This window comes from Morone saxatilis, unplaced genomic scaffold (assembly GCF_004916995.1).
Source record: "Morone saxatilis isolate NCDOM2014 unplaced genomic scaffold, NCSU_SB_2.0 Contig1, whole genome shotgun sequence".
Lineage (NCBI taxonomy): Eukaryota > Metazoa > Chordata > Actinopteri > Moronidae > Morone > Morone saxatilis.
Window position 1 is genome coordinate 7,476,874 of NW_023339651.1, and position 72,089 is coordinate 7,548,962.

At 39.6% G+C, this 72,089-nt stretch overlaps 3 protein-coding genes across 5 annotated transcripts in view; 2 read left to right on the forward strand and 1 right to left on the reverse strand.

Moving 5' to 3' along the window:
* LOC118332463 (carbohydrate sulfotransferase 15-like) overlaps positions 1-9,373 on the forward strand; it is a 33,057-nt gene extending 23,684 nt beyond the window's left edge. For all 3 annotated transcript variants that reach the window (XM_035667759.1, XM_035667776.1, XM_035667768.1), the window contains exons 4-8: positions 1,695-1,838; positions 5,029-5,185; positions 6,304-6,460; positions 7,916-8,063; positions 9,132-9,373. In XM_035667759.1, the coding sequence (XP_035523652.1) occupies positions 1,695-1,838; positions 5,029-5,185; positions 6,304-6,460; positions 7,916-8,063; positions 9,132-9,331 (806 nt within the window). In that variant the 3' untranslated portion in view covers positions 9,332-9,373. The remainder of the gene's footprint in view (positions 1-1,694; positions 1,839-5,028; positions 5,186-6,303; positions 6,461-7,915; positions 8,064-9,131) is intronic.
* Positions 9,374-22,748: 13,375 nt separating this feature from the next.
* Positions 22,749-54,020, forward strand: cpxm2 (carboxypeptidase X (M14 family), member 2). Its single transcript, XM_035664319.1, has 14 exons — positions 22,749-23,397; positions 26,033-26,134; positions 33,185-33,294; positions 35,815-35,954; positions 40,213-40,297; positions 41,450-41,600; positions 42,604-42,692; positions 45,868-45,991; positions 46,177-46,373; positions 46,995-47,174; positions 48,841-49,138; positions 49,481-49,620; positions 50,702-50,801; positions 53,081-54,020. The coding sequence occupies exons 1-14, from the start codon at positions 23,115-23,117 to the stop codon at positions 53,335-53,337; spliced, it is 2,256 nt and encodes a 751-aa protein (XP_035520212.1). The 5' UTR covers positions 22,749-23,114; the 3' UTR covers positions 53,338-54,020.
* A 9,480-nt stretch (positions 54,021-63,500) lies between these two features.
* On the reverse strand, positions 63,501-70,682 carry LOC118326992 (G-protein coupled receptor 26-like). The gene is made up of 3 exons (XM_035660160.1): positions 69,526-70,682; positions 68,670-68,783; positions 63,501-65,457 (listed from the first exon to the last, which is right to left on the reverse strand). Exons 1-3 carry the CDS (start codon positions 70,191-70,193, stop codon positions 65,229-65,231), a joined length of 1,011 nt encoding a protein of 336 aa, XP_035516053.1. The 5' UTR covers positions 70,194-70,682; the 3' UTR covers positions 63,501-65,228.
* Positions 70,683-72,089: the final 1,407 nt, after the last annotated feature.

The window sequence follows — 72,089 nt, forward strand, 5'->3', positions numbered from 1 at the left end:
GTGATTAGGAAAAGCAGATCAGATAATGACTTTATACTGAGTTGAAAGACGCGCACATACAGTGTGTAGATAATCTCATAATTCTTCTTTAAGAACAGCAGCCTTACTATCTCATCAGCGCAGCATGAGGACTCAATTTTTTAATAGTGATTTCTCACAGTGGATGAACGCTATTCTTCTGCTCAGCAATGATTGATACATTTTGCCTGGAACCATGTGTTTAAAAATTACTTAATGATTGAATTTGAATTTGAATGATGAATTTCCCCCGGGGGTTTTGGCACGATACTTGTTGAGGGAGCTAGATACATTGGCAATGGCCACATTTTTTTTTTTTTTAAATTTCATCCAAATTCTCACCACAAATATCAAAGGAGGCTTAACTGTCGCAGCCAAAGCTATCCTTTTGAAGTTCATCCAGTTGCTGACTATGCCCCTAATCCCTCTAAGACTCACAAAACCTAACTGGTGGATTGATCAGTCTGCATGCAATACTTATTTTAATGTGTTGTGTTCAGTTTGAGCTGATAATTATTTGAACCTCATAACACTGCAGGATGTGGATGAGTTGTTTCCCTTAATTTGCCTGCCTCGTGCTTGTGTTTTCTGCAGCCTGTGATGTTGCGTAGCAGCTATTGCTGCTGTATCCCAAGGACATAGGTCTCTCTCAGTTATTGTCCCCCCTATACTCCCCTTTCTTTCATCTTTGCTGCCACTTCCTTTATTTTCTCTCCATCCCTTCCAGTGCTGCACTTAGAGCTATGCTCTGGTAATCAGCACTTTTCTCCTAAGACATCCTTTGAGAACACTCTGAATTCAAATGGTCTTGTTTTGTATTTATTTATTTCATTCCCCTCAAGGCTCCACTCATCCGACGCAGTAAAAAGGTGATTTGATGCGATCCGCGCCACATAACTTTCTTAGAAGAGCAGTTTGAATTTTAATCAGATGTGTCTGCTGTATACAGTAACCCATCACGAAACACAGGCTATTTGAAAATGGTGTGACACTTCGTTCAAGGGCTGAAAAAAAGGAAAGAAAAAAGGCCTGCAGCGAGACACACTAGCATCATCACACCTCATACAAGTGTAACCGGAATTGATTAATAATGATGCAAGCTGGGCATTTGGGAGAGTTTACCAGGATTTTCTGATCATGTTTTCCTGCTAACTAGAGAAAGGTGTTTTACTGCGACACCATCAAAGCATCAATGAAAGTAACAGACGCCTGAGCTACCTCCTTATCCTTATACTGCATGGATAGTCCTAAATCCTACACTGAATCTCCACAATTGCCTTGTAAATTGTAATTATACCACAGACCACAGCAGCTCAGATGGAAAACGCATTTGCTAATCCTGCATTTAAAGCATTAACTTGACATTGGCCCTTAGTTGGAAACACTGGGAACTGAACAGGGAAAGCATTTGGATTGGATCTGAACTTGGATTTTATTAGGTCACACTACAGTCAGGACAACACAGAAGCCCTAATGACCTCCTTTAGTGTGATCACAGAAACACATTGGAAAGAGAGGGCAGGCGGGAATAAAAACATGCCTGATAGATACACACCCATCTAAGTGCTAAAGATTCCCGCCAATGCAATAACTTTCCAACAAAAACAAACATGCACTAGAGATGTACTTGTACCCCTCAAAGTATATCTACCATCCCTGTCTTTGTCCTCCACCAGGTATCATCCGTCTGAGCGAGGGCTTTCATGATCGATACCCGGTCGAAGACTACCTGGATTTGTTTGATCAGGCTGCTTACCAGATCCAGGGCAACCTTACAACAAACACCAGTGGAAGCCCCAGCCAACCTAACATCATCATAGGTAAGCGAAATGACAGTCTATTCACATTGGTGGTAAATACTGCATGATTAAATTTAATAACACAATAATTTGCAATCAGTCTCATTCAGTTTAAATTGTGCCGAGCCAGTGATGTGTTTGAACTACTTAACTCGTACGCTGCAAACAAATGGCCAGTGCAGAGGATAAGCTTAAAATCCTAAATCACTGATGTTAAAAGCAAGCGAAAGGAAGGCATGCAAAGAGTCAAAGCTGCAATAAAATATTTTGTTCATGCTTTATTTGGAATTATACATCAATGATAATAAACCACAGTTAGTGCTGTTATTGGCGAAAAAAAGGGTCCATGACATTATTTGTGGTGTCTAGACTCTGCTATCCTCCTTCTTAAAAAAAAAAAAAAACACTGGCCACCCCCTAGCTCTGCCTATGAGTGATAGCCTATGCCTTTTCTCTAGTGGATTGCATTACGTCAGTTTCAAGATCTGAATCCAGATACATTTCCATTCAAATCATATTAGTAATTTAAGCTTATAAACCTTGAACCAGGACCTTCAATATTTTGATTTGAAGTAGCTCTAGCTCGTGAAAAATAAGGTGATTTAGTATGCTACAGCTGTTATTTCAATGTGTCAGACTCAGATACATATTTAATCAACATTTTAAAGTAAAGCACAGGATCAGACTCTCCATTGGTAGATAACCAATATTAAATAACCAAAAGGACTTGGATCTGGATCAGGATCAGGGCCAAAAAAACTCTAATGGATGTCCCTACTCTAATGCCTCAGGAATTTCGAATGAAGACAGGCTGAGAGACTCCACCAGCCCCTTATAAGTTTTTTACAAATTAACCACTGCCTAACGCTGACCTTGGTCCAACCTCAATCTTACCATAAGCCTATTTTTAAAATTATATTTCTAATATTAACTAGTCATAAGATTAACTGTAACCCAGACATGAAATATCAAACACAGTTATTCACACTAATCATGCAAAGCAAAGGATATTGTGAAACTCAGCAAACCTTAAAGTGGCACACTATGACGGAAAGTTACTCTGAAGCGTGTGTCTCTACTCTGAAGCGCCACTAATCTAATATAGAAGATCTAAATCTAAAGAATTACACATTTGAGGGAAGCTAAGAGAGGAACATACAAATGATGATTACCATCTTGCTAATCAGATCTGCTGGCAGTTCAGTTGCACAAACATTTCCTGTTGTGTGCAATCTCTGCCTTCCTGTTTTGTCAGTGTCACATAATGTCAAAAGGACAGCTTTAGCCCTCCTCCTTCTGCTGGATTGCATTAGTTACTTAGGTCACGTATCAGCGCTGTGATCTGTGTGTGGGACGTGGACTGACGGTACTCTGTGCCATCGTTAGGCTGCAGCCAATAGCGTTTGGCTTGGGGGGGACCTGACACTTACCTGGAACTTCACTTGTAATCTCGCCTCCAATATTACAAAGCTGCTATCAAAGCAGCAGGTAGCGAGGCTGAAGCACGGAGCTGCTCTGAAGCAGCCGCTCTCACTCCAGCAAGTGACTGTGATTTTTAAGAGAGCCAGTGACTCAGCCCTAAAGAGAGGCTCTAACAGCTTAATAATACTGGACTTCCTTCTGCTTCACTTAGCCACTTCACTGAAGTGCAGCAGAAAGGAATCATTGTTCTTTTTGTGTCAGGACAGCAATAATATCCGCAGTGGGGTGGAGAAGTCTTACAAACCTCCGTCCTCTATCTGCATATCCTGCTCCCAGCGCCTCTGCTTCCATCTGTCTCTGTCTTTTTCCGTCGTCCAAACACGATCTCAAAGAGCTGCTCAGCTGCAAAGAAAAACTGATTTAAGTTTTCAACAATAGCCTTTTCACACTGGACTGAGTTGCTGCATTGAGCACAGCTTAGCATGCCGCCCTGTTTTGTTTCCCTCTTTAAATAAATAATCCTTGAAAGACGGGGGGAGTGTGCCAAAGCCCCACTCAGTATTCACACCATGCCCTGGGAGAGCCCAGCAAGGTGCAGGCCTGTGGCCAGGATCTTGGGCTTCTGACTCTCTTCAACCGCCGGCCAATACCAGAGGCACGCCGGTCTGGCTCCGCCATTTGTTTGCCCTATTACGGCCTCTCCCAGTGGAGCAAAATAAGCCCTTTTAATGGACACCGAGACCCTTAAATAGACTTGATCACAGTGTGTATTATTTAAGGCGTAACAGCATTAGCAGCGATCCTGTTTCACTCTCACCGTTGTCATCACAGAAAATAGGTCCGAGCTATCATTCCTTTCTCTGAGGAAGGGAGGCAGATAAGGCACATGTTGTGTTCCTTCCAAATACATCACAGCTTCACTTCACAGATAAGAGGTTAATGAAGGCACAGACAGCCTAATGAATCCTGGATATCATTTCTCAGCACAGCCAGATAAAGTTCCTGCTCTCAAATTGTTTGACAAACGACGTCCTGTGCCTCGTTAAGAGCGCCAGCACTGTAACTGTGTGGATTGCAGTCATTCTACAATTTTGCTCACAGCTGGAGATGTAATTGCTCTTGCTTTTCTTGTTTGTGCTCTTGCTTTAGAATCTTTCATTTTATTGACTTGTTGCATGTGTTGGGAGCATGCTGTGTTTGTTAGTTCCAGCCTCAAGTTTAGAGGCAATTTCATGAAGAAGTGGATACAAACTTCCACATATTTGTGGTTTATCATGGATTTCAGAAAAAGCAAATTGGGGAATTTATGTGTTTATATTTGATTATGTTTTAAAATGATTGAAAGTCAGATATAACAATAGTACAAAACTGAAGGTCACGATTGGACCTAAAAAGTAACACTGAGCAGTAGTTTATTGTTTTTTTTTTTGTTTTTTTACATACTTTGAGGGAGTTTAGAGCATAATCACCCATTAAGTTTTTCCCCACAATACACTACATTTTCTGCAAGAGTCTTGTTTTAGATTTCATTTAGAGTATAATGCAACAAAAAGCAGCAAACCCTCACATTGGAGAAGTTAGAACTATGAAATATTTGACATTTTTGCTTGAAAAACAATGAGCCTTGCATTTATTTCACCACAGTCATCGAATGAAGTGCCGAAGAGAGAGGAAAACTATGAAAATGTATACGTGTGTGTTTTGTTCCGTCTCTGCGTGACTGCATAATTATGTGTGTGACGGTCTGTGTCTATGTTTTTAGCTGAAACACTGTGGGTGTGTTTTGCAGGAGAAGCCAGTGCATCCACCATGTGGGATAACAATGCCTGGGTGTATTTCTATGACAACACCACAGAGGGAGAGCCTCCCTTCCTTATCCAAGACTTCGTCCATGCCCTGCAGCCCGATGCCCGCTTCATCGTCATGCTCAGGGACCCAGTGGAAAGGTGGGAGTAATCTCTGTTTTACTGTGTATCTGCACTAAAATGCCTGCAACAAAGCAGATACAGTTGCACACCTTCACCTTTGTGCCTCTATCGTCATAGCTGTTTACACCGTAGATACAGACAGATACTTTCTCTGTTTATAGGAAACAAAAGACCTGTTGTCACAGAAGATTTGTTGCCTTTTATTGAGTCTGGCTGTCACATAACAAGTTTTCATTATGACACCTTTATCAGAGGTGTGGAGAGCATACTGCTGAATGCCTGCGAGGTTTAAACTGGGATGACTTTATGCTGTTAACATTTATTTTTACTTGAGAGAATATATGTACATGCTTGCTATAATTGCTTTTGTCCTACTATTGAAATGTATTATTGATATGAATCCATCCATATTCACACTTTTGAGAGAACTATTCTTCAGTATAATGCAGCAATTTGTTAAAATTTGTCATAAACTGGTTTAAATCTCCACTTCTTTGAATATTGTTCATTCAGTTCTATGGAAACTGATCACATGGAGAAAATCCAATCCTGCAAGTGTATTAGTGTCAGTGTTCACAGTCTCTCCGTCTCTCAGTTTACCCATAAATCACATTTAATCAACATCCAGTTGTCCAAACAAGGCTGACTATTCATTTATATTTATCAAAGTCAATCTGTTCTCTTACCATTATTACTTTTGCTTCCTCTAGTAATCTGCTCAGCCTTATCCACAGATGGCAGCTCCTTGTACACGTTGCTTGTATTTTGTTTTGCTTTTTAAGGATAACTGCCTGTCGGCTGTATCAGTTGTTTTTAGTTAGATGTTCATTCAGATACACTGAAGTCCCCTGCAGCTTTCTGGCCTGCCTCAGTATTCCACGTTCAAATTTTCTGTTCATAAAGCGGATTACAATAAGTTTTCCTGCCCTGCTGAGGAAGCGTAAACAGATTTTTGATGTGAGACAATATGAGTTAGACCATGAGGCGTGACATGAGTTAGACCATGTGCTTCTTTTAAAAAATCTTGAATATCTGTAAAAAGCTGTCTTTTTTTCCTTTTTTTTTTTCCAAAAGTGAAATTTCAGGGTCTATCTCATGTTCAAATTTGCTCACAGATTATCTCTGTTGTCTTGCAGGCTCTACTCTGACTACCTTTACTTTGGTATTGCCAATAAGTCTGCAGAGGATTTCCACGAGAAGGTGTCAGAGTCACTGCAGTTATTCGAGGGGTGCCTTACAGAGTACACAATGCGCTCCTGTGTCTACAACACTACTGTCAACAATGCCATGCCAGTGAGTTTACCCTCCCTCTCTCTTTTGTCTCGCAGCCCTGCAAAACACCGGACTTTAGCGACCAGCGTTTTAGCTGGTGGGAAGAAAGAAAAAGAAAAAGGAGTAAAAAAGACAGATGGAGTGAAATTCACACTTCATTAGCACATGCTAAAGCTTGCAGGACGGACTCTATGAAAAGGATTGGCAACACTGTTGAACCACCGAGCGGGGCAATGTCTATAGCCTCTCTTTGTACAAGAAAACCTAGTTTACTGCTGGTGTGAACTTCCTTCTTACTCACAAAACAGACCAAGTCTTAGTGTCAGCCAGTGCAGGGCCCCAATGTTGGGCCCCAGTCCAGCTTTTCCCCACAGTGCCCTGGGGCAGACTGGCTCCCCCTCCAGGCTGCCTTATATTCTGTGGTCCTCCTCTCCAACTGCCACTGACAAGCTTTATGGCCCTCCGGGAGCATGCTCACTCTCTGCCGCTGGCCTAATGGTCCATCCACTAATATCTCCTCAGAGTTATTAGACCATGTGAAAAGCATTACAGCTGTCCTTACAGTGGTCTCACATGCCTGTGGTTCCTCGCTAAAAGTTTTAGAGCTCAAATTAGAGTCCGGGGAGAAAAGACAAATAAACACCAGCATAAGAACACAATTGGCCTTCACTGTTCTACCAAATTGATTTAACAAAGGAAGAGTTGCTGGCCTGGCTTGTAATCATTTATTCTGAATGGCCTTTCAGTTTTGCTAAAGAGGCAAAAGGACACAGATAATTCTTTTCCCAGTAACAAGGTGTTTTGTTTATGCCTACTGTTTTGCAAAGAACTGTCACACGGGTATCTAAAAAATCCATTTCAACAACAATTAGGCTGTGCTGAAATGCTCTGGTGAAATCTCACAAAAGACCAGCGGCTGCTTTATTTTCTGGAGAAAGTTTTTTAATGAATTTCAAAACTGATCAATCAACAAAATGTGAAAAATGCCCATCACAAGTTCCCAGAGGCCCAAGCTGACATTTTCAAATTGGTTCTTTTGTCCGACCAACAGTCTAAAATCTAAATATACTCAATTCACAGGGCAATCAAACAGCAACACATCCTCGCATTGATGGATCACAAGAACGGGTTGAAACAAAACACCACCATGTATCGGTACAAACTGAGTATCCGGTCTACTGGCAGGTGTTGATGCAAGGTTTCTGATGCTAGAGGAAATCTTTCTCAGATCCCTCAACCACTCACACAGCATGATACCAGCACATGCCCACGCAGTGCCAAGCATTACCCAGCTGAACGCATAGGGAAGATGAAAGAGAAAGCCGGTGGAATTCCCTCCCTCCGTCTTCCCCTCCCTCCCTCTGTTCATTATCTTAAAGAAGTTTAACCATGCATACACTCCCCCCCCACCGAGGTGGACGTTTTGTGGATAAAGTTCGGTTATCTCACGTCGAATTATCTGTTTTGTGTCCTCAGGTCAGATTGCAAGTTGGTGTGTACATTGTGTACTTAATGGACTGGTTGACCGTCTTCAGCAAGGAACAGATTCTGGTCCTGAGGTTGGAAGACCATGCCTCTAATAGGAAATACACAATGCACAAAGTCTTTGATTTCCTTAATTTGGGTGAGTAATTATTCCCTCTGGGGACTGATCAATATAATTCAGACACATCACTAAAGACCATTGGGACTGTGTTATGTTAAATGCATTACACTGACTGTTATTATTATTATTATATCAGTAGGGATGCAGAAATCTGAAACGCGTGCTGATGAGACAAATTCAATATGAGCTATTGTCATATTAATATGGCATGATTACAACATGATTAAAATTTGCTCAAGCCTATAATGCTGATGAATGAGAAGCTCAGCTTGCTGTTAAGAACTGATGTGTGGTCTCAAACATTTTTAACACAGTAAGAGAGAAAGATTGGAGAAACTGAAAATCGGATCAGCATGTGGCATCACCCTATAAAAAACTTGACTCCCATTTGAACCCAAAACAGGCTTGTTGTTGCATCTTTGTATTGTGTTTCTACTTGCAACTGTCCCATTTTTGTAAATATTTATATTAGTATTGCATAATCTAATATTACAACAACTGCCCTTTGTAGGTTGAATGCTTTTCGTTTCAGCCACAAATGTCTGCATGTAGCGTTAAAAGTACTCAAGGGAGATAATGAGGGTTTTCTGGTACTGTACTGTTAACAAAGAGCAGTGCATGTATTACATTAGAAGATTTTGAAGTGCATCCCACTAGCTTAGAAAATAAAATCACATTTCCTTAAGATACAGTTCTGAACTTTCTTATAGTTTCGCTACTTTCATTATCAAAAAGGTGCCTCGGAGTATAAAGTAGATTGCCGTTAGTCACAGGCCAGAGTTTATGTGGGACAGTCAAACACAGTTTTGCCCTGTAGTCTTGAAGCCCCCCTTACTTCTGTCTCACTGGTTCGTCCCACCATTTAATTGCCCCAAAGCTCAGACTTAGCTCTTCAAAGAGCTGCCAACATCAGCCAAGGTGCGAATTACCTCCCAGAGCATCAAATCTTCTGCTCAGAGCACTACTGATACACAGTGACAGAGAGTCCTTTACTGTATTTTGTTCCATTTGTTTAGTGCTGCGGCAAAATCTGAAGTGGCCCAGAAAGAAGGGATGTGAAAAAAAGAGTTTGTGTGTGTTTTACAGGGCCTTTGACAAAAGAAATAGAGTCAGAAATCACAAGAAGTCCAGCGTCAAACACCAGGAGGCCAGCTGACAAAAACCTTGGACCCATGCTGCCCATCACTAAAGAGATCCTGCGGGATTTCTACATGCCATTCAACGAGAAATTGGCCAAAGTTCTGCGGAATGACTCCTTCCTCTGGGAGAGCAACTCAAAACTCTGAACAACCCATCTCCCCCTTTTCTTCAGTAAAAAAAAAAAAAAACCACTGATGTGTCAGCCAGCCCCTTCTTTGAGTTTCATCTCTCAAGTGCCCATGAAAATCAATGTTGTTTTTTTTTTTTTATTTAAATTATTTTTTAAGTTATAAAAGCAGAGATGAATCAAAGGTAGAAAATAGCACAAGAGAGTATGATGATTTTGTGGTGTGTGTGTATGTGAGCGAGTGAATACAAGAGAGAAAGAGATGTTGGCAGGTCTTGATTGTTTTATTTTTTTGTGACCAGATGTACAAAATTAAATAGTGAATTCAAAGATATTAAAAGAGTCCTGTGTTGTCTTTTTAAGTTTAGCTTAGATTAATTAAAAGATAGTCTGCCTCACAGAACTGAAAAGATGACACCTACTAAAGTAGATTTCATCCTTTTTGTAAACAGCTGGAATATATCCAGGCAGATAAAAGACTTGCATTGTGCCTTGATCATAATTAAGAGTCTCCTAAGTGATATATATTGTGAGAACAAGTTGAATAGAGTCTGTGAAATAAGAGCACCAGGGTTTAGTGAAACAACACCACCCTCTACTGGAAACCACATGTAGTTGCAACCTTAAAATTGGCCGTATCCAACAGTATTTCTGTTGTTAATAGTACTAGCAGACTAAAGGTTGAAAATGAAGACATCAGATGGAATAAATGCTGTCTTCCAGATGCAGACTTCAGACAGTGGATTTACTGTATGTGGACATTAAACGAGGAGATTAAAAGAAATCTAAATGACATTTTTTCCTGGCTGACGTTGAATGAGTCAGCTGAAAAGCAGCCATGTAATTACTCTGATCACGCTTTCATTATAATTTTCTCTCCTTCTGTTGAAAGGTTGTCACAAACACTGAATAATTACCAATTAGTAAGAAGCTGAATTCAAATATTTGTGATTAGATTTGAAGCTATTAAACCAGACAATTTAATTTAGCAACTGAAACAAAGACTTTCAGGCACATTAGACAGACATAGCAAACCTAAAGATAACACCTAACAAAGCAACAATTAGTCTACATGCGTTTAAAAAACACTGTTAAGCACTGCTGATAAATTTAAACTAATAAAAGATGATACTTTGACATACGTTGTAACATCCTCGCAGTACACCAGAGGGCAGACAATACTTACCAAAAAAGAGTTGCAACTTGGACTTCAGGCACAGAAACAGAAAATAAGAACATCCAGATGATTTAGTGTGCTTTAAACACAAAAATGTGCCTCAATTTTAAACAAGAAAAAGGGAGAGAGAAAAAAAAATTCAAGCTGTCAGTAGTTATGTCTTTCTTTTCTGGCAGCCCCTAAGCTTTCCTTTCCAGCCCTAACATCAAGACAAACTGAACCAAAAACCACTCAAAAACCTCTTTTTATAATTAAGACAAAACCTGCAATCACACAAATTTATTGAACATGAGATTCCTGTTGGGTGTTTCAAAAGGAAATGCAACTGTTTCACTGTGCAAACTCAAAAGCAGCAGCAGCTTTGACTACTTCCTTCTCACTGAAATCAAGACAATCTGTCTGGAAAAAAAAGTGACTGCTAATAATTTGCATATTTTGTTTGGAATTGGATGGTCCATCTGGCTGGCTGAAGAGGTTCTGCTTCAATGAGAGCTTCCAACCAACTTCAATTTCCTTGGAATGAACAAATATTACCAAAGCTTTTGTTCATCCTAGTCTGTGCTGTATCAGAATACAGTGACTGACAGGAAACTGGACAACTACCGCTGCTGAGAAAACTCCAGGGAATTTTTGAAACACACATCCAAACTAGCGGTATTTCACATTTCTTTGCATTATGTCTGTGCTGAATTTTGGCTTCAGCATCCCACGTATCCAACTTCTTGTCATGGGAAATGACATGAAAGGAAATTTTCAGATGCTGGCAAACAGACCTTACGTGGAACAGATTTATAATGATAATACAGAGTTGATATTTGGCATCTAGGTACAAGGATGCACCATGCTCAGCACAGCAGACCTTGGTGGAGCTAAAGATATGAGCAGCAGAAGCTATAGCAGGAGCAGCAAGTGATTGCAGTATACAGCAGAGTCTGCAAGGGAGGCGGGCAGGAGCAGCACAGCGGAGCAAAGGGCACCTGGGAGAGGTACTATCTGGTTTGCACCTTCAATGTGCAGACTGAGCACTGGCGTCAGCGTCACCCAACGAAATGCTTCCAACTAATGTGGGGAGTAAACTATCTTGTGAGTTGAATACAAAAGCAAGCAATCCAGTTTATATGCAGCAACATGCTAAGACATAATCTACACACTGTAGTTGAAGATATATATATATATATATATATATATATAGACAAATTATTAGCAAGGAGACAACAAACAGAAAGCAAAAGATGTGAGGGGGCAACAATATAACAGCCCACAGTGTTAATAGCCGCCTAGCTTGACTGACCAAGCACAAAAACACCAACAGAGCCAAGACACCCAGGGTTTCGGGTATCTAAGCAACAATAAATCCTTTGGAAACAGAGTTACCATGGCCCTGGGACAGAAAAAAACTTCCAGGTTAAAATGGAGTTTGGTGCAGAGAGCTAACTTAATTGCTGATAGCATCAACACCTGAAAAGGTATCCCAAATGATGGCACCACCAGCAGGGAGCGCCCAGCAATTATCTTTCTCAAATCTTAAAGCGACATACACTGTATTCGGACTGTTAGCATGTAGCTAATCACAGGTGTGAACAATTTTGAAACAAAAATATTACAGAAATTACAACGCTTATTTTAAATTATGTTTTAATGATATTTGTTAGTATTTTTTATATTCAAAATGTTGTAGTATTTTCATAGTATTAAGTTTGTAAATGAATGATGCTTTAGTATTATGTGGGGCTTGTGCACCCACATATTCTTACAGGCGGATGCAGTTACTGTGTGATAGCAAAATTATATTTACTCAAAAATGTGAGAACGACTATTTCTTTTGGCAATTAATCAAAACAATTTGAAGATTTACATCCTCACTAGGAAGCAGTAGGGATGTCATTGGTGTCAATACTAATATTACAACCATCAACACCATCGATACCGAGGATGCAATTCTTCCGGACCTGAGGGGGCGCCATAAGAAGAAGAACATTGTCTACCAGCATGGAAGAACAACACACTGAGAATGGTGACAACTGCAGTGACAACTGTGTGACTCGTCGAAAAAAACAACAGTTAAACTGTTTTCATATATGAACTCAGAGTCCCCAAACAATGACTCAGGTTGGGACATTGTCCAAATTTCCTGTTTCACAGAATAATGATGAAAAAGTAAATGACTGCAGTCTTCCATTTATCGACAGATTAGGTTGTTTATTTTCCAGTAACACTTTCAGAGGTAATATAAGGACAGAACCAAAATATATTATCACATTAGATTTCAAGGTGTAGGTTATTAGGCTAACGTTGGCTAGCTACCTTCAATGACTAATGTCTGCCTGTCCTTTCTAAGACCCTGGGAATCAGCTGTAACTTGGTGTCGCTGACTATCTTCAGAGTTAGACACTTTTCACGTGCAGTGTGTCTTCCGCCCACTTTCAGTCTATAAATGTAATTTAACAAAGAAGCAGAAATAACAATAATATTGGAAATAATTAAGGCACATGTTTTGGGAACACCCATAAACTGTTTAAAACTGGTGGCATATGATAATATTATTGTATTTCTAGTTTGAAAAGGGAAAAAGCAAATAGATCCTTCCAAAATGTCTAACATTTATTCATTGGTATGTCTTCATTAGTGTTTTTATGACCTTAGAATGAACGGACAAACCAAACACTGTAAACGGTTGTTTTTTTCCACAAGTTTCGCACCCACCATAGTTTCTCCAACAAACAACTCGTTCTCATTCCCAGTTTATAAGATACAGATGCAAGTTAGGTCAGTTGCAATCTGAAACTTTACAGCTAGATGCCACTAAATCCTCCTTACTGATCCTTTAATCAAAAATGTGAGAACGCATTATATATTGTGGCCACAAATTAATCAAAATTTGGGATCTAATTGTATCTCTGTGTCCAGTTAGTTGTAATCTGAAACTTTACTGCTAGATGCCACTAAATTACACTGGTCTTTGTATTTTATAAGTTATGGATGTGAATAATTTATTTGAAATTCATGTTTTTCCGAGCACCTGGAGGAAACCTATCAAACACAGGGAGAAAAGTTTGTAGTTTGTAAAATGAGTTTGGTGGAAAATTGTCCTCCAGTTTTACTTTAACCGGAGGAATCTTTTCCACAGAGAAGGTTTTTTTTGGCTTTTTGTTGTTTTTTATTTGCTCCTCTAGGTTGCCAGTCCTGTCCATCATCCAATCGCATCTTGTCTCCTGAGTTTTCTCCTCCTCCTGCAGGGTGTGGTGGATGTCGCTGAGGGACTGGAGGAGATGGGACCTCTCCTCCTGCCACTGCAGCTGTCCCTCCAGCTCTCTATGTGTCTGGGTCAGTGCAGCTGTCAGCATGTCCTTTTTTCTTATTTTTGTTGTCTCACAAGCCTGCTGTGTAGCACCTGAAGGTGTCCACGCTTGCTGTGGTACACCATCAGTTGTAGCAGCCTGCTGTGGATCACTTGAGGGTGTAGCACCCTTTTGCGATGCATCTTCGATTTTAGCACTGCTCAGTGGAGCATTTTCTGTGGGACATCCACAGGTTGTTTTTGGAAGATGTGTTTGTTGGGAAGACAGCTTAGTGTAACTAAACCCCTTAATTCTGATACCTCCCTCTTTCCAAACAAATGAAAAAATGCAGCAGTAATATGTAAAATTCATATATTTTGCAGTGAAAGGTCAAGCTTTAGACCTAAATGAATCAACAACACTAAATACCTATATACATAGGTTTGGGGGTTTTGGGCTTTCTGGTGATCATCCTGGTGAAGTGAGGTATATTTATGGGACTCTGAATTTGTTGATAAAAGAGAGATTTTAATCTTATTGTATTTTCCATTAAAATGGTTGAGAATATTTGCTCCTTTAACTACCCATCATAGTCAATAGTGTCTCAACAAAGCCCCTAACAATGTTTTCACTGAAGCCCAGTTTTACAGCTCAATTTAACACCATCATACATTGAAATGTTTAAATGTTTTAAATATGCTTCTATATTGTAATATAGCATAAACCTATAAGATAGAATATTTAATTCATTATATAATGTTAACCTCTCCTCAGTATTCCCAGTGAAAAATGTAATATAAATGTGTGTATTTGGCCTTTTTCCTGAAGACATTTTGACTTATCATAGGGAGAGCACAAGTGGTGAAACACATTTAGTTAGTAATGGCTTAGTTCCATCAAGTGTCCTCATAAAACATGACAGTGAGCCAGTTTGTAAAATACCAGGACCCCTGAACAAGATCTCTGGTAGATCAGATTTGCCTTTGTTTGTGTTTATAAAAAAAAAAAAATGTCTTAACACAACAGACCCAAGTAGTTTATGAGATTCACAAGACGATTTCGGATGCGGCTGGGAGAAACGTTGTCCCCAGGTCCATTTATCCTCTGTCAGTTTGGATAAGCTTCGAGAGCAGGGCTTTAGCAGAAAGGCCTCTCTCTTCAATGTCTTTCCCACCACTTTCCTTTTCACTCCTCATCAAGTCTCCCTCAGCTCCTCTGCTCTTTCTCCTCATTGTGCTTTAGCCCTTTGTCAGATTAAATGTTAATGAAATTCCATTGTGGTGTGGGGTTTCTTAATGTGAGGGATGTTTGTTACAGGTCTCTAAAGTTATGTTCCCGAGTATCAAACCTTTGACCAACACAGGAAAATGCTGTAAAGACCACCAACAATGATGATCAAGACGCCTCCTGCTCGTAACTCTCCCATGATTCTTCCAAACTAGCGTGAGTGAAAATGAAAAACCCTCCTTTGAATCACAGCTCTGTGTCTCACTGTTGTCAGTGATTAATGGAGTGTTTCTTGAGATAACAAGAAAGAAAGATTTGGATAAACAAGTTTATGCAACAAACATTTGCCGACTGATGATGAGTGAGAGAGGAATGCAGGAAACAAACAGATCTTTATGAATACTGTAATCTCAATTGGGTGAGATTTGTTAGAGAAAGTGAGCAATATAGTGATTATTCTTTTTTTATATCACACAGTAATCCAAAAGTAAGCTGAGGATATTGAATGGAAGAGTCCCATTCAGTTCTCTTGCCTAACATTTGTGCGATATTAAGGGCTCAGCCCAAAACATCTGTTTGTGATATACAGTGCTATGCAGTTTTATCTCTTTTGGACACATATTGTAGAAATAGAAATGGTCCCTGGCAAAACTAGTGATTACTGATTGCCTTGCTTATTTCTTCACACAGTCTACTAAGCGAAGATGCTGGTGATGGTGTTGTCAAACAGCTTGCAGTTATTTTCACGTTTTCAAGCAGTGAGCATTTTCCACGCGCTTGTAAAAGACTGTGGCCCAGGCTCTTTGAAAGGAAGAACATTTTTGGTAGGGTATCTATGTCTTAAACCCCCTTTCATGTCCATGAATGTTTGCACCCTAATTATTTGCCCTAATGGTTCCGTTTAGCATTGGCAAGTCTCCACACGGCTGAATCGATTCAGCTATTTTTATCAGACCAAATCCTTAACAATGGACGATGTGCTAAACCAGATGGTTCTTCTTTGTTTTTTGTTTTTGTCATCCCAGGCCTCTTGTGTCCTTGCAGTTGTGTCGTTGTTCAGGAAAAGTTCAATGTACCCAGGGTCGTAGCACTGCATTAGCTCTCTTCTCAGACTCCAGCCAAGCATTTCCCAACAGGGACAGTACAGAATTCTAATGTGGTTACATCTGTGCTTGGGCAGACTATCTCCTTTCAGGAACTAAACTGCTAGATGTCCTTCAGGGTGCCCGTTTACCCTGAACACAGCTGTATTATCAAATGCTTGATGATGTATTGAAGAAATCCTTGATGTTTTATAGATAGATAACTTGTTCATTTTTGTCATCAGAGTGTCAACAAAGTCAGTTATGATTTCTACTTCCCTGTCACAATACAGTAGAAGCAAGAAAAAACTTGACAATAAAGAACGCACGGCAGCTAAATGTTGCATCAACTGTTATCACATCTGATTGTGCTCATATGCAAATTCATGTTTCTCTTGCCATTCAAATTAAAAACTGTCACTGTTATTAGATGCAAACATCTGGCCTGTTTCGGTCACATCCAGCTGGAACCTGTCCCAGCTGCGGCGATTGTGGACAAAGAATTAGAAACACAGGTGTTCAGGAAGGGAGCATTTTCAGGGAGGAAACCGAGGGCGGCTGTGCTGAAACGCATCGGGATCCAGGCCACCGAGTAGGAAAACCGACATTGTTACCAAGCAGCTTGAGGTCTAAGTGTGTGATGAATAGATAAATAGCTTTTTCATCACCCGGAGGTCTCCAAAGGGGAAGCATTTTTAGCAAGCTCTCCAAACCACAAACAACGATAAATTGTCCCAAATTGTAGGACTATGACAAATGTAATCGTTTTCTGCAGGGATCATAAAAATACTGTTATTACTGCACAGAGCCAATGCAGAAAGTAGAAAACCATAAATGTAGGTTGTTGCCAGTGTAAAAGACAGATGTCCAAAGTACTTTTTGTCTCTATTGGCCTGAATGAACATTTCAGTTCTTCTAGACTTTTAATATGGGAAATGTTTTTTTTGGGCCGCTGTGCATCACGTGAGTTGTAATTCCACGGTTTGGCCACCATGTCAAATTGGCTTCAAAGACCGGCGCACTTCCTGGGGGCTTGCTCTGCTCAGGAGGTAGCATTTTATTTCAGCCACCAAAAAAAAAAATCTGAACCTGCAGTTTGTTCATTGTGATTTGACACACCAGTGGAGTTACAGAAGAAAGCATACAACAGATGGGCCCACAGCAAAGTCCAGGCGTCATTGTTGTTGAGCTGTTGCTTTTTCATATGTCAGCAGACTAATTTGCCTAATATAAGAGAAATCTATACCACAATGGGCTGAAGGAGTACATATAGTAATTTGATCCAATGTTAAAATATTAATTATAGCAGCTTAAAGATGAGAGTTCCAGTCCTATAAGGGCAATTGGCTTTCATATTCATCTCTTTTACTATAATGCATCATTTTGCACAAACCATAGTGTAAAAAAATACCAGCCACAGGCAGGTAGGCTGTTTGTATATCCATGCATTCATAAGTTCCACTTCATCTAACTCAAATATATCATACAGTAATTGAACACTGGCTGTACTTTTGAGGGGTTTCTCTCTTTAATAGGAATGGTTCCAGAACTTAAATATCACAAAATATTAGGTTTGACACTGCTTTTATTCTGTGTGTGGCCATTACAAAACCAAAAGAAAGAAAAACATCTCACTGTGCTGTACTAAAAAAGATCAAAATGTCTAAAATAACAAAATCAAAACTGGATCAACTGAACCGGCTTAACATCAAATAAAAGAAGCACAGGGAGCTTTAATATGGGGTCTTGACCTTTATTTGCAAAATATCTTAAATCTGCATGGGCATGAGACACCATGAAAGAAATATCACCACCCTGACATTATGATCCGGCTACTTTTATCAAGTTACAAAATTGGATATATTAAAAATAAAAATGTCTTTCACTAGAGTGGCAAAACAGGTTGGGATTGCTGATTCCAAGAAGGATACCGGGAAAACATAAGCCGACACAGACCTCGAGACTCAAAGCATACTGCTCTGCATGTGTGCCGGTCTAACAAATTGACCATCGCCACGTTTCACAGTTTCCATGGACACAGGAGAAATAACTCCAGCCTTTTACCTTCTTCTCTGATCATACAAAAATGATCACAGCAACAACAGTACAAATTATACAACCAGAACTATGCAGAAAATGTTTTTTTAATGTGTTTAAAAATACATAATGTTGAAAATAATATGATGTGATAATATGAATGAAAATCTAGGAAGAACAGTACAACTGGTACTTATTACTTGTAGATTTTAAATTTATATAGCACCAACATTGAATTCAACATTAACAGCACCAATGTCATCCTTGTGGAAAGATTCAGTATATGTTTGTCTTTCAGTTTAAGGTGAACTTACTAGCTTGTAGATTTAGTTTCCCTGCCTGTCCGAATATTAATAATGGCAGGAGTTGAGCTTCATCCATAATGAAATGCACATGCTTTAAAGTAGTAAATCCAAGGTTGTAATATGCCTCGTTTTGGTTCCATAAATGTGTCACATTACATTTCAGTGGACATGTAAATAAATAAATAAATAAGACAAGGCAGGTTTGTCCCTGTCAGACAGGGGTGTACCTGTTTGTCCTCAATGAACTGTTAACATCAGAATTCATTAGAAATATTGGCCACAAGCCGGTTTGACACACTGAAGGTTGTATTTGATGGATGATCACAAAATGTTTTTGCATACATACATTTTTGTCTGTGTGTACAGAATGTGTAAGATTTATAGATATGGATCAGATTCCCCCCTCATGCAAAAAGCAAAGCTACTTAAAAAATACACAGCTGAGTCTGAGTGTGATGCTACATATACTTTTGCATGTCTCACTTTAAGTCGCAATTGTCACTAACTACGCTTTGTTTGTCAGGAAATATTTAGCCTTGCCATGTCCTGCTGAACAGTACAATATGATTATACATCATTCTTTCCACCCTCTCACTTCTCTGTCTCAAGCCAGTCCCCTTTTTCATCAATTACTAGGTGCCAAAACAGCAGCAGGGAGGTATTTGCCACTGAGCCTCTAACCTGTCACTCTGGGCACTGATGTCTAATTAATGAGAATTCAGCCAGGGATTTCCCCCCCTTAAGAGATTATGGAGAGAGGCAGGAGCCATCACTCTCCCACCTTCGGTGTTCTTCACTGAGAAAGACAGCTATTGTCACAACATCCAGGCCTCAAGCTGCTCTTCTCAACAGCATGATAAGCGAATGTTTGATCTGCCTGTTTCAGACCATAGCGGGTATTTTAATGCGGACATTCTGGCTGTTTAGACAGCAAGTTTAGAAAATCATTTCATGCTTTAATAAATTTTGACTGTGTCTAAGTAACTTCTAAACTACAGTAGGCTACATACATTCTGTGAAAGCTGTGTATGCAGTGGCATAAATCACTGTAATAGCCAGTAAAAGATAAATATGGGACATAAATAGGGTATATCTTTGGTATAAGCAAATTTATTACAACAACAACAATAATAATTATAATTTAAGAAGCATTTATCAAAGCAAACAAAGGAGACAACAAGACGGACATAAGAATAAAAAATGAAAGCAAGAGAAGGAAAAGTTGCAGGTAAAAGCAAGTCTGTAAAAAAGTTTTTTTTTTTAAATAAAGCAAAAACTAAGCAAGAAATGTAAGCCAAGATTACAGACACAGAGCAGGTTGTTCCAAACCGTTTGGGCTCTGAGGTGCAGTCACCTTTTGTCCTCAGCATCAATTGGTTGTTCAAATCTACTTAAACAGACCTATGTTTATGTTTTCCTCACAAATAGCTTCTTCTTGTGGTCATGAATAAGGACTGTCCTCTCTCAGAGCAGAAGAATGCAGTAGTAGTAAGAATGAAGTAGCGCAGCATTGTCAAAGTATAAAACTCGGTGGTTGGCCAGTGGGTGGTTCGTTTGACTTTGGTCTTCTGCCAACAGTCAACATGTTGATTTCTTCTTAAACCATGACCTACCCCTTTAACCCTTTTGCCAGGTGAGAATGTCGTATGGATGATTCTGCTGAACCCTTTATTATGGTTAACATATTTTTGGGTGTAGCGCCAAAAGTTCTGCAATACCTGTCAAAAGCTGTACAGTTACTTTTTGACTATGGTCGTGCACGTTGTTGGGTACTACATTGGCAAACTGAACGATTTGGCCAAGAAGTTGCAGGTGTGCAAGGGGATTGGCAGCAGGAGCTTGATGACGGGATTAGTCGCAGGTGCGAAGGCAGAAGGAGCGCCACGGCCAGACAGAGACACACTCACAAACAGAGAGAAGACAGGGGACAAACAACAAACACAAGGGAGGGGAGAAAACAGCTGAAGACACTAGGAATGAGGGAGAGGCGCAGCTGGACCATGACAAATATGGTTCTGGTTGCTGCTGTATTTCAAACTGAAGGCAGGAAAGACAATTATAGCTTAGGGCAGAACCAAGTTACTGTAGTCTGAACAGGAAGTAACTGACCATTCCTAAGTCCCACCCCTTTTTACACTGCTTCAATAACAGTTGAGCAAGCTTCAGTTACTTAGATATGCTATCTGCTAGCCTGGTGCTAGCTAGCTAATGTAGCTAATGTTAACTAGCAAGCTAATTTGCAGACATTCGTTGCTTTTATCTTGAAAACAGCTTCAAAATTTGGTTGTGTTTTTAACATAGACCAGCCTAGCACATAGCATATCTGTACAGGAAAGGAGAAGGTTGAAAACTGTTATTAGAGCACAGACCAAAAAGAGGCACAACTTCGGAAGGGTTATTTGATGCTTGAATTACTTTTTGTGAACTGTAAAAGAAAGTAACTGTAAGCTGTATATTGGCTAGATTAATTGTAAAAACATAATTGGACAACAGAACAAATTTGAGAATGAGAATTAAAATCCTGCTTAAATAACACTTCCTAGAGATGAACTACATCCTAGTCCCAGGGTTGTGTCTTTAAGCCACAACGAAATAGTAAACACAGCCAAATCTGTCACATCTACATCTTAATGGTGGTAATTAAATGGTGGTGAACAGACAGAAAGTAAACTGTGTTCAGATGATGTTTTATAAATCCTTCACCATGCCATAACGTGATCGCTCCCGTAATGTCGACCTGTCTCCAGAGGGATCGCAGCTACAGTGTAGTCATGCATTCAGAGAAACCTGACACTGAGAGTAACAGTTGTTTTGAGGTGTGCAGGGAGGAAGGATATTTCTTGTCTCAAAGCCTTTGAGGTGAAATGCCTCAGCTCTGTTGGCTGCCTCCCTCGTCTCATCCCTCCTTCCGTTTCCTCCCTCCTTCTTCCTCCCAGACAAATTTGGATGGGTGTAGTCTAGATGAGGAGTGGGCGAGCAGTGAATGCCTGCCTAGCTGGCGAAATGCTGTGCCAGCCGAGCATGGAGTCTTCCAGCCTCGAGCTGTCCACCCACTCCAGATCCTGTACTTTTGTGATTAGCCTGCAACCCCAGTCTCCTTAAGCAACCATTGACTAGTCCTCTCAATCTCAGGTGTAAGATCTGAGTTCCATACAACCTTTTTGGACTTTCCTGTATGCAATGTATATCCACATCAATTATGTGTAATGAACCAATGCATTTAAATTGTGCAGCGTCCAGGCGGGGCACTGGGCTTGTTAGGGGATTATTATCTTTGCCTTAGTTTGTCTTGCCTCAGGTTGATGAAATGTCAAAAGCTGTACTTATTAGCTGTGCCAATGGCTCCATGAAATCCCACTTCTCCTTATGACTAAGCCCAAGGCGAGACATTTCTTTGCTTAGCAATAACTCCAAATGCTTCTCAAATGCCAGAGATAACATGTTGGGGCCCTTGTAATGAAAGCTTTATCTTTTTTCTCTACAATTTAACTTAAAGATAAATCTTTGTAGCTGACAAAATGTGGTTTTAATCAGGAGTGTGTCAGTTTGACTGCTGGCTTTGGGATTTGTTATTGTCTTCTTGTGAAAGGAAGGCTCTGTCGGCTGCTGTAGCTAGTTTCTGAGCGTGTGTGTGTGCGATAGAGAGAAAAAGAGAGAAAGAGCTTCATGAAGAACAGACAGCACTGATGTGATGAGCTGTGACACACAGGGCATCGCTCCATCCCTGCGTTGGAACATGCCTGAACTCTCCACGGAGAGTTTGTTCTCCTAAATTTCAGCCGCTTGTCAATGTGTAAATTAGAGCAGAGTCCAAACAGGTCTTAGCTGAAACAAGAACAGCCTCAGCAAATGAGGCAGCTACAGAGGAGCAACAAGTTAATTATCTTTCCCGGTAAAAGGATATCATGCAGTGTTAGCTGACATTGAACCCAATAAGTGCACTTTTACCACACTAACAGCTGTACACCCGATGTGATTTACTTTTCAAACTGAAAAGGGCAGATGACTGCTTCTGTTTGTGTGGGAATGCATGTATTGTGCCAGTTTGGACTTCAAACACACCCCTACATGGATCAAGAGGCTCGCCTTTGCTTCTCCTTTAGACACACAGAATTGCAAATTGGTTAAGAGCTGTTTGAGTCCCCGATTTGATTCCCCCGCAGGCAAGAAAAAACTTTCCTCTGGTTAAAGCTGCGCCTGCCCCAGACAGAGTGGGAGGAGATGGAGATGAAAGCAGATCCTGAATGTGTCAATGTATGTTTCCCATAGAGATTTCTAGCCCTCTTTCGCTTCTACCCACAACAGTAAAATTATTCTGCATTGTGTCAGCAGCCTGGACTGGTTTAAATCTGAAAGAGAAAAAGAAAAACAGTTTCTTTTTGAGTCACCTGCCAGCATCTAAAGGAGAGAACTGTATTGCCTGTGTCCCTGCCTCTTCCCTCTCCTCTACCTCATCTCCTGCTCTGTGTGCTTCTCCCTCCCTCACTGCATTTTTCCCAGGCTGAGGCGTCCATGGACCCTCTGGCTCCGCTGCTTTCGTCAGTGACTTGGAGCGCTCTGAGAACTTTGTGAACTCTCCGTGTTGGAGTGAGAAGGGAGAGGAAGGGGAGCAGTTGATGGGACGCAGCCCGGCAGCAGCAGCAGGCTCCTCTGGAGACGGCATCGGGACTCTCAGCTGGAGATAATCCCCCGGGTCATGACAAGACAGCGCCTCAGCCTCCTAACCCTCCTGGCTCTGCTGGGACTCCTCATGGGGCTTGCAGACCTCAGCCATGGCTCTGCCGGTGAGGATGAGGATTATTACATGCAGGAGCTGCTGACAAGAGATCAGTACAACCAGGTCCAAATGCTGGAGAAGCCTGTGGCCTCGATACCTGACAGGCATGAGCACCACAGCCAAAACCCTGCCAAGAAAGTGCCCAAGGGAAAGGCAGACAGCAGCAGGCAGGCGGATAAAACCACAGCTGATGCAAAATCAGGTAAAAGAACTGCATCTCTTAGCAGGACGGAAAGTGTTGATTTTCTTACAGTTTCTGTCTCAAGCTCTCTTGTGTATACAGTTGTAAAACTTTATTTTTACTCTAGAAATTCTTCACTAAATCATAATATCAGTGCCATGGGCAATCGATCAGCAATAAGGATTTTTAAAGAATAATTATTCTGCCAATAGAGGTTTTGTGGCTGCAACTTCTAAGTTAGAAAAACTTATAAGTAACTTTATCAGTCAGTGTTGCTACTAAACTAAAATAAACAGTAAAACAAAAATTACATAAAGTGTAACACCTGGTTTGATGCATTTCAGGTGAAATTTGTAGTGCAACGTGAAGCTGAAAGTTGGAAGTTGCAGGTTAGTATTTATGAAGTTTATTTTTCTCAGAGTCTGCTAATGTGCCCCAGACACTCATGCTGATTGGCAAATTCAAACAATATTTGAGGGACTTCAGAGGAGCAGCTGAATTTAATTCACATGATGGATGTGCATTGTGCAGAGAAAAAAACAACAACAATGACCTTGTCAGGTAGTCCTCCTCCTCATTCCTCTGAACGATCAGAGCCATGTTTCTGTGAGGCTTCTGCATGACAGCAGGATTAACAGCCTCATGCGCGGCAGAGGTCAGGACTGCATTACACGTAGGACACGTGAAATCCACGTTTTTCCCCAAAGCTGAGACACAGTATGTTCATATAGAAATGTACAGCTCACAGCTCTCTGTGGCTCTATGTTACTCTCAGCACATGCAGTAGCAGGTTTGTAGGTATGTTTGAGATCTTGCCAGGTGATTGGAGGATAGTAACAGGCGTTAGGGCTTTGGTTGGTTGGTGGTAGATAATTTAGAGCAGCTTTGTCAACAGTGACCTCATGTTTCAGGCATCTGGCTTCACGTGTCTCAGCAGGGATACCTGCTGCAGGTGGGACTAGAGGAATATGATAACAGTGAAACATACAAAAGTCACTGGTCTCTTTTGGTGAGAGTTGTTTTACCTCCGTCATACTGCATCCTATTAACAAGATAAACTGTTGTTTTTAGGCCTAAAAAAATAAAAGTAAAAAAAATATATACATCTTGTTAGTTGATGATAGACCAGAAAGTGAAAACTCTTAATCAGACGCAGGAAGTAGTTAAATTTTAATCTAAAGCCTTGCTCCACTAATCAATATGTTCATATTAACTATAATAGTAGTAATAATAGTAAAGTGATCAATAGTCACTGGTCGATCATAGTCAACAAACCCACAGAGAATCCTCACCCTACTCTACAGTTATCTACAGCTCTACAGAGCATTTTAGCACCTTTAAGCTAATTGTTTTGGTTTTGCAGCCCACAACTTTATTGTTTTGGCTCACTCTCACAGCTCTCAACCTAATATCAGCTATTTTCAGCAAAAAGCTTTGAAAAACCAACTGTACACTAACTTTCCGGCACAAAGTTAGTTATTGAATTGTTTCAAGTATTTCCCGCAGGAGTTGGTGGAGACCAAAACAAAGCTAAAAAAGAGGGAATATTAGATATCCGTTGGCCAGACTGCCAATAACATCACTAATATAGTGTTTCTGTTGCTCTGCGTCTGTTGGACAGAAATAGGCAATTGCTTGTTTGCCATAACAAAAATTTAATATTGCAGTACTGTGTTTACTGCTGCCTTTGCTGTCCCAAAGTGACAAATAAATGAACAAATATATTAATAACAATAAAAACTCAAAAACTTAATTAATTAACTTTTTAAATTACATTAATTAATTAACTTAATTAATTCAGCTTTATGTACAGCTTTGAGGTGCTGGTTCTTGAATGTTTGCATTTTTGGGATTTTGTTAAACTTATTATTATCAAAAGGCTGTAAGAAAAAAACCTTGTATGTCAGCAATTGATTAATTTATTATTTAATTTATCTGAAACTGCTTTTATTGCTTAAAGGTGTTTTTCTTAAGTAGATTTTTTAATACAGGACATTTATTTGTTGTGTTTATTTTGCCATTACTACTTTGATCAACCTGAAATGGCCATGAGTATTTTTTGCACCTCTCAAACATTTAAATGATCTTATCTCATAGCCTTCTATATCCGTTATGCTGAGCCACATATGCAGCTTGGAGCATTGTTGAGGATTTAACCTGTCCCCAGAATGAAACGAGGATAAAGGCTTTCAGATGTGAGAAGGATTGTTATCACGTGGGGCCTATCCTGACCTGACACTCAGTCAAATAAAAAGCACACGCCTCTCTTCCATCTTCAGCTGCTGCAATGTGCCTCCCCTGCCCCCATCCTGTCTCTTATTTTCATGACTGATTTGAACCTTGAGGTAGTTATCTCGCTGTAATAAAGATCGACTACCATGATTTAATCTATTGTAAAGAGCACAAGAGTTAAACATTTTCAAATTCTGTGCCCAGAGATTGTCTCTTGGTTCAGTCCCCAATCCTGAATCTATCCATATGTGTAAGACTGAATGCAGCCAAAGTTTTCTTCTTTTCTTTGTCAACACTATTGCTTTTCCCTCTCTTTGTTGACAAAATGAATCAGCAATTTTAAATGAGATTCAACCTGTCACAGCCTCTTAATAAAAATTCTAAAGTTTTATTTTTGTTCTTGGGTTGTCATAATCTTCCTCAGTGAAAACAGCCAACAAAAAGGCTGAGAAGAACAAGAAGAGCGCCCTGAAAACCCCAAACAGCATCTCAGAAGGAGAAGGACAATACAACTCGATAAAAGAGGGTGAGTGAACAATCGATGTCACTCTCACTTGTTATGGGAAATTCATGATCTCATAAAAATTCATCTTCCCTCCAATGTGCAGAGATCATTTTCTCTGCTTTCACAGGAGCTGTTTGGATGGGAAAAAAAAACTTTCAGAGATGACAAATATTTTGGAAAGGGAAAGAGTTTTCAGAAAGAATATTTTCCCTGAGAGGAAAAGTCTGGCAATATAAAATGATGCTCTCAGAAGTGTAGTCAAGCCATAGAGGCACTGATGTCCTTTTGCCTATGAAGCATTGTTTTGGTTTCCATGGATCACAATATACTTGTGAAACTGAAGCCAGCAGGGCAGAAATCATAATATATATTAGGGGAGGGAGATGTGCCACCCAAATGTAATTGATACAAAATATATTGATATAAAACATATATGTGTTTCAACTGTTTAAAATGTGAATTTGTGTATGTGAGAAATGCCTGGATTTATACTAGATTAACAAGAATATCTGAGTATATGCCGAGAGCTTACTGCACTTACTCAACCGCCCAATAATACATTGCTTCTCTTTTTCAATGGTGGACTGCAAGGCAGATGGTTTTAGCCAGTTATTTGTTATTATTATTACTACTACTATTATTAGTTATTTCATCACAAAATATACTTTTGACAATATTTGAATTGAGACATCAACTGTGTAGATTGCGCATATCGCAGTATTACGTAAATTGATGCCGATCGTTGAGAAGCTCCAGAAGCACCAGTGGGGTAACTAGCCAGCCTGGAGGGGCTTCTCTCCATCCGTCCAGTCAGCCCACAGACCCCCTCTCACCCCACAGTCACACAGACCACTGCAGCCAACGCAGCAGATGACTTCAAGCAACATTTCTATCTCCTGTTGCAAATGTATTCTGTTTAGTTAAGCACTGCTTAAGGTAAACTTTCTTAGATAACTTATAGCCAGAAACAAACGATAAGATAGCACCTTCCTCCTCCTCCTCCTCCTCCTCCTGGCTTTTCTCACTCGCAGTCGCCTCCTCAGCACAGCAGCCTCCTCTTCTGCTTCTCAGTGAAATATACTGATGCTAGCTGCTAATACCACCCGCTTAATCTGTGATATTAGTACTTACTTTAATTCTTTATTCTTCTTTTAATCAAATGTGAACCACAAACATTAGCCTTTAGTGTCCCTTTCTCCCCTTTTTTACGTTATTTAGCCTAAAAAAATAGTACTGAGCTACACTGAGCGTAACAGGAAATGTTGATTTACATTTGTGATAAACTATTTAAATTCAATGGTAGCTCGGACTGTAATGTTGTGATTACTCTGGAGTAGTCAGACCTACCTCCACAGCTGTGTCGGAGCTTGTTGTGATCGATAAAGCCATGTGATACAGAGAAGACGTTAACATAGAGTGAACAATCGGCATACTTAATCGATCATTTAGTAGCATATAACCTCATTAGTATGCAGTGCATACTGATTAAGAATGTAGTGGGCAGTACGTTAGTATGGGATCTCAAACCCAGGCATGCATGAAACAAGAAGTGACATTTGTCAGTTTTTTGAACAGCCTCAGAAAAGAAGAACAGAAAGTTGAGAGCAGTGAGAAAAGGAGTGCCAGTCAAATGATAAAAGTACAGAGATGAGTCAATGTCACTCACATTAGAAATGGTAATCCAAGAAACATCTCTCAGAGAGTGACCATGGAACAAATAGGGAGAGCATGTGACATGGAGGTCAGTGAGAAAAGGAGCAAATAATGAAATTACAACAATCTAATCCTAATGTACAGACTCCTTTATCAAGCAGATTTGGCCCCCCCAATGTTGACTCCATGGCTACGGCCTTTGAAGCTAGGATGCCTCAGTAGCCATCCTGTTAGGTTGATGACAGATTAAACTTGCTTGACTGAAAACGTGATTTGGGGCAAAGCACATGTGCTTTAATTGACCTCAGACTTTCCACAGCTCTCAACGTGCTGATATTACCCTTATTAAACTTATTTACACAGTGTCAGACATTTCTAGGATAACGGGAAGCTGTATTTAATGCTGCGAGGTTAAGAGTGGCTGTGGTGGCCAACTGTGAATTTATGTGTTTATGTTGAGGCTATTGTAAGGAACCTACCGAGACAGACGGAAAGGCTGCCATTTTTAATTTGGCACTTGGGAATGGGAGCAGAAAGTTGGATATTCTTGCATGTTGGAAAATGGGAACTCCATGCTGACACGCCTGGCACAAAGAAACTCAAACAAAATCTGGAAGGCTATAGCTCCCAAAATCATGTTTTCACGGCTGAAACTATGACTCAACACCAATCTGTTTTCCAAATTTGTTTCAGCGTCTCCTGGTAGCAGCTGATTCATTGGGGTCACACTTTGAGTGCTTCATCATTGTAAAAATCATGCACTTTAAAACTGAGTTTCCTTACTCAGTTTTAGAAATTGTTCAGCCTCCAAATGTTTAATTACTTATCCATTGCTGGAGGTTTAGCAGGACCTCAGTGCTTGCCACATCTGCACATATACCAAAACAATAGGGATTTCATTAAAAAGGGTCTGTAAGAACAAAAAAGGTAGATTCCGCGGAAGTGTCAACAGCTCATTCATTGTTCTCATCAGACGCAACAGAAATGTGTTGAAACAGAATTTCTGCTTGGATATCATACTTTGCAACATGTGCACAGTCAGGCTTTAGAGACTGAGTTTGATAAACTGCTACTGAGTTTTTGAAAGATTGGTCTGTTGAACTGTATTATAGTGTGATGTGCAGTAGATGATATGCAATGATGATTAGGAGGATGGAGTCTGTCACAATGAGTTGTTAAATTACTTTTCTTTTAGCGAGACTATGTAACTTTGAATAAAGAATTAACACTATCTTCTTTTCACAAATGAAAATCTGAGCTTATTATTAATAAAATACTCTGTTGCTCCCTGAGGGGGATTTACTGTTCCAGTTTTACTTATGTGTGTAGCTTATGGTGGCTAATGTTAATTAATATTTTTAAACTGTGGATTGATATCAGTATGTGACAATGCAAAGTTTTGTTTTCTGACTCTTCTCTACTTGTGCTCCTGTTGTGGTCCCATTCATGCAAGTATAATGAACTGAAAACTGTTCCAAGATGTAAACCAATTCATTCAAATAAAAGTTGTTCACCGGGCGCACCAAAACAAACAAGTTTCTCAAACTACAAATCTAATGTGCTGCTCTCCTGCTGTTACCAGTTGTGACTACAGTGGCTGCTGTTAAGTACAAGTTACCTGGTCTTGCTTTAGATATTTCAAGTTTACAAGACACCACTTTTGTGTAAACTGTTGCTGCAGTGTTTCCTAAAAAAACATTTTCTGTTAATTAAAAAAAGGCCAAATGCTCCTTTTTTGAAAGCAGTTTGCATTACATAAACATTATTAAATGAATAATTCATACACTTTAAGTATTTCAATAGTGTACAACCAGGTGTAAAATAGGAACTTGTGATATACATTGACAAACTTTGATCCTAAAATTGTTTTTTGAACCTCAGCAGTAACATGTGGCCTAGATAGCAACATATAATATCAGACCTTGACTGTCTGTTTTGTCATTTCTGGTACACATTAATGTTGGAGCCAGATGCTGTGTTCCTGTGTGGGTCCTCTTGCAAAGGATTGCATGCAGATGGTGATAATGATTTAGGGCTTTGCAGCATGGCAGGCACCCATCTATTTTTTTTTGTCCTGCTAACCTTGATCCTTTTGGCTGCTTCGGGGGCTGGGTTGTCCCTAATATGTTGTGATCACTCCACTCAGAAAGCCTGTGGCCTTACAGTATGTGTGTGAGTCCAATAGGATTTCAAATATAGGCATGCAGGGTCACAAGAAGATCAACACATGTGTTTTATTGCTGTATAGAGTTACTATGAATACTATACTGATACCACACCTCTGGCTTGTTAACAACATTTACGCTTCAGTTTTACAGCAGGAATTAATTTGGACTCGAGCTATGTTTGCTTTATGCACCAAACATAAATCTCCTCATGCATGTGTGGATTTTGGATGCTGGTCTTCTTTGTCTCTGGCTTCTCTAAAAATCCTGGTGCATGTGATTGCCGGTCTTCAGTGTCTGACACATATCAGGCTGCTGGAACAGTTATAAATGCAAAGGCAGCTTCCTTCATGGATTAAATATACTTAACTACAGAGCTATATGTCCAAATTCACATCCATATATCCTGCAAAAGCAAAAGTCCAGATGCACAGTTACAAAATTCCTTTGTGTTCTTTGTTCCTGTTAAACTTCTGGGTGTTCATTTGTGAAGGCAGTCCTGGCTGTATGACAGCAACATGTGCAGCATATGCTGCATGTACAAACAGACCGGTGCCCAATCGGAAATTCTTGCTCTGAAATTCCATCGCTGTGATTCGGGAAGTCTGCAAACAGCTTGATCTGACCCAAAGAGCCGTTGGGTAACAGGGATTTCACACATCAGCCTTGATTTGCCCATTTGGCCCTCACTGGGTGATATCCATTGTAGTGTAAAAGATGAGCCAATCTCACACAAAGAGCTCTATTTAGTGAACACCATCTTAGTTTCTGCAATTACTTAAAGACAGGCATTTGTTCAAATAAACTCCCTTCAGCAGCAAATGAGAACATTTTTAGGTCATGTGCAGCATTCTCTTTTAAAGACTGTGTTTTTCCAGATTAAAGTCAGAGTTCTTTGAATACAACTACATGCCTGCCAAACCATTGCTGTGGTAGCAGTGGGTGTTAATGGATAATTGGCATGCTCAAGGACTTAATTACAAGATGATTATTCATATTGATGACTACTAATTTTCCATCATCAGTGCTGCCTGTAAAAGATATGAACTATGAGAGTAGATTACTCACATTCTTTGGTTTGGGCCGGGAGGATACCTGCACAGTAAAATATAGTATCATCATCTACAGTAATTAACACGTGGCTCAGGCTTATATCAGTTCTAAAACATATCAATGAATCAGGTTAATTTATTGTCATTTCACAACACAGGGTTGCATAATGAAATTAGATAAGATAACATAATCCTCAGGGCTCCCTGGTAGCTGATCTGGTAGAACTCCCGTCCCATGTATCTAGACTCTCCTGTCACTCTATATATATCACAAATTAATATATATATATATAAAGATAAGATAATCCTTTATTGATCAGTTGTAGCTCATTTGTGCTATACAAATGTTTAAATTAGAATAGAATAAAATACACATATACATGCCTAAACATGTATAAAGCTGGAAAGTATGTACAATATGTGCAAACAGTATAAGGTTCCTTGTCATTTGTTTGTATAATATATAATATATAATATATTTGTCTCGGGATTTAAGACATGACAGCACTTCACTTGAAGAAAACAAGTGTATACATGGGACAACTTAATTTCCATTGGGGGAAAAAAAAATATTGTATATTGATCTCATGCCACTGGAAAAAAATCCTTCACAAAGGACTTTAGCAAAACAAAACTCAAATAACTGTAATTAAATGACATGTTCTATGTCAAGATGAGTACTGTTTACATTGCAGCATTTCTGCATGACTAAACATGGAGCCATACTGTACAACATGCCTAGAGGAAAACATCAAGGTCACACACAGTCTACATCACAACGCTCATACAGTACAGCACTGTGCCTCACAGCTGTGTCTCCACTGATTTTACTTATCACAATCAGTGTACTAGTAATGGGGAGGCCTCTTCAGCCACTGGAAACAAGTCTGAGAGTTAAGTCTTAGAAATTAACCCAGATAACCCTGATGAGGTCATAGTGATGTCATCAGGGTAATTTCAACTTAAAGAAAACCCAGAAACAAACAAACAAAGTGGCAATATTAGGTTGCATTAGAGTACATGTAGGATCCAGTGTTTTTGGAGCTTGTGTCCCACAACTTTATGGAAGTGCAATTGAAAATTAGAGTTCTGGTTTTGGAGTGCTTAAAAAGAACTATAGGTATGTTAAGCGAAAGGTCTTGAGGGCTCACTCAACTTTTTATGATTTTGAGCTGTTTGTCAGATCCAATATTTGTTAATAGGACTGGCACCAAACCCATTAGCATGAATACCAGTGTTTCAGCATATAGTGGGCATGCATTAAGTAAAGGTGATTAGCAATATGAGAATAAACCTTACGTAATCCAACCTTGGTATTTTATAAATCTGCAGTTTGTGGATTCATAACATCTGAAAGCTCAAAAAGCCCTTCTGACATTGAAAGATATTCTTTTGATCATATTATATCTTTTTTACCAATATCTTTAAACATGCCAGACAAGTTTGCAGCTGCAATTTCCCATTTTCTCCCTTTTATGATATTGCTGTAGTCATTTAAACAATGTTATCATGCATTAAGGATGCAGGTAGATGGCTATGATAGGTGTGCATAGCAAATTTTTTTAAAAATGAAGCGTTCATAGTGTAGTCATTAATCATCCATGAAGACTGACATGTTTTGAAATTCATAGCATTTAAGACATCAAAGCCTCCACCACACTGTGAAAGTCAATTTTATTCAGGTTTTGAGAAAATTTGTTTGACACACATTAACTTACTGTATTTGTCTCTATTTAAGCTCAAAGTCTGATGTACTGCAGATGGACAAATTAGCTGCAAAGGACACAAATCTTGAGCTATTGTTGTTTTTAGTTGGGAGGCAGAATGAAGAAAACATCAACACTGATAATTGCCGCTATCATAATAATCACATCCTGCTTTAATTTGGGCATTTCACATTATTAGAATAAAACTGTGCATTGTTCTCTATGTGTTGACTACATTAGGTTTTCTGTATACAGCACCTATATTATATCATCTCACTAACAAACACAGACTGCAGCTGCTGTCTTGTTTGCTTCACACATTTGTGCTCGATGTGCAAAGTCGAAATTGCTCATTACTGTTGAGTCAAGCTATTAACAAATGCATGGTCCCTGACTCAGGAGCTGTACCATGCAGAAAGCAATGCTCCTGGAGCAATGCAACACATGATACATAACATTACCATCACAGGCCAATTTGTCATTCTCGTTACCTAGAATGCCCTCCTATGGGACTGGAGACATTGAAGATTGATGATTTCCAGCTTCACGCTTCAACAACGAAACGCTACGGCCTTGGTGCACACAGAGGTCGTCTTAACATTCAGGTAAGAGGGAAATGTAAAGTGTTGGCGTAGCTTGGGCACGCTTACTAGAAATGTTGGGGCCCGCATCATACCCTGGGCAATCTCACCTTTCCTTGAAACCTTTCATGTTTTGTGAAATCATATTTTTCCATAAAGCAGCAATACAAAAAAAAGGAAAAATTATTGAGAGATAGTATCTTTTAATTTCTGGATCAGTTTAAATTCATATTTAAGCTCCAGGGAGAGACTTCAGCTGTGAAAACTGGCTTTTGCCTCAGTTAAATGTGAATGACATTATCATTCTGTTTCAGCTCGCTGCATATTTTAATACTCCAAAGCTAACTCAACAGAGAAAGTAATAGTGTTGCCATCAAACCAGGGGCACATCCCCAAACCTAATAAAAAGGATTGGCATCTGGGAGAAGAGGTATTTCCTGTTAGTGCAAGCTGTGCTTTGAGGGTATTAGCCTGCGTACAGACTGCAGCGAGCCTCATCTTCTGCAGGCTGCGCTGCTCCGAATCCAACTGAACAATTAATGAAACACACACATGCTCTTAATTCACTCAAGACGGCGAGGCATTATGTTTCAGGAAACCAACAAAACAAAGGATTTGTTGTTTGTCTCTGTATGTGAGTGCCTGTCAGGGATCATAGAGGGACAGAGATAATGTCCATTCTGGAGAACAATTATCTGTAAATCAGGGGAAACACATAGAAAGCAGATGTTGCCTGTTGAATCGGGCCTGTAGCCAGTGAACTTGGTTTATTTCCACTTTTGTAACTGCTACAGTTTGTTTAGATTCCAGCCACCAACAGTTCTGTGATGAATTCAACTTTCTTTTGATATTAGGCTGGCAGGAAAACAATGAACAACCGAAAGACTGAAATAGCACATATACTCTAAATGTGTTGTTATCATAATAGAAATGTTTAGAAAGTTAAAAACTGTATCCCATCCTGCAGCAAAATAAATATATCCAATTATGGAATACTTGCCAACTTTTTTGAAAGGTCCTGGTTCTGCACCTGGATGTTGGCACCAAAAAGTAATCCCTTGTTCCATGGCCAAACCATCTTCATATTCCATTCAGATCTGTTAAGTTTTTTTTTCGACCTGACAGGCATACAGCACATAAAACAGACGTTCCTTTGCAGAATTATTCGTAGATCTCAAATCATTCAACAGTAAAATAGACATTCATTTTTGCTTTAGTAAGCGGGCTGAACACCTGCTTCTCATGGCTGGAAAATGCTTCTCCTAGCTGCGAGTAAGTAAAAGTATGTTACGAACACACATTGTGACAGGAAGTTGGATCAAGCATGGAGCCACGTGAGGCGTTAAGATTTGGGAAATGTGTGTGCTGGCTCCTCTACAGTATTTGTGACCTACATCATTTCCTGCATAGACCCATGGAGACATTTGCACATATATTTGCGGAACTATAATTCCAATTTAGGTGCTTTCTTCTAGAAATCCAGTTTTTCTTTGAAGACCTACTTTCATAATGCATGGGACTAATTCTAATTCATTAACTTTTTTCATGATAAAGACTTTATATTTAGACTTAATATTGTTCATAAACCAATATAACATAATAGAGTTTAACACATTTGTCAGATCACTTTGTTTCTGTAATAGACGTACAATAATTGTGACACTGACACTGACCCAATTCCAACCGTAACTTATAAAATGTACCTCTAATATGTAAATGTTGATGTGTCACGTCCCATTCTTCTGTGTTCAGAAGGCTTAGGATTAATTAGTTCCATGTAAAATAAGAGTGGTGTACTTCAAAGAGACTTGACAGTTATGATAAGGAGCTAGTGATATTATGCACTCAGCATGTACAGTGCAGTATGTCATAATGTTTACATTTGGATGAGAGGATGAACAGTGTGGCCTGTCAGCATAAAGCATGTGTTTGACTGTTCACACATCTCGCTCTGAGCCAACAGTGCCAACTCGTCCGGGCTTTATGGAGAGATTAGCATTTTATGCATTATAATTAGTTTAATATTTTCAGCTGTTGAATCAAGCAAGTGTTAAGATGTGTCCTTTTGTTAAATCAGTAAAACGTACTCTAAAACTGTTGCAGAAAAGTCAGGAATGCTGGAAAATGGGAAAACAAATCTATTTTCAACAGTCATCCCTGTCTCACAGATGTGTCCCACGTTCATTCCCGTAATTCAGCTTCACTGATTTTGTTTTGCCCTTGTTCATTCCATTTAAGTGTTATCTGGTCTAGTTTGAGTAATGTAGCCTGTACCTGTCTGTATCATGTTAGTAGACACATTTATCTATCTTAGCTGATTCTTGACAGCATATTTTAGATTGTCAGAGGATCACATCTAAACATCCCAGCCTGGTTGACTTCTGCATACTTCACCCTCAACACTGTCAAAACTTAAAAAAACTCAAATAGCAACCTTTAATAGATTTGTAACAAAAACAAGCAAAGGAGAACTGTACTGTACTGGACTGTGTGGTTGTGTTTCCACATGGACATCTGGAATAAAAATATGTTTCTGGCCTGCAGGCTGGCCTTTATGAAGATGACCTCTATGACGGGGCCTGGTGTGCTGGGAGAGATGACCCACTTCAGTGGTTCGAGGTGGATGCTAGGAGGCTGACAAAGTTCACAGGGGTCATCACACAAGGCAGAAGCTCCCTCTGGTCGTGAGTAGGAACCCTGCAGACATGCATGAAGAGTTGCAGATGGTCGAGGATGAGGATTTTCTTTTCCAAGCAAACTTGAAAGGATAATTGTGAAGGATGGATTTTGTGCTGGTTTTCTAAGTTGCCTCAGATCCTGGTGGTGTCTGTTTGAAGGTTGTTTTAAACCATAATGGGTTGTCGATCAAATGGGCTTTTGGCATTTGGGGCTATTGGGGTCTTGGAATAATGCGCCGTTAGAACAATGGCATCACCATTGCTACATCCCTGCTTTTTGTATTCGTGACTCAGATCAGCAGTTCATTTCAAGCACAGGTTGGCATCATGAAGTTTGTAAAAAAAACAAGAACGGGTCAACGGACATGCTAGCAGCTTTGTGAGGCTGTACCTACTGTAGGCACAGTGATGGTTTGTGTGAAACGTCAACATGACTACAGTGATAATGCCAACATGCCATTGTTTAGCAATTTTAACGTTTACATGTTAGCATGCTAACATTTGCTTATTGGCAATAAATAGAAATACAGTCCGTTTTAACCAAATTTAATGGCTATCCATCCAATAGTTAACACACATCATTACTGAAATTATCACTGTCAACCTGGCAATAGAGGAAACATCAGGGGAGTCAGTAAGATTCACTCCGGTAATATGAATGCCTTTCAATGTTTGTATTTGCTGAGATAAAGTCAGTCTGGACTAAAGTGTTTGCCTGACCAGCAGACATTGCCATCCATAGAGCCATGCCGCTAGCATGGCAAATAAAAGACAAACACAGTAAATGGACAAAAATCTAATTACATATGGCATGAGTTTCAAAATAACTATGGGAAATGAAACCTGGAAATAGACAGACAGCAATAATTGTTCCAGAACTCTAAATTACTCTTGGATTTTCCTCTAAACCCAACTGGAAAATTTGACTTCACAAATATAAACAAAACAGGCTTTTCAATCCCGTCCACATGGCACTGAACCTTCACTGGTGTCTGCCCTTTTCGCAAGTCTTTTCTGATCCCCTCACTGTGGGATTAAGGATTTATGAGTTTGATTGATTGGAGTGCAGCCTCATTCTTTCATCTCTCTTAAAAGGTCACTACATTATAAAAATAACACTGGAGAGAAAAAAAAATTGACTGCGCTGTAAGCTTGTTCATCACACTCAGATAATAGGGAAAAAAGAGAGATGTAACAAGTATATATTTTTCTTAAAGCTGTACACATTTTAATACTTTAATTATATTTACAGTAAGTGTCTACTGACTACAATATGGGACACAGCTGTGTGCTGCTAACAGTGTGTGTAAAGCTTGTTAAGATAGAAATTACATACAGGTCTCCACTGAATCTTATGTACTGTACTTCCAAATACAAAGGGATGGGTATAATCTCACCTCCCACTTCCTCAGCCCATCAGCGGGTCTTTTTTGAGTACGCAGACATTTATTATATATAGAACCTGCCTACACATCCCCATCACTTCAGTTACTGTGCCAGAGTGTAAATAACATTGGTACTGTTTTTAAAGTAATAATGTAAATAATTGTAGAGCAGCACCTTGATTGACCCAGTTTGGGTTAATAAAGCACTGTCGCAGAACTGGATTAACTTTACCTAGTAGGGGTAAGAAACCATTAGGTCACCTATCAAACTAGTTTGAAGAAAGAAAATGGCTTGTTTTTACCCAGTATTTTTTATATTACAGAACCATATTACTATAATATGGTCTGACCCAGGTAACCTAAATAAAAAACATTTTTGGTCATATTTGCTAAAACTTTCACTACATTTGGACAGTAGTTACTGGAGTAGAAATTACACATTCCTACATCACATTTCAGGAGGTTAAAAGACAGAGTTGGAGCACTTCGTTGTTGCTGAAACGCATATGTACAATATCATAGTTTGGGTAAGTAATAGAAAAATGCTGCATCAAAATGATAACTTCTTTTAGGGTCTGATTGGTAAATGTTTTTTTTTCTTTTTTCTACCTATTGGGCTATGGGTAAAGTTAAAACAGTATTGCGTTGATGCTATATTGAAATTGGGATTTTTAGTGTGTGACATTTATGCTTACAGAAAACACATACTGTACAGTACATATTTGATTCCATGAGCTCTTGAGAAATCCACTCTGAGCTCTCAGAGGATTATGCGTGTGTGTGTGTGTGTGTGTGTGTGTGTCGTCATAGCACTTCACCTTGAATTTTTCAGCCCCCACTTTTCAACAAGACTGGATTATGCCAGACCTGACTTTAAACTTTTAATGTGCCAGAGAACAATTCAGAAAACTCCTCCTTACTATGTAGGTGTGTGCCCTAAATTGTACTTTGATAATGGCTTTTGACTAAGGAATACTTTATAAAGGACTTATAAGTTGTAACTAATGGGTTTATTCATTCATTTATTTATGCGTTATTAATCACAGATAATCAATTAATAATAGGTTTATTGGTTGTACCAAATTTTGCAGGGAAAAAAAATATAGAGAGAAACCCCTCACTACTTGATGGTTTTTTAAGACCAGAATATGTTGTTAATGAGTTTACTTACTTACTTCCTTAATAAAGGATTTATTAACTAATAATAGAGCCATTGGTTACAACTTATAAAGTATACCTTCTTAGAAAGTGGCAACAATCATTCTAGCAACAATAAAACGATAAACTGAAGGGAAAAGTTGTGTTTTCATTATACCATGAGCCTCTATTCACAGAGAACCAGTAACTCCTTCTGTTAACATTTTTCCCAACTACCTACTCTGACTTTGCTCTCTAATAATATTTGACAACTTTTGGCCTTTGGACTTCTTAATTGGAGAAGGTGGCACATACTTCTGGAAACTGCTGTGTAGTTAGAGAGCATGGGGAGATTCTTTATCAGGCTGTGTTTGTAATTTTCCTTCAAGGCCAGCACGATCTAAGAGAGCAGAAGACTCCAATGCCTGAGACAGGATATCTCCGCAATTAGCTCTGTAGGGCATGTAACTGTCTGTGGTGCCAGCTCAGGGGCTTCTGTCTATAACAGAGCTTTAATTAGCAGAACTGGGAATTCTTACCAGGCTGGACCAGCTCAGCACTGATGTCTTTATCCAGAAGCAAGGGACTCACTGCCAACCTACATACTGCACAGAGAAAGATCGCTCTGTCTGACATAATTGAACAATAAGTCATCTGCCTTTTTGAAGACAGGCATAAAAAACACTGTATAATTTTAATGTTTCACCTCACTGTGCGCTCAAGTGTGTTTGTATGCTTTAGCTCCTCAAGTACAAATGCTAATTTATGAGTCCAAGGAAAAGTCTACCAAGACTCTAAAATCATCTAACTGTGTGGATTGTTCATATTTTCTTTATCCAGTTACTTAATAAAAACATTAATAAATGTGGGGATGATATGTCCTCAGTGTTGGCTATGGCCCTAATTGTTGCATAATAATGCAGTTTAAGATTGATTTTAAAATTTGCCATTGTGTTACCTCACACCAGTAATGTCTTTTTGGCAAAAATTATGACAGATTTGATGTTCACTGGGATGGATTACGCAACTCTTTGCAGAGTGCACTAATGGATTTTTGATTGGAGATTAATGGAAACCAATGTACAATAGATTAAAATGATTAAAACACACCAACATGGTTTGCTGAATGGTCAGTTGTGATGTAAAGTATATATGGTCCTTTAACTTAACCTGGTTAGTACTGTAGGACGTATGTATCAGATTTTTTTAATGCACTTCATACTCTAGAAAGTGATGATGTAAGATGTTGATGTTTCAGATATTAGTTAAAGGAAGAATTTTTGGGAAATAACCCAAGAGTCAAATGAGATTGTAGGAATACATTAATGCTAGTTTGAATTCATAATAGCATCACTCACATAGATAATACATTGCATTGCCTTAGCTTGGTTCCAGACTTCTGGACCACCTCCCACATTTCTGATTTATTTAGTGATTCAGATGAATTAATTAATGAATGATTCGATCCAGTTAAAATTAAAAATCATCTGCACGTCAAACTGTACGTTTGCTCACATTCCAAAACTTTAAGTAATAAAAGGTTCAAATGACACTTCTAATATAAATTCTTTGACCTCCTCTCCCATTTTCCTATTTTTAAATGGACTTTCACCCTGTGAGAATTAAGCTTGTCTGAATGTGTGCTGAGTGACTTCCTCACAGTCACCCCCATTTGCATTGAATTCTGCCTGCTAGGATATTTCTTTTCTTCCTCTCATCCCCGGTTTTTCTTACGTTAACAGGAGTGATTGGGTGACCTCGTACAAGGTCATGGTGAGCAATGACAGTCACACCTGGATAACACTAAAGAATGGCTCGGAGGACTTGGTGAGTAACATTCATGAAATTTAAACTAGTATCTCCTGACATATATGTGCAAAGTAGGCAATTATGGTCAGCTTTTGAGCTCAAGCATTATTATTCGTTCTCTGTGTAAACTAGCTTCATATAAAGTCTTGTTTTGTGTGCCCCTTATTGACTGGAACCAGATGGAAAAATGAATTCTTGCTTGAGAGCAATTACAGAGGAAGATTTAGATCTCTGCTTATTTCCAAGCTTAATGAGCTGAGAGGCAATAGTAAATACTGATGATCCTCAAGCAGATGGGAACCTCATCCTGGCTTATTGTCAGAGTTGCATCTCTACTTGAGCACTTCATGTAATTAAATCGACAGAAACCAAATACAGGAATACCTTGACAACAAACTAAAGCAGCAACTGATAACTGATGCATTAGGCTGTAGAATAATAACAACATTATTAATCCTATTATCAATGAACATGCACATCAGATTAAGATGATATTTTTGAGGGAAATCATATCCTCGATGCTCCACACTGCGGTTCACGTCCCAGCTAATGAAATTTTGATGTAACTGTACACTCCCTTGGCTGGTGATTTCATCGATGTGGGAGATAATGCCCCTACAGTAATTTAGTCTCCGCTACGAGCTTCCCGCTCACCAACCTGCCTACCTTTAATGCCAAATGCCAAACTGCACTGTTTGTCTTTCAAAATGCCAAAAGGTGCAGAGAAGAACTATAACCGTGGGTGTTAAAATTTACAATAAATTCCCAGCAGTAACAAGGTTTAATGACTTTCTACAGGTGCGTGAATGAATGTTTGTGTAAGGATTATGTGGACCAAACCATGGAAACCTTCTATCATCTTTCTCTTTGCCCTGTGCATGTTGTAACTAGATTTATTCTATTTGCAAAAGCATGTTTAACATTTACTGTATGTTCTGTCCTTCATGCACAGGGATTTTGTAATTTTATTAGATTTTTAGGGTGTCTTAGTCAGGAACAACGGGTGACATTTGGCTCATTTACAGCTGTTGATCGAAAGGTGTTGTCCATGAGTAATAATAAACTAAATGACTAACTAAAACTAAGGTACACTTGAGGTTCACTTTATGAAAAGGGGGGGAAGATCATTTTCTTTATTCACCATCTGGTTAAATGTGTTTGCCTCAGTAGATCTTCCGTGGCAACAGGGAAAAGGAGATCCCAGTCCGGAACATCTTCCCAGCTCCGGTAGTGGCCCGATACATTCGAATCAACCCTCGCTCTTGGTTTACCAGTGGCAGTATCTGTATGAGAGTGGAGATCCTTGGCTGTCCTATGCCAGGTGACGGGTTTGTATGGACAAAGCAGACACATGAATAATTCCTGCCAGTGGAAATATCAGATTGATGATAAAGGATTTGGGCCAGGATTTGGGCCTTGTTCAGACAGACTTTTAGTTCCACGTTTGCCTCAGATGGCCAAGAGATGACTATGAACACTAGAGGGCTTTTGCCACAGGAACATAAACACATGATTTATGTTTTGAGGCATTTGCTCAAACGATGCTTTTCATGGGGAGGACAATCTGATTATCAGTGTGATAACTTTGTTGAGTTGTAAACTCATATCTTTTTATTTATTATAAACCACTGTGCCATGCTTTGGCATATGATAAGTCATATCTGTAACTCCAATTGGACAGTACTTTAGTATCGCCCCCACCATTGCTGCCCCAGCACAGGATTTTTTTAGCGCTGGGCTGTGACTTAGATCTGAAATTTTACTTCATGGGACAGTTCACCCTAAACACCAACCTGCCCCACTGCTACTATCATTACTGGTATGGAGCCATGCAGATAGTTTTGGTTTTATGTGTTGAGGTTTTGAGACGAATTTCACTGGAACATTTTATACTGAAAAAATAGTCCAGATGGAAACTTTGCACAGCGAGATTATCCACAGTAACTGGGACATTGTTTCTGGAATGTCAGGTTGCTATAAGGTTATTAATTTGTAACTGTTAAGCGCCGGGAGCACAACAAATTGAATAAAATTTCACTTCCTTTGGTGTTGGGGTGGCGGGAAAACCTCAAAGGCAGATATCTCAAAACCTTGGCACAAAATACCAAAACTTTCTGCATGGCTAGCTGCCAGAGTTTCTTAATTTGGCTAAACTGAACCTAAACTGGAGCAAAGAGAGCAGGTGCTCAGCATTTATAACCATTACACACCTGACATGACTAATCATTCCTTTCCTTTGGTATCATTGCATATTAAAGTCTATCTAATCCACCTCCTTTAATCTCTCAATATTAATAACTATATGTTTTTTTGATTCCCCATAGATCCAAACAATTATTACCACAGACGCAATGAAGTCATAACAACAGATGACTTGGACTTCAGACACCACAGCTACAAAGAAATGAGGCAGGTGAGTCACAGTGAACAGAAAACAACAGATATCCGCCTACTTACAGAGGCGCAGCTCTTATTTCTTATTCAGTAAAGACACCAGAGCATGGAGCATTAAAACATCTTGTGTAACTGTGAGCCAATACCAGACAAGTTGTGTCCTTTGCAAGAACAAAGTGTGCAACAAATGAACAAAGTGCTGCCAGCCACATGAAAATGCATTAAGCATCTCCTGGGTTGTGTCATTACTTATTCATATAGTTGTCATGAACAGTAGCCTGTTTGTGCTGAGAAGGAAGACAGCTGTATTTGTCACTGCTTACACTGTGACTGAGCGGATGTGAAGGTACAAGTGCTGTGAATTGTAATCGTCTGTAAATTAGCATCTCCCCTGTGCCAAACAGTCGACTACAGGTGTCCTAAACTGCTGTTATGACCCACAATGAGACTTAGTCCAATTAATGCTCAGAACGTATGGCTCATTGTAAAACAGTGGCATTTTTTTCTGGTGTGACAGCCTGAAACGCTTCTCCAGGAATATCAAAGTGAATTAAATGGACTGTTTTTTCTTTTCTTTCTTTCTGTACCTTTGGGGCTAACGTGTGTCACGCAGGGTGTCCAGCCTCAATAGGCCTTCACAAAGGAGTGAGGGACTATTTTTAAAACTCTGCTTCTAAAGCCTTTTCACTCTTGACATTTCTTTTCTCCGTGCAGGTACCTCGTACCGTATCTCCCCCTTGTAGTTTAAATCGTGCTGTGCCAGAACCTTAAAAGTGAAAAAAGCCCATTGTAGCTTCTCAATTAAAGTACATGGCCCATGAGAGGAGTGAAAAAGATATCGCCTATAATGCTTAAGGCCTGACCTTTTCTTAGATTACAACTGATTGTAATGTAGTAGCCCTGGGAATACTGATATTGTCAGAGCATGGACAATTGAAAGACAAGTAGGAAAGATAAAACATTTTCCACATTATTCAAAGAAGGAGGTTGACCTTGCCATTACCTTGGGTCTCTTTAATGATAACATTACCTTAAGTAGAAAGTTACTATAAGCAGATTTAAAACACAGTCTGTCCCAGTCAGTTTTATGTTTCTATAAGGAAAAATAAACACTGTGTTAACAAGTTGAAGGGACAGGTACTGTGTATAAAAAGACTGCTCTACATTGATCCTGGTCAATTCAATCTAGGTATATTTATCAAGGGAATGTGGTGCTTTATTAAATTTCACTGCCGACTTGTGATCCTTTGTTTTATGAACAAAACCAGATGTGTATTTAATGATTTATTTGGTTTGAAAAGTCAAGATTCAACCCAGACTTAATTAAAACCCCATCACTCCCGACTGGTTAATGACCTCTGCAGCAGCTGGAAGAACATAGATTTTAACATCAATGCAGTTGCTTTACTTAATGGCTTGTTAGTCTTTTCCTGCTGCACTTCGTCTTTGTGCCTCCACTCATTCCCATATGTGTAAATGATAGTTGTTGCTATTTTAATCAGCTCCTCTACAAGTTTATCTTCATAATTGAACTGCAGTCAAGGTAACCCCCCACCCACTGGGTAGAATGATATTAAATAGGGTCTGTGACACAGCACTGGTGAGAGAATTTCTAATTACATGGAGGAATGTGACGTGTGGTTCGATCAGACTTGATTGTTAGTAACCAAAACAACACACCAACTGTCATCAGATCCTGATTGGTGAATGGAAAACTCAGCTAATCTACTTTATCAGGAGTGTACGGGTGTGGTCTGGAAAAAAGGATTTTTTTTTTAATTACTTTTCCACTTGCTCACAATATTTTGTGAAATTCCCCCAATCCACAGAAACAGCTAGTGTTGGTCCACTCCAGTTATAATAACCTGCCATAATAACTTGCTTGGCTGCATTTGTGGTTGAATCTGTGATGCTATGAATATGGCTACAGTAGCTGTGCTCTGGCTACTCTTTACAGCATTAGCCAGTTAGCCATCCTAAACCACATGGGGTTTGAACCTGTGGCGCTTCTATCAGATATGACAGATGTGTTACCAATACACCACAGAAGTTCAGGAAAACAGTAGCTTTAATACGACACTCAGCAGGCACAACTATGTCATACAAAACCCCTGCATGTAGTTAGTGTTACATCATTATAAACTATTGTGTCACAGCCATAATCATAACAACCAAGGCATCCACAGCCAGGGCTACAGCTATAATCATAGCAACAGCAACGGCCTTAGCTGTCATCCCATGTCTATAATCATAATCACAGCTTGTCTATCTAAATTGGCCTCAGCAGCAATCGGTGAGAGAGCTATAGGTTAACTAGCTCCGTAAGTATCTTTAGCTGCAATGATACAGACGTACGCCTGAGCATCAGCACCAGCTGACGGTGCACCCATGCAGTGGTTACAACCAGCAGCCGTCTACTATATAAAACATAATACTATATCATAATCTTCTCTGTGGATCAGACAAAACTAAATGCGAGGTAAAGCAAAAGTTGCTGCGAGGGAACACAACAGGAAAAAAAATCAAAGCATGAGCCACAAGAGCTTTTTTGTCATCACATTTTCAATAAAATATTGCAAAATTCTTTACAGATATGTGTGACATCACCGTTTTCCAAGTGAGTCCATTCTTCAAACTAGTAAAAGAAGCACAGAAAAAACAAAAAAAATACAGAAAATCCATTGTAAAATAACAAAAAACGGTTTGAATTTTGGCAGGAGATTCATTTGTGAAGCAACTAACTAGAGCTTCCAAAAATGTAGTAAGGTAAAAGGTACCATAACTTCCTTTTTAAAGTAATCTTAAAATGTTGTGGAATAGAAGTTACAACACATGTATCTTAGCTGTAAATCTAAAATTGTGCTTGTTAGGGTTTTAGTAAATGTACTTTGTCTTATTTTCTACATCTGAGTTGTACGATGTGAATTGACTACTAGTCGTCAGAACCTCGGTCAACTTTCTCCTTTCCTGTTACTTTTATCGTTTAACCATCTTCAAAATGTGGTTGTCTTTTTAACATAGATGAGCCCAGCACATAGCATATCTAAGCACAGAAAAGTAGAAAGTTGGCCGAGGTTCGAAAAGGGGTGGGATTTAAGAAGGGTCAGATCTGCAGGAGATTAATTTAAGGTAGTTTAGGTCGAATTTTATATGAAGTTTATATGATTTGATGTTTCATTATTTGCCTTCCACAGCTCATGAAGGTGGTTAATGAAATGTGCCCCAACGTCACCCGGATCTATAACATAGGAAAGAGCCACAGTGGCCTCAAGCTGTATGCCATAGAGATTTCTGACAACCCAGGAGAGCATGAAGTTGGTGAGTATATTTAAATTGCTTCAATGCAACAAGACGTGATTGTTCAATTTAATGTACAATAATAAAAACATCAGATACATCACACTGTGTTCCTCAGAGTGTTTTTCTCAGTATGACTGTGATTGCATATTTAATCTCCCTCTATCTTTCCCCCATCGCTCCCTTCGTACGAACATGTTGACCAGGTGAACCGGAGTTTCGTTACACAGCAGGTTCCCATGGTAACGAGGTGCTGGGACGAGAGCTGCTCCTCCTGCTGATGCAGTTCATGTGTCTGGAGTATCTGTCTGGCAACCAGCGGATACGTCACTTGGTGGAAGAGACCAGGATCCATCTATTGCCATCTGTCAACCCCGATGGGTACGAGAAAGCCTTTGAAGTGGTAGGTCTGCAAGACGGCCATTAGTGACCTCATATCTCACACTCTGGTGAAAACAGCACCGTATCTGCTTGGCAGGACCTCTCCTGATAAGAGCACATGTGGTGCAGGTGCATGCCAGAAAATTGGTTTGAAAGATCTGGTGTAATATATAAAATGAACAATGTATGTGTTATATGAGTGAACATAAGTGGATATGGGCTGCCTGTTAATCTGTAAAATACCACTAAAACACATGTTGAGTATAGTCTTAAATCAGCTGCAGGCCTGCAAGATTAAAGGCATTAAAGGCACGATATTAATGAAACACAAATAGATAAAGACAAGTAAGGGAGGTCAAAAGCAAGTTTGACAGTACTTGGCTTATGTACAGTCAATGACATTTGGTGACTTCATGTGTGAGAGCACTGTAGCTTTCCGTGTCAGCCTGTAGCCTACTGAAATTTGCATCTAGACGGACAGTTACAAGAGATGAACCCATTCAACCTGTGAGAGTCCCGTAAGAGGGCAGCAGACAAGCAGTTTTTTTCAGCTTTAAAGGCTTTTTAAAAATGTAAAGTACCTGTTTCTCTGAATTTCCTTCATATGTTTTGAAGTGTTTCTTTTTCTTCTCCTTTTACCCAGGGTTCAGAGCTCAGCGGCTGGTCTCTAGGTCGATGGAGCAATGATGGAATAGACATTCACCACAACTTCCCTGATCTCAACTCCATACTGTGGGAGGCGGAGGCCAAGAAGTGGATCCCTCGTAAAATGTTCAACCACCATGTGCCCATCCCAGAGTGGTACCAGTCCAAAAATGCCTCGGTGAGTCTGATTGACTCTGTTAGATTGACTCTGTATTTTGAACTAATTTCATGTATAAATATCAATCTTATGTAGAACATGTGAAAGGCCTAAATGTTAAGACTGTACATGCAATTATTACAAGGTAAAGTTTGTGCATAGCAGGTTAAAGTTATACAGTCTTAAATGAGCGGAGGTGGGAGGTACTGGGTACTGTGACGCTGTGGAGTCTGATGGCTGATGTTACAAGGCTCGGGGGCTGGATCAGCCTGTGGCTGAAAATGCTCCTGAGATGCTCAGTATATAGAGGATGAGAAGAGTTGTCCAGAATGGCTTTGAGCTTCCCTCTCATCCACTTCACACTCGAGGCCTCCACACTGTCCAGATCCATCCCCACCACCGAGCTGGCTAGCTTGCTCAGTTTGTTGGCACCACAACTTCTCATGCCACCTCCCCAGCACATCACTGCAAAGAAGATGACACTGGCCACTACCGACTGGTAGAACATCCATAGCAGCCTAGTGCACACATTGAAAGACCTGAGCCTCCTCAGAAAGAACAGCCTGCTCTGCCCTGTCCTGTAGAGGGTCTCCGTGTTGTCCGTCCAGTCCAGTTTATTGGTAATCTGCACCCCAAGGAACTTGTAGGTGTCCACAATCTCTACCCTGTCCCCTCTTATCGCATCTTTGGAGGGGGGCCTCCTGTTGCCACCGCCAGCTCCTTGGTTTTCCCTGTGCTGTAAGTGGTTGTTGTCGCACCATCCAATGAAGTTCTCGATCAGGTCTCTGTACTCCTCAAACTCCTCAATTTGTACCCAAATCTCCAGGCTGCATCTTTTGAGAGATTTAAACACTAGCATTGTATTATAATTGATTTAGAATTAATTAAAATTTGTGCTGTATGTAACTTTTAAGTCACAGCTTTTATTGTTTAAGATATGAAGTAACAGCATCAAATTTGATCTATTATGTGACTGCCATTCATTTTATAATGACTTCACTTAAGGGTAACAAATTATGACTGTGTCCTAGTTCTGCACCTCCTGCAGTTTAACAAACAAATCACACAGTGAAGACCATCCTTCTCTTGAAAAGGGCAAAACAGCCATGTGAGCATGTCAGCGTTGTCTATTTTGGGAGAAGCGACGCGCTTGCTATTTGTGACGAAGAGGCTGTGAACTAAAATATATCCAGTGATCTATTTAAAGCTCATCCTCACGAGTGTTTTGACGTTACTGAGAACCACGAGTGAGTCACACAGAGCCTTCTAAAATAGCTGCTACAGCTGCAGAGCTGGGATCCCCATCTGTGCTCAGGAAGCTGTGAAAAATGTCCTCACTTGCCTCACTGACCGGCCCAACCGGTGCGTCGAGATAGGAGTGCTGGTTTAATTATATAAGCCCAAACAGCAGGGGCAATTTTATCAATATCCTGATTGTAACAAATACAAGCCACTGGATGCCAGCTGCCTTCTGCATCTTGATGAAAATGTGTTCACTTTTCAGAATAAATATTAGTGGAATTAGTTTACAGCATGGGAGTGTGTGAACAGCCTTTTTGATAGCTTTATCACTCCCTCTTGAGAGCACAGTGAAATTGTTTTCAGCATGAGGGAGTTAATTTAGCAACAGTACTGAGATGATTGCACAAATTACATTATCCTTGCCTCTCCTGTGCCCCTGCTTTAGGTTGCTGTGGAGACACGGGCTCTGATAGCATGGATGGAGAAGATGCCCTTTGTGCTGGGCGGTAACCTCCAGGGAGGGGAGCTGGTGGTGACCTTCCCGTACGACAAAACTCGCTCCCTAGGGGTGACCAGGGAGCAGACCTCCACCCCAGATGACCACGTCTTCCGCTGGCTGGCCTTCTCCTACGCGTCCACCCACCGTCTGATGACTGATGCAAACCAAAGGGTCTGCCACACAGAAGATTTTGCCAAGGAGGACGGCACCATCAACGGAGCGTCCTGGCACACTGCGGCTGGCAGTTAGTGTCCATAGCTACTGGGGTGTTTTCTCACTGATCCTAACACTGTGTTATGCAGGATTTCTCTGTTCAGCTCTGAGCCTTTGAGCTGTAGCTTTGTTTAGCACCCATGAGCACATCTGCATATTCAGTACCGAACCCCTTTGGCTGTTTCAAAGCTTGTAGGTTTTAGCTTGAAGCGTCATGTAAGAATTCAGAGGCAGACAAACACAGAAAGGCATAAGTGAGAGTGATTCAAATCCATTTAGCTCTTAATTATCACCATAAAGTCTGGCCAATAACTGGACAAAATGTTGACCTAAGTTGATGCTGGCTGACAAATATGTTTCTCTTTCTTGGCAGGTATGAATGATTTCAGCTATTTGCACACCAACTGCTTTGAGTTGTCGATGTATGTGGGTTGTGACAAATTCCCTCATGAGAGCGAACTGCCTGAGGAGTGGGAGAACAATCGCGAGTCTCTTCTTGTCTTCATGGAGCAGGTACAAAGGCAAAGCAGCCCCCGCAACTCACACATACACACAACAAATACTGCGCACACGCAAACAGGCACATAAAAACAATCTTTTTATTATTTTGGAGTTATTTTAGGAATATGGTAGTACATATTTGAATATTCCTTTGTCCTTATTATTATTCTCACTAAAGAATATACTGAAAAGTGCTGTATCAATGCCATACAAGCTGATCACATACTGTACTGAAGAGAATTTTAACGGTCAAACACCTAAATGGATGTAAAACTGAATAAATTTGATCACTGTATCCTCTGAAAAACACAGCAAAAAACAAGGTTCTTTAAATAATCCAGACTGAACCTGAGCCTCATCCCGAAATTGAGACAATCTAACCTCACAGACATTTAAACTAATGGTGCATTCAGGTATGTTTGAATATCAGTGGAAAACTCTGGCAGGTTTCATGATTCATACGTTATGATGTTTACTTCAGCACACGATGGGCAATTGGCAATATGTTCCTTCTCAATAGTAAATATGGCATCTGTGATTAAGAACAAATCCTGGCTGATAACTGGAAACAAGAAAATATTCCTTTAATTTTTATCTTTTTTTACTGGCCCATATAAGTGTGTGTGAGTGTCTTTACCAACTATTTTTGACAATGTAAAAATCAAAAATTAATTCCAGGCTTTATTAGTTGATGAGGTTAACCTCAATGTTTCATTAAGTAACCAGCGTGCAGTGAATTATACGCTATAGATGGTTCTTAAGGTCGCATTCTCAACTGCGCTTTGAGGAGACTTTGAATTGTGAAGAGCTTGTCAGCCTGTTATGTTGTATTCTCTCTAGTGATGTGGGCTTCAGAGGAAACAGCCCCATGTTGGGACACAGCTTGTATTTAAATATTGAGGCTGGATGAAGAGGAAAGATATGAAGAAATGCTTAACTTAAACTACAGATCATAAACTGAAGATCATAAATTATGTAGCATACCATTACATCATGCAATATATGTCTTGTTAAATTATGAAGTAGATGTTGATGGGGTAAACTTGGGTCAGGATTCACACTAACATACATGGGTCATGCTTGTCAAATGCAGGTGCATCGTGGAATCAAAGGTGTGGTGAGGGATGTGCAAGGTCGTGGAATAGCTAATGCAATTATCTCTGTGGAGGGCATCAACCATGATATCCGTACAGGTACAATATTGCATTTCACCTGATTCTTATGTATAATTTGAGCTGTCAGTGTTTCATATGAGCAAGCAATTAAGAACAAACATGCTCACTTCAAACATTTGTTCAGTGTCTGTTTGTCGCTGTCTGTTTCGCAGCATGCAGATATTTATTTTTCGCTTCATCTCTGAAATTTTGTGTGAGTAAGCTTAGATTTTGCAATCAAAGCGGCAGACTGACTGACTCGACCATCAGGAATGAGTCACTCTTACAGTAAGTTAGTATTTGAGTGTAAGATGGAGGGAAAAAGCATAAACAAAAGCAGCTGATGTATTTTAACACAGTCTGACTCAATTCACAGTCAGAGCCACTGTCTTTGAGGCCCTCTGCTCTGAATTTGACTATTGATTGTGAGTCCTCAAGGCAATCTCTGCTGATGCCTAAAAAATGCAGCCTTCAAAGCTGAAGTAGTTTTGTACTTAGAGCGTGAAATCGAATGTCCAAAAGGACATTAGCCATTATTACTCCTGGAACTAATAATAAGTCACCACTTCCTCTTAAAAAACCTTGCTGTTCTCAGTTGCAATTGAAGATTGTACCTTTTCAGCTGCTTTGAATTTGCTTTGGAGCTGTATTCAAAACCAGACATTAGCAAGGCAGTAGTTCATCCATCAGGATGAATCAACTGTAGTCACTGAGAAGACAGGGCAGACAGCCTGGACTGAGAATTCATTAGCTCATTAGCATTTTATATTGAAGCAGTTCAGGAAACAATTAGATTCCCTTCTGCCATCTAAATATGAGTAATGTGAGCACAGATGTCCATGTGTAACTGTTCGGATCAACTATGGATCAGCAGCAGAGACAGACCTGCCGTCATATTTCATTTGTCTCCGTGGTCGTTCAGACGTGTCAGGTGGGTGTGTGTAGATGAGCGGAAGGAAGCGACACTGTCGTTTTTTGTGAGTGAGTCAACAGCTTAAAATATACCCACAAGCGCCCTCGTGTTCCCAGGTCATATGAAGACAGCGCTGAGCATGGACAGACCAAGAAAACACAACATGACAAAGCAGAGCTATTTTTAAACGTCTAAACAGGAATATAGAACACCTCCCTTTTCAAAAGTAGAACACAAAGAACTTTCCAACTTTTATTTTAGTCTTTAGATGGAGACTTTTGTGATGCTTACTTTTTGCTTAGTGGGCTGTTTGAATTTAGCTTTCTAGGACAAGATTTGCATATTGCTGCTGTTGCACAAGTGTGACTGCTACACTTGTTGTGACTTAGCTTAATGTTTACATGAGCCCTTGGATACAGCATCTATAGTAAAACATTTCACCTGAGAGAAAAGTGGGGATTGCACTTTTGTTTCTTTTGCCAACAGTAATTTGATACATTTTCTCTACTAATTAGATGTAAAGGGTCCACCTATTTTACACATGAAGATTAGTATTACTATTCCCAGGAAGTACTACTGAAAACAGTTGTATAATTGAAGTATCTCAGTTTTGGATTGGAGACTTCAGATTGAGATTGGGCCAACCCTAGGATTTTGGCAGCCCCAAAAACTATTTTGGGGGCCAAAAATAACATAACTGAACGAACACACACACACACACACACACACACACACACACTATTTACACAGACTAGTGTGGCTATGTTCAGTTTAATTTGTTCAAAATCAGATTAAACAAACAATCAGATATCTTTAGCCTGTGTTCTTTTTTCCATCTCCATCTTCTTCTGCCCTTGAAATTTTATTTTAGCCTAAAAGGAACCAAGTAATGTTACACGTTTATGTAAAAATATAATGTATCTCAATTTAAGAATCAACAACCAAACTGAATCAGACAAGAGAGTCTATTACAAATGTCATGCTTAATTATTATTTTAGAAGAAACTAAATAGTTAAATAGGCCATGTTAGAAACAAAATACTGTAAATTAGCTAATACGAAGTTATGGTTCCTTATTTTTCAGATTACACTAGACCTATTCTTATTATTGTGCAGAAGCTGTTTGTTTGTTTTGTCTTTAAACGTTATTAATATTAATTTTAAATAATGCAGTGTTAAACTGTGATAGCTGTAGATTAGGGTTAGTGGGTTAAAAGATGCCGCTTATTAGTTTTAAACCCCCGTTATAGGCCACTGCTATTAAACCTGCAATTCATATATAAACATGATTTTAAAATTTCAAAATGCTCATAAGTGTGTTCTCAAGTTCAAACTAGAGAGGTAACATTAAGCACCCCAGCACAACAGTCCAAGAAATGGTTTTTGTGTGTGTGTGTGTTTTCAGCTGCTGATGGTGATTACTGGCGCTTGCTGAACCCCGGAGAGTACAGAGTGACAGCTAGGGCTGAGGGTTACAGCCTCACCAGTAAGAAGTGCGAGGTGGGCTACGAGATGGGCGCCACTAGGTGTGACTTCATTATTGGCCGTACCAACCTGTCACGAATCAAAGAAATAATGGAAAAATTCAACAAGCAGCCCATCAGATTGCCCGTCAGGCAGCTCCAAGCTCGCAGATCCAGAGAGAGACGTCAGGGAACATAGTGATTGTACAAGGAAGAAGGAGGAGGAATTAAAAACAAACATCTGCTCTGATTAGACTGGGGTGAACTCCAATCTGGGGTTTGGACCGCTGTCAGATTCCTCCAGAGTACTGTCAGTGGAATTAGTGTTTGAAGATTGAAAATGTGGATTAATTTAAACGGGATGCTTTATTTGGTTTTCATTTGTTTGGTTTTGTTTCATCCCCAGGCATAAGCTCTCTCTGTGCTCACTGTTGTCATCTCAACTTCTCTTGATATCCAATGTAAGCGTTTAACTATTTCATTCTGTCAGAGGCTATGTTCATGACCCCTATTTTTTGATTTATAATCTACCATCATTCCTTGTGACATCAACTAGAAATAGTGATATTGCAAATAACAGAATATAATCACAGTAGAACTTATTTTTTTAAATAAATAAAGAAAACTTAAATATAAGTTACAGATGAGGAATCTGTCTTAGCATCTAATTTTAGCCACTGTGAGGACTGTCATTATGTACATACTTATTAACTTATGTAACACAGTTATGTAAACCATTACAAAAGCTTTATTACCTGCACTTGTACAATTGTTGGTCCTTTAAAAAACTTGTGGACTCAGTGACCTTTTGTGTGTCATTGATTAGTTTTGTATTCACTTTGCTTTTGGCAAGTTATTAAATAAAGACTATGTTTGCACAAAGTGAAATTGTTTAATTGCTTTTAAAGGAAGTGTGTGGATTTTATTGACGTTAAGCATCCTGGAGTGTTTCATTTACATAGTAACACTTGAAGTAACACTTCATTGTATTGGTACCGGTAATTTTATACCGCTTTGTTTTATGGTTCTGTAATTTTCTAATAATTTTCAAGACGTTTCCTGGAATTCATTATGTAATTTGGTACTAATTACAAAGAAATAAGTATTCTATTTTTACACTTCCAATTGATTTATTCCAATTAATTAAGCAACCTAGAAAGTCTTTTAAGCAGGAGAGTCAGTTAAGTGTATTTCTTTTACTTTAATTTTTAAGTAGTAAACCAGTTACATAATAAATATGCCAATTAGAGCATGATGTCATCTAGCAACCTTTTCATTGAAAATTGTTGGCAACACTGCTTTTAGTCTTGTTTGTTTATGCAGCGTAATAAACATTAGTTCGCAAGAAACTAATGCAAGAAATAAAGATTTATTTTAGTTTTATTTTCAGGAACCAGAACCTTGGCTTGTTTACAACCTGTCTGATCATCTGACTGCTCATCTTAATTTTCCTGTCGGATTAGGTTGATGGCCAAAACTACACCCATGCTAGTGCTTTGGACTAAATGCCAATGCCAGCATGCTAACATGTTAATATTTAGAGGGTATAATTTAACACATTGGTTACACACTTAGTTTGGCGTCTTAGAGTGCCTACCTTTGCAATAAACCAAAGGGTTAGACAGGTTATAATTTTGACCTAATGGTGGCGCTAAATTAAAATAGTAAAGGGGTTTTTGGGGGTATTTTTCAATATCAAGGTAAACAATCCAATACTTTAAATATTTCGCTCAACACAAGAAAAATGCAACCTCATGATGGCACTTTTATTTTTGAGGAACTAAAACCAGTGGCTGTAAGATCTAAAACATGGTATTCTTTGGATGTTCTGCCAGTTGTGTTTACTGGATTTAAACCTGTAAACACCCCACTGTCTGTATGACTTACATATACATTCCCTCTGTTTCACATTAAAAATCACTGACTATGTTATAGAGCTACAGAAAGCACTGTAATATTAACAAGCTCTGATATGTCTTATACTCTCCACTGCTCTGAGATGATGACAGGTGTGTGAGTCTCTGTTCAATAACTTTTGGAGGAGGAGATAAGAGGTTGAGGTCTTCCTCTAATTGCATGTTGGCCAGAGAGGAGGAAGGCTGGCGTTGTTGTCAGAAGAAGCCAGTGATCTGTAAAAGCCCCAGCAGAGCTCAGATAATTAGAGCCTTTCCTTCGCAGCCCTCCCAAGATACGATCTCACTACTGCAGAAATCAAATGAGATGATGCTTAAAATTAACCACAGTGATTACAACTAAGTTATGAGAATGAAATGGAGTTTCCCATTAGGGACATTCAATCAAGCAGGAGTGAATGTAAAATCAGAGTTAATTATAATCATACAAATAACCAGCAGCATCTTAGTAAATAACTCTCGACTGCCAATGAATCAATTTACAGCCATCGATTCCTGATCCTTCAAAATATGTTTTGCATCTCATTTGAAAGGTTCTCAGAGCCTGAAATCTTCTTCTTTCAAATGCCACACGAATGTAGACTTGAGTTGCAGGGGGGCTGGGAGAATTGAGCATACAAAACAAACAGAAAAGCCAGCTCGGCTTTCTTTAGAAAGCTGTAGAGGTAAAGGTTCTCGCTCTTAGATTTTGGGCACTTTCCACAGAAGCCATTTCAATATTGCTGGTGACATCTATCATTTTCCTGCAGTGTAGAGAAGAGATGCGGTCAGCAATTTATACTTAAAGTATACCACATGTGAGAGGTTTGACAATTCAAAAAAGGTCTGATACAGTAGGTTATAAAAGCCAGTAAATTACCTTTAATAACTGACCTTTGATTGGCCAGAAATAGTTTCTCTTTTCAGTAAAAAAAATCAAACATTTACTGAAAAAAGGGCAGATTTGGCCGTTAAACCGTGGTGATGTTTATTAAAAATAAGACCTTGTAAAGACAAAATGAGGTTCAAACCTCTCCCATATGGACTGCACACAACCCCTGTGAGTTAAGGTGGGTGTGGATCGCGGTGGGACGGGGGGGAGGGGGTTGTACAGTGTGCAGGATGTGCAGTGTAGCCGCTGTGGCCTGCAGCTGTGATACCGTGCAGATGTGTGGGAAGACACAGGCACCAGCTGACCTTGCCAGTAGTTGAAAGGCCAGTGCTTCTTCAGAAGTCGATCCAGTCTTTGAAGTGTTAGAGTGCCTGCCTGGATATCACAGGAGTGAGTCGCCATGCAGCGTTGGTAAACCAGCTCTTAACCTCTGCTGCTCCGGAGCCTCTGAGACAGATTAGACTCTCCACTGGCTCAATGGACATCAAAGACGACAACCAGATCAGCAGAGAGAGGGATGGTTGAAAAGTTTTTCTGAAAAGTCTTTATGGATACATTTACTAAATTTTGACATACACAGCGTTCAGTTTTGCTCTATTATGAGCAAAAGACAGTAGTATTTTGTTTAGCAGTTAAACCCCATGGAAATTCAAGTTCCTGGTTTTTGGCCATACTTACCACTGGAAATAATAACACTGTGCTTATTTTATGTTGCACTGAAAGTAATTGCCGATCTGGGAATTAGGCAACATTGCTAAAACAAAGTGTTATGGAACAGAAGAAATATGAGCAGTAAGATGACTGGACAGGATTTAAGGAAACCTCTAGGTTATAAAACTTTTCTGGAGAAGAAAATAAAGAGAAACGGTTGAATTATTAGCCAAACGGTTATAACCATCCATTACAGTTAACCATGGACGTATTACAGAGAACTGGATACAGCGATGGAGGCAGCGCTACAGTCATTCTTTTGAAAGTTGCTCAGGGGCAAGTGAAGCCATAAAAATAAAAATGACTTCCAGGTATGAAATAAAATGTACTAATGATGTTGTCAATACATGGTTTGGCCACTATGTCAAATAGGATTCAAATCCCAGTGCACTTCCTGGGGAAATGCAGTTTACAGACTTTCACCTGCTGTATTTACTCACTGGGATTTACTTGGATATAGGTTCAAATAAGGTGGTTTAGATAAACTGGCTTGTTTATAACCTGTCTGATCATCTGACTGCTCATCTTTCTTGTTCTGTCAAATTAGATTGTAGCAATGTTGCTTTATTCCCAGATACAATTTGATCATAAACAATAGAAATGATGGCCAAAACTACAGCCATGCTAGCATTTCTGTGAGGCTGTACTACACAGTGGCGCTCTGAAGTAAATGTCAGCATGCTAACACATGTACAATGACAAAGCTAACATGTCAGCATGATATTTAGCGGGTATGATTTTACCACGTTATTACCACATTTCCAAATAAAAGTCACTCAAGATGCAAATGCTAAATGTCTTAAGATCAATATTTGCATGTTCTGTGAATCTGAGTTTAGAACAAATCCTCATTATTGAAGACAAAAACAAGAGTTATCGGCCTGGCTCAAGCAACAAAATAGTAGACCAAACTGAGAATTGAAAAGAAAGTAACTTAAAAAAATGTGTTATTGTAAACCACACAGGACTATTAGGGCTTTGTACAAAATTTTAGATGACATATAGTCAAATTGTTTAGGATTATGCGTATGCATATGTGTGTGTGTCATCTATTTTGGCAACCAAATATAGAAAACCATAAAGGATGTGAAATACATTCATTTTCACACCTATCCAAATGTGTTACAGGCCTTGCACACTCACGCAGGTGTTCACACTTGTTGTAGCTGATAAGCCCTCTGCTCAGGTCGAAATTTATGCTGGAAATCACATGAAGCCACCAAACCATAATTACTAATAAGAATGATACGATAAAGGAACAAAACTAACAGGAGAGTGAGAGAGATGTCAGGAAAGTACATTCAGTACAGTCTGTAGTTATTGCAAATAAACAACGGAGAAAGTGTGATTAAGTCGAAGCAACTATAACACTTGATTAATGTTAGAGGAGGCTCATAGCGGAGGTCTTATCAGGCAGGTAAGTGAAAACACCTGTGGCTGTGTGGGTGGGGGGCTTCAAACATTTGTATTGGTGTAGTTGTTGCGTCTGTCTGTCTCTCCCTCTGTCTCTCTCTCTCTGGTACAATGGCATGGTCTACAGTGATAAATATAGATACTGATAAAAATTAATTTTGCTTCAATACCTCATGGTTTAGGTGTTTTAGAACTTGCTTGAGGGCACTGCACACTCACAAAGTTATTTTGAATTGTTTTTATCTCTAATTACAATAATTTTCGTGACATTAGCAAACTCTCATTGATCTTTTTCACAGCTTGTCATAAAACAAACAAAGAAGGCATTGGTGCAGCTAATAACATTATTAATTAATTAATAATGTCCCTTTTCCATTTAGGGGCTCCAGTATGCACAACATCAGGACCCTGGAACTTAAACCTTACTGCGCCATTTTCTTCCATGACATGTTAAAATGTCACTACGTCTTTACAATTTAGTGCACTATATTTACTGTCCACCATTTTATTTGTGTGTATTCTTTGCTGTAATTTAATCCACTATAGGCTATTAGTGTCCTCATAAAAAATCCACTATAAAAGGATAAAAGAACTGTCCATGGCATGTGCACAAATTCTGCGAACAATCCCACAATGCAAAGTGTCGCATTTTTTACATACACAAAAATGTGTCTCTACAGCAGTCAGTCAACAACGCCGTATGGCGAATGTGAGCTGCCTGTGTATGTTAAGTAAGCACCAAGTCGGATATATCGGAGCTTTAGGAAAAATACAAGTTTTGAGGTCATAGTTATGACTTGGAAGTTGACGTGAATTTAAAAGTCAGAAACTCTTCCAATAACAGCCCAGAAGAATAATAAAGGTGCAAGCTGGAGGGAGGGCAATGTTAATCAAGCAGAGTCTGCACACTCCCATACAATCCTGAGAAAAGGTCTTAACAACAACTTTCCCCTAAGTTTCATCAAAATATGTTGTTTATTTAGATTTCCTTGCAAAAAACCAAACACATAAATCACGTGTGTTAAATAATGACACTTCGGAGCAGGAGCCACACATATGTCATAACTGCACAGCACCAATGTGCGTAACACATCTTCTAGCACACACACAAACAAAAAGCATATGGTGACATAAGGCAGAGAAACAAGCGTACAAGCAGAATAATAAGCACCACATGCCTTTTGTTTGTTGATATACGAAGCAGATGCTGCATTCTCCATCACTATTTTTACAAATTCACCTACATGTCATTCAGAAGTGGAGGCAAACGCCAAAGTGAAGTTTGTTGAGGTTTTTTGGAGTCTGGATGAAACACAAAGCAGCATTCATCATCAAGTCTTTTGTGCATTTTGATATTTTTGTGGTTTGCAGCAGAAACAATATCCAACAAACAACTGGGCTTTTCATACCTTCTATTTATTTGTTTCTTAAGGTTTTCCAAGTACCTCTCAAAAGAGATGTTATTTTACTCCTCTTTTTTTTTGTTTTACCAGTGACTGGATAAATGTGTCATTTTACATTCACACATTTAAAAAAGAAGAATCTACACCGCATCACTGTTCTAAAACACTTGAAAGCATGAGTATAGCTTTACACAGATTTAAGATATGCTGTTTTGGTGACTAATGGGCAACAGATTTAGACCTTCCGAGCTTTGAAGTTAACCTCTTTTGTTCCCTGGACCCAAGTCAAAGGTTTATGAAGAGAATAACAACAAACATTCCATAGTTTCACAGAACAAGGTGTCCACTTTTCACTTTGAGTTGTGGTTTATTTCCCACTCAGGGGGGGTCAGTTGACCGAGTGGTTTGAGGCCAACCATGAGGCAGTGTGTTACGGTCACTGCTGCCCACCTGAAGATAATCACTGGCTCCTGGGGTGTCAATCAGTGTGCAGGATCTCAGTCATTTACAGCCCAGACCATCTCAGTCAGCCGCTGATGTTGTTTCATTACCACCTGCGCTGTGGTGTGAACAGAAAATTTGCTTCCCACTGACTCAGACTGATTGTAGGTGGAAACAGTAGGAATTGCTGCGGATACAGAAGTCATACCACTCTCAGACCTTCCATTTTTCTCTCCTTGCCCCACACTGATTCGTTCCTCAAATCCAAAGTGGATTAAAGAAGTGGTTATGGCAAGATGGTTGCAGGACAGGTGATTACTTTCCACAACAACTTTTTCTGAATGGTTAAACCTACTACAAGGAGTTTTTTAACTGGTTATGAAACAGTCTAAACTTTTATACTGATCCCTCTATATGACCTAACAATCAAGGCCATCAGCGAGAAGATTGGCTATTTCCATACAGTTATTCTTAATGCCTGCCATCAGGTCGGATTTGGTCGGATTCCCCTTGAAATAAATTAAATGAGGCAGTGGAAACACTACAATTTTTGTCCACTGGGGGCACCAGAATCAACACAAAATGAAAGTTCCTTGTTGCTGCAAGTGATTTTTTACCATGGTGTTATTTTATCTTTTTTCTACCATAAACAAATGTCCCGAACAGACCGAAACCAAAAATACATTTAAATCCCAATAACAAGTGTTATCTGTGTCAGAGTGATATAGTTCATATCTCTGTGCCAAATCTCATAAAACAAAAAGCCAATGTGAGAAAAAACACAGCTTTGCTAGTTTGAGGAATGGAGAGACAAATGGGAAACTGACCGTGCTCATTATGATTTCATCATAACATTTGGGTGTAAAGGATTTGGTAAACAAAAAAATATAAATAATTGAAGCATTCAACAACAACATATTCCATGTTTTTTAGCTAATAGACTGGACAGGCACATGTTTGCAAAAGAAGAAGCTTGTATGCATTCCTTTTGTACTACACAAGCCTATAGACATGTCTATTAATTATTGCCTGAACCTGAGCATTCACAATACCTTGATAAATCAAGGCTGATTGGTCTGCCATCATGCTTCTCCAGTCTTCACCCATCCAATTGGATCAGTGACCCAACACCTTCTGCCAGACATCACTTTTGTGGACACCAATACACATTGGATCAAATAACAGGTCAAGGGCTGAAACTGAGATGCATCCATATTCAACCAGCTTAGTCTGGATGTCGAAAAAAACTGACTCCAGGATAAGCAGGCCCATGTAGCAATAACATTGCCTCACAATCTCTGCACAGCTGCATAGCGAGCCACCTGACCTGACCCGCGTCCAAGATCACATCTCGTGTACTAGGATCTAAGACTCGTCTACTTGGTCCTGAGAATGACTGTGAAGAGCCGTTTACCTTCCAGAGGGACAGAAAACTTCTGAAACTAGTGTTTGGATTTTGTTTAAATAAATTATTAAAACCTAATAATGAATGCTGGGAGAACAGAGGCTAGCTTTGAGAGTGTGGAAGCTATGTTTCTGTGGGGTTGTGTTTAAGTTTTTTGTCTAAAAAAAACAAAACAAACAGCATACTTTCCTGGAGAGTTTGAGCAACCTATTTTTTGTCACAACAGTACCAGACCACTTTGGTAAAGTGTACAATTTATTTTTAATTATCATGTTCAATATCTGAAACAGTCATCTTCCTCATTTTCGCTGACATTACAATACTAATCGCCATCAGAACCAAATATTCTCATCTTATCAACAACAGATGGAAACAGCAGTCATCATCATCATCATCATCATCACCATCACCTGTCATCACATCACCACAGTCATCAACTGTTTGTCATCTTAGCCATCTTTAGCAGCAGCAGCAGCATCGAGCCAATGGTTTAATAAATTAGGAGGTACATAACAAAACACTTCAGGCAGTCAAGTCAGTCACCATAACAAAATGAGGTATATTACACTCAGTTCATTGTCAGCTACCAACAACAGTTAAAACTTAATATGCATTTGAAGCAGCACATTCTGTAACACTCAAACGAATACAGTCATCATAAATTACATGTACGTATATCAAAAAGACACAAAAATACTTTTCACGTTGTCATTTATCTAAATCTGTCAACACATATTGTTTCATGTTAAGTTTTTCACCAATAACCATCATGTATGAGAAAAATAACTACTCTACATCAGTGCAAAACAGCGAGAAGTTACCATGGAAAGCAGAATTAGGGTACAGAAATACAAAGGCAGATTCTATATGCTTATGTTTTAATTAACAGAAGTGAATAAGGCAATGATTGATTCTATCCCTATTGTTCAAGATATCCATATGTCTTTGTGAATGGAAAAAAAACACCACATCTTACAGAATTTAAGGCATTGGTTGTCTTGTAGTGTCATACAGTACCACGCAATGCATCATATATACAAGACAACCATTTCTCCTCTGTATAACCATAAATCCTTAAATGCATGGACACAAAATAACAGCCAATATGTATTAATTAGTAATTACTTAAATAGTTTCTCTGAAGTTTTCAGAAAATTAATTGCAGCTACTAATGTTTGGCTCACTGGGCATCATTGATCATTTTGGCACTACATACAGTATCTCACTGTTGGCCCTTTATATGCACAGCCAAAATGCATTGTGTATCCAAACCCATCAAAAATCCAAGTTTAACAGTGTAAACTAAAAATCCCTAAAGTAAACTTTCACAAAACGTCTCGTTCTGTATCCTCTGTTTTCTGAACTAAGGTGCTGAAGCACCTCTATCTACAGTAACTCTATGACAAGTGGAGCCCAGTCAAAAGCTCTCTGATACAGAGCTGCCTGTCTTCTGATACAGAAAAAAAATAGACATAATAGGTACAACATGTAGTGGGTCGGATAACACTTTGTCAGTTGACAGGGCTCTTGGGCTTAGGCCTGTCTTCAAGAAATGCCTGAAAACCACTATACTGCACAAGCAATGGGACTAAATAAATATACAGACTCTATTCAGTGTGAGAGTAAAAATGTGGTATTGCCATCGTTCTGTAGCTATCCATCTCATTAAAAAACATACTGGTTGCCAAGTATCTTTCTTAAAAACACTGTAAATGACATATTGATACATTGGTACATTTAACTATGCAGATGGAGATTTAGTTATCAAGATGATTCTAGGAAGCAAAGCTGCTCTGGAAAGAAAATAATTTAAAATGGGAGCTGAATTAAATTTATAGTGCTTAACATACTATACATGTACTACATACACTGCGCCGCATCTATTTAAACAGGTGCAGTTTTCTAGTTTTGAATACATAATGGGGTATTCTCAATGCAAAACTAAACTGTCAGCAGTGATATAATATCTTCTTTGGGGATGACCCCCTTCCCTCCTATCCTCCTAGGATTCCTAGTTTAGATCTTTTTTTAATTTAAGCAATTTTTAAGCAAATAATTCAGTTGTTCCAGCTTCTCAAATGTCATAATTTTGTGGTTTTCTTAGTTTTCCAATATAATAAACAGAATATCTTGTGTGTTTTACGATATTTATGGACCAAATCAATAATAAATTAAGAAGAAAAGAACTAAGCTAGAGAAAGAAAATTGTCGGATTATTCAAAAATAAAATAATCCTTTGTTACAGACCTAAAAATTATTTTAGGAAGAACTTGTTTTGGCTTCTTTTTGTTTTGGTTAAAGTGATTTTTTTTTTATTGTGAAGAGAGGTTATTTGCCATAAAGTAACGTCATTCCAACTCTTACACTCATGTGCCGAACCATTACTAAAAATATGAAAAATATTCGCTTATATAACTATGAGTGTCACAGGAGGATTTTCAACATCTATTGCTTTCTTTAGTTTGAGACACGAGTTACTTCTGGAAGTAAAAACTATTGGATCAAAAGAGATGGTTAATATTGTAAAATCTAGTCCTTCCTAATGTAGGCAATCTACACCCTCCACATTTATAGTAGTCTATTACAAAACTACAATGATCATAGTTTAGACATGTTCTCCTGAATAACAAAAACAACTTAATCTTTGAGTCTGACTAACATTATAAATATTATTAGCTTGTTCAATAAATTGTGACAGGGTTGTCCAAACAAATATTAGGTGGTGCCTTCAAGGTGCTGTCAGAAACTATTAGACAGTGTGTGTTAGATGTTTAGAAACAGAAAGGAGAGACTATTTATTTTGCTTCACTGCTGACTGAAGCAAAAATATAATTTCTGCTTCCAGAGCTGCTTTACTCTAAGAATAGTTTGTATCTTTGGATGGACGGCCATCATTGCTATTAAATATAGACATTAAAATAAAAACGTCATGTACTTTCTTGTCCATCTTGCCCAAATGTGTGAGAAAGCAAAGTAACAGTCTCTGCAGGGTACCCCTCTCTGTGAGTACCAACCCATGTAAGTACAGTCTCTAATGCTCCACTTGACACAACAACCTGAGGGGCGCATTTCAGTCATGAGAGCAAAGGCAGCCGGTTTGAAGGCCCATTTTCCCCATTAAAACTCTGCTTGGCTGGGTCAGTAGGTCCTTGAAAATAGGTGCTGAGAGGACAAACGACAGCAATGTGTTTATGCACACAAAAAAACACATAATCTTGCTTTTTCCTTCATTAGCCTTTACACTAGAAGGCCATGTACTACAAAAATACCCTAATATTGGTTTAATTAGGAGTGTGTTTTACCCCATCAATCTGAAATAACCTGAGCCAAACTGTCGGCTGTATGTTTTCATCAGTAATACAATTAGGGAACTTGGTTTCGTATCAAGTTTTGGTTAGTCTAATTTCAGTGCTACATACAGCATCAACTTATCAACTTGTCACTTTGCACAAACTAAAACAGACATACAGCCATCCCTTATCCTTTTTTTTATTTTTTAAATATAATATAAATATATACTACAGTAAAGTCAAAACAAACATATATTCTGTCAGATCCATATATCTTATATCAGACTGAAAGCTACCCTAGACAAAATCATGAGGCTATGAACTGGCCGTTCTTCTTGGGCGAGCACATCTGTCTCTCCAGGTGGATGTGAAATCTGCCGTAGCTTATTGTCCTCGCAACAAGTTCACTGCACTGATCTGCTGTTCCGGGCGCTCAGTATGCAAGCACAGTGCTATTACTGTGCAGGGATTTGCCCTTGTCTTTTTTTGGAGGGGAGGGGGGGCATGTCAGACCAAATTCAAGCAGACGTGGACAGGAACAACCGATATTTGTTCTCTTCTTCATCGACAATAAATCAGCTTCATATTTCCCTGACAGTTCCCAGGTCAACCCTCAGACTGTATCCCATCATTCGGCTCCCTGTCACTCCGCCGTCGGTATCCTGTTGCCTTGGTTCTCGTGCCTGCGCCCGGATGCATTCAAAGAGCTACGCTTCAGCAGCCTGTTGATGATGTCAGTGCATGTCTTCTTGTACTGGTGTCGAAGCAGGGAGTACACGAAGGGGTCGCAGGCTGCCTTGCTGTAAGTTAAGCACTTGGATACAATTCCCCAGTGGGGGTTGATAGGCACCGCTGGAAATAACTCCACGATCCTGCAGGCGAGCATAAAGAAAGGGTGGTGAGAGAGAGAGAGAGAGAGAGAGAGAGAGAGCAGTGGAAAAGCAAGTCAACATGCTGGAAAAGACATGCATGCCCTAAGCTTATGCGGGAACAGAAATACATTTGCAAGACACTGTTGCCCATAACATCTCTTTTATTATCATTGGAAGCACTTCGGTGCTTCTTTGTAATTATGTAAAGAGAGTGTGTTTATATAGACTAATCTCAGTAAGTATTATGTCTTAAATTATTGTTTGCAATCTGCTACGAGATAAAATGTAGGCAGCTGTCAAGTGAAACTACGTGAAGAGTTTCCTTCTTTTTCGCTTTCGTGTGTGGATTAACAGTGTGAGGCTACTTTTCATCTCATTTCTCATTTGCAGCCAGCAGCATTTCATGTCAGAAAAGGCAGAGCCACCAGAAGCATAAAGCAGACCTGTCTAAGCAGTAATGAGTGTCTGGAAGCAAGCCAATTAACTTTGATTGTTATTTAATACAATATTAGACTGAGGGCTAAGCAGAGAATCTTAAGGACAGAGAGTTCTTCCAGCAGTTCATGGGTACTTAAAGTCATTCTGTACTTAAAGTATTTGATTTAAAGGGGCACATAATGAGGTTTACAGTCTATCCTGTTGTCTGCATCTCAAAGTAGCTGATCCCAGTCATGCTCATAAAGACAGAAAATTGGTGCTTTCGCACTAATTTTTGTCAAGTGTAAAAAATATTGTACCACACATGGTGTCATAAAAGGTATAAAAAAATCGCTGATCCTCTACTCTTGCACTCTGTATGATTACTCTGTCCACAATCAAGCTCTGTCAGCACATTAACACTGGGCTTACATGGGCCAGTAGCCATCACTGGCATTTGCCCACAGACTCCACAGCCCCAGAGTGAACAAGAGTCAGCTGCCACACCGCACAGCAGGGCTTTTACTATACACATGATGGCCCTGACAACAAATGAGCATCAGAGGAGGCAGTGGAGGAGCTTTTAGCGTAATATATTCAGATTGTAATTAGTAAACTGCCATTTGTAGAATTAGAGCATGTGCAGTGCTGTTGTGGTCATTCATTACTGGCAGTTTACTGATAACAGAACACAAATTGTCAGTGCTTGTTGTCAGCGTGCTGAAAAGCTCGATGTCAAAGCCTGTGTGTTTTATTTTAGACAACTTGGTTTCATTTAAAAAATTCCAGCTTCTTAGAATTTAGTATTTTAATTAAAAATATTAATGGGTTAATGGTATGATCATTTCATACCCTACCAGACACACAGTCTCATTTGGTTAAAATTATATCCTCAATGTTCAGTTCACCCGAATGACAAAAAACACACATGCTGTGTCCCAAATCCGCACTGCATACTAATTCTAAGCAGGTTTTAAGAATATAGTAGGGATGGATTCACTGATTCACATCAGTGCATCGGCACGGAAGTTTAAGATGTGATTGCACGGATTAAAAAAGTGTACACCGAATACATTTTTGGATGAAATAGCGATGCATTGCTCCTGACATCTTTGCATCTGTAAAACCTGTTTTTTTATAATTATTTGTAGAGGCCCTATGCCTTTATTATTCAGAAATGTAACCAATAATTTCTAACCCAAAATGTAACATTTAGAATGTCTGTACCATATTGAATTGCACAACATCATATTCTTTTGCATCGCATCATATTGTGATGAATTGCATTGAGTTGAATCAACTTGTGTCGAATTGCCCTGCATGGCAATAGGGGTATCATATCATATTGCATTTGTAGATGCTTCATATGTATCTTTAAGGTATAGGTCACATGTATAATGTGTAACCACACCAAACCAGACAGTATGCAGACTAAATACAGTCGATTTGTGGAGAACGCTGTTGATTGATACTCCTCTCCCATAAGTCAGTGCACAAAGGAAATGGAGGAGCTGCTCACATTTGGAAAATGATTAAAATCAATTGTGGATGCTGGTGAAACAGCTCCAGAAGATGTTGGAAAACAATAATAAGTAATCAGTCAATCAGTAAGAAAGACATTTTGCTTTCCATCTAGTTTGATGTATGTCAGATATCATATACATATAACGTCCTGTTACAGTATAAAGCGGTTAAGTGTGGTTGGGTTTTTGTATACTGACTGGTAAAACTATGACGATTAGTATGTTGTGCATATTGTATAGAATTATGTAGTAAAAATTTGGTACACAGCTTTGCATTTAGTATAAAATATAATATAAAATCAACATACTTAATCATATTATAGCAGCAGGAATAGCTGAAACTGCAACTTTACATTTTCACTGAGAATTAAAAAAAATCTGTGAGCAGATGATTTAAAGATAAATATTTTTTGACTGTTTTGAGTATCCTGACCAGTTCATTTTGGTTTTATGTGTATGTGTTTATGTGTTCAGGTTTTGGGATAGATCTAACTATCTCCTATTTCAACCCAAATACAATGAAGGTGAATAGGATTTATTTTGAGGTGCTTAAAAACATTAAAAAAGACATATAAAATGTTAAAAAGCAACATCTTCCAGTAACAGTGTCCCTGTTACTCTGGTTAATCTGCAAAACAAACAGAAGCGATTTCTTCACTGGAAATAGTCACACAAAAACTGCAAAGGTGAAAGGAAGATGAATAAAATACAATATTTCTTCTGTAATTTGGGGGAACTGACCCTTGAAGTTACAGAACATGTTAAGTCGTTTGCTTCTAATTTGTGTGTGTTTGAGGTTATAAATAACCCCTCCTTGGGTTTCTTTACTGTCCCTGCACGCTATATTAATTTATTTGCATGTACTTTGTATGATTTAAATAAAACTTCCTTCTCACATGTCCACTGGCACGTCACTTATTTGTCTCACTCACTAGGCTTCATGAGACATCCTCTCTTTGTCCAGTGATTGATGTGAGCAGATTCTACCTGACTAACTGATGCACTCAACGAACTTGAGCAGAAAAGTGCTAATGCAGCAGCAACAGCAGAGCAGAGGCATATTACTTATCACAAGGTCAGCCAATCTCATCTTCCAACTCTGGCCGGTGTGGAGAGGAAGCAGAGAGGGGGTGGTGGTGGTGGTGAGGGGGGAGCTGACAGCAGAGGAGGGAGGTTTGGGGGATACCAGCAAAACAAAAGGGCTGCGTACGCCGCAGTGTGCCAGAGTGGTTTCCCTCTCCCCCCTTGCATGGGTCTACCTCCAACACTCACCTTGTGATCACATAGGGAGCGAAGCACAGCATGAAGGTGCCGATGAAGGTGCTGATCTTCCTTGATGCTCTCTGTCGTCGCCTCTTCTGCTCCTCCAGGCAACGCTGGCGAACACTGGAAACAGGGATAATACAGTGCGTTTATAATCAGTGGGACACACTCGAGGAAGACCACAAATGTCTCTAAAATTCTAATCAAAGACAGCAAAGAGTTGATGTGCCTCTGTTTATTTCTGTTGTGCAGGGGTTAAATATTCGAGGAGCCAGCAGGGGCTGAGCTGAGGTAAAATAATAGATTCATCCCAAAGACTCTGCTGTAACACAAAGTAGGGCTTCCCACTTCAAAAATAACCATTTCAACACTTTCTATGTGTGCATGTGTGACTGTGTGAGTGCCATGGCTGTGATGTCATGATGACAGGCTGCTTGTCAAGTGTCACAATGACACGCACGCACACACACACACACACACACAATATATATATATATATGGGAGCAGAGCAAAGCTATAACTCTGGGTGACATTTCAATAGAATCCAATTTTGCATCCCCTCTGAATACTCAGGACACAATTCAAAATTCAGTGAAAAGATGGCAAAGCATCATCAACTGTACATGGATAAAGAACAGTGTCATTTCAGGATTCAACATCAATATGAAAAGAAATGATGGCACCATCTACACTAATTGCTCACAGATTTATTTTATTTGTACAGTTTGTTCATTTTTTCTCTCTCCTCGGGCTGAACAATCTTGAAATTCCCTTGCTCTTCTACGGTGAATCTAATCACAGATTGCTCTGGAGTAAGAGGTGCATGATGCAGGACTAATAGGAATAATAAGTTAAAGTGGCTCACCTGGGGTGTATATCCACCAGCAGCACCAAAGTTTGCATTGTGATAACGTCGATCCTCTTACAGTGAAACCTTGCCACTTTAAGTACTTTGAGGTATGTGACACACAGCACTATAAAAGACAGGAGAAAGGTGAAGGAGTGGAAAAAGACGGTGAAGATAACAAACTGGGTCCGACTGCTCGCCCTCGGGTTGGACAGGGTGCAGGACGCGTAAAGCCGGTGGTATCCCACCCAGGAGAGGCTGGTGGCCACCGTGGAGAAGGACATGGAGTGCGCCCACGTGTACCCGAGCACAAAAGCCGCGTCTTTATGGCGCATTTTGGAGTGGTACCTCAGGGGGAACACCACCGCGATCCACCTGTCGATGCTCAGTGCTGCCATGCTCAGCATAGAGTTGGTGGACAGGAAGGTCTCCAGGAAGCCCACAATCTGGCAGAAACCGTCTCCTCCCGGCTGAGCCTTGCTGACAAGTCCCGCCAAAGTGAGCGGCATGTTGGACACGGTCAGCAACAAGTTGCAGAAGGTGAGGTTGAGGTTGAACAGACCCGGGACCTGCTTGCGGATCTCCGGATTGTACAGAAAGCAGATCAGCACCAGGACGTTGGACAGCAACGACACTATAATAATCACAACCACCAACACAGAGAGAATTACCTCCGCAGTGTCCATCCTGTGGGCCCCGAAACTCACTTATCCCCACTTTTTATGTGCATTTCCAGTCTTGTTTTGCAGCTGCAAAATGGCATTAATCACCCATAACCGTGTCCATGCATCACCAGATCTCTCCACCGGTGGAGACCCCCTCTTTCTCTCCACTACATTGTCTCTGTACACGAGCCAGCAGAGCTGATCAGGAGGATTCCGGCATGAAAAGTAGTATGTTTGAGGATTCCTTGCTGCACGATCTCCTCTCTTTTCCTACAAACTACAAGAAAGCGGCTCTCGTGCCAAAGCTGCTCTATTCTGGCACTGCGTCTTGCAGTGGGGTTTTGTCGTCCTGTGATGCGCTCTCGAGGCATCACCCCTCCGCACACATCGCACAGTGTGTGGGCTACTTGATCTCTCCCCCGTCTCCTGTGAGAAACAGTAAAAGACAAAGAACATTGATTGAGTTAAGTGGGGATTCCTAGTAGGAAAAGAAAATTGCATTGATTCCCCAGAGAGTTTGCTTCTTTTCACATAATCCAAACTTATACTTGCAGAAAAAAATGTCAGACAGATACATTAATAAATAAATGACACGTGATGTGGGTAAATGTATGTGCTTGTTCAGTTTTTGATTTTTAGTCATTTAGATTTATTTTCTAGGGATACCTGGCTAAGAAGGCAGCAGTGCCATGACAGACAATAAATACAATACAGACAACATATTCAAGTAAAGAAAGTGTCATCTTGTTAAGAGCCCATATTTTAATTAATTAAAGGAGATAAAAAAACAAGCTGCTAAAGAAATTGTCAAGTGATTATTTTTCCCCACCCTGGCTCATTACTTCTATAATTTCAGTTCATATCTTTCTAAACTAAATAACTTTGGGTGTACTTCATAAAAATATGCAGGCGTCCCTAATATTGTGTGTTTATTGTGTCTCTACCTGGCATGATTAATCTGTGAGACGTACTTTCATCCCTTCTTTTTGAATCAAAATGACTGATAAAAGAAAAAAGATACATTCACTTTAAGGTGGCTGAGTCTGGTTTCATTGCTTTGAACAATCACTGCATTCTAGCAGCATCTCTTCCCCTCATGCTTTACTCAAATATCTTCACAAATTAATTCTGCTTCATCACATTGATAAGGAACAACATCTTCTGTTCCCCCTGGAAGCCGGATGATGACGCCCCCACACTCTGCTGCCCCTCTGGACTTGAGTGTGGAGAATTTTTCCTCTGAAGCGTGGGACTCATCGGAGTGTGCTGCAGCACGTGAGCCACTGAAGGCGCTGGAGCAGGGTGAGGTGGTGGTTGCAGTAAGGGGAAGGGGGGAGTCAGAGTGAGAGTGTGTGGGCGGAAAGAGTTATTGTTACTGCAACACATGCACATGGTATTTGACTGTGGAGATGTGAGGCCACCTTGTTCTCCTCATGCTCTCCCTTGGTAGCAAAATCTGAACACAAAGAGGAGAAGAAAGGGAGATTTGCCTTGAAAGTGAGGCTCATTAAAATGTGATCCTGTTATGCTGTCTGTGGAGTATATGGGCTGATGTTTGCTCTTAATGCAAAGAGAAGGCGGCTGCAGGGATAGGACAACCCTGCCAGCTGCTGGGTGTTATTAAGCTGAAATGCAGCTCCATCTTGGCCCCAGAGTAAAGCTTTGGCTATGATGGATGCATTTCCAGCATTATACTTTCACATGTGATGGGGCAGTCAGTCTTTGGAGAAAGGCATCCTCTCAAGCACTGTCATGCAACTGCTTGTGCAGCTCCTTCCTGTCAGTTCAGAGGCCTTATCAGCGCAGAGCCACCAGTTGATCTCAGGCGCAAGTGCAGCTTTTCGTAGGCACAGCTTTAATTATTCTTTTCATAATTAAATGCCAGCTCCACAGACAATAACGTCTGTGAAAAAAGTC

What these genes read in the sequence shown, in the direction of transcription:
- cpxm2 (XM_035664319.1), top strand. Translation starts at nt 23,115, where the DNA reads ATGACAAGACAGCGCCTCAGCCTCCTAACCCTCCTGGCTCTGCTGGGA. An exon ending in ATACAACTCGATAAAAGAGG is followed by an intron (nt 26,135 to 33,184) that starts GTGAGTGAACAA and finishes CTCGTTACCTAG; the next exon opens with AATGCCCTCCTATGGGACTG. An exon ending in ACCAGTCCAAAAATGCCTCG is followed by an intron (nt 47,175 to 48,840) that starts GTGAGTCTGATT and finishes CCCCTGCTTTAG; the next exon opens with GTTGCTGTGGAGACACGGGC.
- LOC118326992 (XM_035660160.1), bottom strand. Translation starts at nt 70,193, where the DNA reads ATGGACACTGCGGAGGTAATTCTCTCTGTGTTGGTGGTTGTGATTATT. An exon ending in CTGGTGGATATACACCCCAG is followed by an intron (nt 68,784 to 69,525) that starts GTGAGCCACTTT and finishes CCCTGTTTCCAG; the next exon opens with TGTTCGCCAGCGTTGCCTGG. An exon ending in GCTCCCTATGTGATCACAAG is followed by an intron (nt 65,458 to 68,669) that starts GTGAGTGTTGGA and finishes GCTCGCCTGCAG; the next exon opens with GATCGTGGAGTTATTTCCAG.